This window comes from Macrosteles quadrilineatus, unplaced genomic scaffold (genome assembly GCF_028750875.1).
Source record: "Macrosteles quadrilineatus isolate MER2022 unplaced genomic scaffold, UCM_ALF_1.0 Scaffold_7__1_contigs__length_78375512, whole genome shotgun sequence".
In the NCBI taxonomy this organism is placed as follows: domain Eukaryota; kingdom Metazoa; phylum Arthropoda; class Insecta; order Hemiptera; family Cicadellidae; genus Macrosteles; species Macrosteles quadrilineatus.
Genome location: NW_026542600.1, coordinates 62,631,992 through 62,698,437, shown reverse-complemented (window position 1 = coordinate 62,698,437; position 66,446 = coordinate 62,631,992). Strand labels below are relative to the sequence as shown.

General features: G+C 33.8%; 1 protein-coding gene across 2 annotated transcripts; it reads left to right on the top strand.

Moving 5' to 3' along the window:
* The first annotated feature begins 9,119 nt into the window (after positions 1-9,119).
* Positions 9,120-50,670, top strand: LOC128998550 (serine/threonine-protein kinase BRSK2). Of its 2 annotated transcripts, XM_054424736.1 has the most exons (16): positions 9,120-9,323; positions 23,834-23,928; positions 24,275-24,360; positions 28,312-28,452; positions 31,144-31,294; positions 32,938-33,153; positions 33,562-33,761; positions 35,038-35,259; positions 36,220-36,330; positions 38,099-38,259; positions 40,077-40,205; positions 40,938-41,104; positions 41,364-41,544; positions 45,746-45,918; positions 47,286-47,534; positions 48,398-50,670. In XM_054424736.1, exons 1-15 carry the CDS (start codon positions 9,233-9,235, stop codon positions 47,499-47,501), a joined length of 2,340 nt encoding a protein of 779 aa, XP_054280711.1. In that variant the 5' UTR covers positions 9,120-9,232; the 3' UTR covers positions 47,502-47,534; positions 48,398-50,670. The 2 variants fall into 2 exon arrangements, with proteins under 2 accessions (XP_054280711.1, XP_054280712.1); XM_054424737.1 differs by lacking the exons at positions 41,364-41,544; positions 48,398-50,670 and having other exon boundaries at positions 47,286-47,422.
* The last annotated feature ends 15,776 nt before the right edge of the window (positions 50,671-66,446 follow it).

Here is a 66,446-nt window from a genome sequence, read left to right as displayed (position 1 = left end):
AGTAAGCTGAAGTATACAGTCTTGTCACAAAAGACAGATATTTTGGCAAACTAACCCTTGAGCTACAAGACTGCGTTTGAATACCTACTGAAGACTTTAAGAAAGGTAAACTAAAACATCTGATATGCTCTCCAATTTTTTGTGTTAAATATAAGGTGAGCCCAAGCCAGTTTGTTTCTAACCTGATGAAATTTAAAAAAGAAATGCAGGCAAATATTACAGTTGTTTCCTATTACCAGAAGTCCTTCCGACAACTGCGAAACGTCATGACCCACAAATACTTAACAAATTACATACAAAAACTTACAAGTGAAATTCAACAGGCTCCTACACAGACTCTGATGTACAAACACACAAATTCAGATGCTTTACTTGAAACCAGCAAAAACAACATATCACCAATTTGTATTCCTTCATCAGTGATGCCTTGAACAAACTCAGAGGTCAATGTGAACCTGGCTCAACAAACACTGTACATTCAATGGCTTAACACGATATGCGCCACCGCGGTCATCGCCACAGACCGAGGTATACATTTGAATCTTACACATAGACCGGATGTCACTTAGTTAACAGTACACACAGACCACGGTGAAAACCTGTAAAACAGTGATCATTTACATTATACGCTGTAATCATGTTTGTAAATAATTTATTTTTGTATTTTTTATAACCTTTTGTAATGTTGCATATTAGCGACGCCTGGTCTACAGTGAAGACAATAGTGAAAATTATCATAGTTTTCTTGAAATCGCCCAAACATATATGCAACAGTTTAATTTTGTTTGTGTTTTGAGGTGAAAGTAGGTAAAAAACAGATTATTTAAGAACAGTTTATAACTGAACAAATATAAAAGCTACATAGGATAATGCGGCATACATACTGCATATATACACACAGTGATGCAGGAAAGTAAAGACCAGTTTTTCCAACTATCATATCCACAGACCAAGCGACGCAGTTGTGCGTCAGACATCTCTGTAGACCACTGCAGGGAATTCAGTGCCTTCAAAAATGTCGTACTATTGCAGTAGCGAACGTGTTAATCATACACACCATATTTAACAGTTTAATTAATAATAACCAAGTACCCTCTTAATCATTAACTATGATAAAAGTAACTCATTTCAGTAATTGATGTATTTCCCAAATAGGCCTAATAAGTTTAATAATTGTTGTCTGTTTTAAATTAATTAAAATTAGAAATACATACTATAATTTTAAACTTGTTTATAACATGTTTTAGACATATACAGGGAAATAATGTAAAATTGGTAATATGTTGCTATCATGTATGTATAATCAATCCTCCTTGGCAAACTGAATTCCAATTCTTTAAGGATTAATATAATCTTGTGATCGTGATCTGATGTTAAAATACGTTTAGCTAATGTTGATCTTTGGGTAATGTCTGTTATTTAATTGCTATTGTTTTTTTTAATGGCATTTTAAAACTAATACAGTAGAGTCTCGATTATACCATCTTTGGGGCCGTCCACATATTACGTAAGGACGGGGAGAGGGGTTCACGAAGCATTACGAGGAGGGGGAGGGGGGTTTCAAGATAGTTTTGGTAACGCACTTTAAATCATTTTTTTCCAAAGTACCAAAATGAAAAAAATGTTAAAAGTTATGAAAAACTTGTTACGTAATATCATTGACTATATATACCTACAGGTATATAGTCAATGGTAATATGCGGACGGTCCCTTTGGTATTGACCCTCCCTGAGGATGAACAAGTAGGCCCTATCATGATATTGTGCGGTATATCTGTGTGGTATGACTTTATACGGTATTGGTTTATTGAGACAAATCTTTTTTTATTACCTTTTCTAATGGTTTTAACATGTTATAATCATTTAATACTTTTTACCTACGACAGTTTTTTAAAGTAGCCATTTCAGTATAGTTCTTAGAATTGATAAGTATCTCATAACAGCATTGTTTACTTTCATAACAGCATAGTTTTACTCATAACAACACGGGTAACGGACCAATGAGGTTCAAGGAGTGACAGAGAAGAAGTAAAATTGTAATGATTCGAACTTCAACTAATCAGCTGTTCAGGCTAATTTAATTGTTGAGTTTTGCAATTAGTAGTGTTTAGTACGATGTTTCGTTGCATCACTGTCAGTGGCAATGAGAGGTTATAAACGAAAACATAACCGCTCTTAGAAGTTATTAGTGATTTTTAGTAATTAAAACACTGTCGTAGGTAAAGTAATGTACGCAAATCGCGTAAATAGTGTTAACGATACGAGTAGAAAATTTAAGGTACAAGCCATGGCGAGTGCCTTAAAAACTTCTACTGTGTCGTCAATACTATCTCCAACCTTGCCAAGGCTAGTTGTCGGGGTAGGACAATTAGGATTCTAGCGTATATGATACTGTATTCATAATTTTGTATCCATGTTTTTAATAGGTTAATATATTTTCCAATTAAAAATACTTGCATTCTAAATCATCAAGTAGAATATACCCATCATATCAAACTAATACAGGAAAAGTTAGACATTAGTTGGTTAAAGTTTAGTTTTTCTCATGCCGAGTAAGTTACATAGAGCTATTTTCAAGTTCACATTGTGTTTATGTTAAGAGAGGGGAATGGCAGGAGGGGTATAGGCACTTGGACATCTTGGGAAGGGTGAGTGGTCAAAAGGAAGGGCTTACTGTAATGTTGTTCTTCACATTCATTATGTATCCAAGCACTGCGTCACCATTCAACTTGAGTTTAAAGGGCTGTATTGTTCACAAATTAGAAAAAGAGAGTTCAACATACTAACAATGGATTCCCAATAGCTGTAGTTGTATTTATAAATACTGAATATCTATTTAAGGCTGTTTGGTTTAAATTATAAGTAAATAGAACCGCACAAACTTCAACAGTAAATGTATTCAAGTTTTATTCTGAATTTAAATCAATTGTTACCAATTTTACCACAATTAAATCTTAAAAAAACAATTATTTCGAGGTTAAAAGTAGTGTAGAGTACCTAATAACATTTAGGTTTGATTAAAAAAAAAACAACCATTTGGGGGTTAAAATATAAAGGTGAGCTTAAACGAAATTTTAGTATGGGGTAAATAAGCCCAAATAAAATCTATGACGAAACATAAACGCATTTCCTAAACTCTTAACCATATAGATTTCTTTTATGTAACATATTCTATCCATATAATGACATATGTGAAAAACCACTATACAACGAAAAAACCTGAAACAAACCTAAATTGATGAAAAAATTGAGTCAACTAGACTGCCAGTGCAGTACAATTTTACATGTCTACCGGTAGCCGTGGATTGTAGACCGTAGTGAACAGAAAAATATACAAGGCGTTATAATATTGTTAACCCATGGTTGAAATGAATCAAGCCATCATAATGCACTTGCCTACATATTACTGTGAGCGTATTGCAATACTGTACTAACTACAACAGTTTAATCTTTATAAATAAACTAAATATTATTTCCACTATAATGTCTATGTTTTGTTTATCGTATTTCGGGAGTGTGTTACATTAATTAGCGAAGGTGAACTTGAAATTAATGCAGAAGTTAATTAGTTGTTAGATGGCCTAGCTTAAGTAGGCTTGTGTGACGTAAATGTCTATCAGAATTCATTGATGCGACAAATTCGTTGTTTATTAGTAATTTAAGATTTTCTGTGTGTTTGATAAGTGTTGTAATATGAACATTTACAAGAACAATAAACACAGAATTTATTGCTCAATAAAAGTTATTGAGTCCTAACAAAATGCAATTTAACGTATTATCTAAAAATTACATTTGACTGCAAAACTGCCAATGACGATTGACTGAAGACGTTATTAGTGTGTTTTGTAATAGATATTAACACGTGCATATTTCTGCTGTGAAAGCAGGACCCGCTAAAAGAAATCGCCCCAAGTTTTCGGTCTTTGCACGTTTTGGCTCGTATTGGACTTGTGTGTTTGGAAGTTTGGTGCAATTCTACATTGGAAGGTTTTAAAAGTACAGTGGACTCTTTTAATTCGAAATTGGTGAAGCAAACAAATTAATTTAAACTATCAAGAACTTTGAATTATCAATAGGTTCGATATTCGAGAAAGAAACCACTTTGAATTACAAAGAGTAGTTTTCGTAATACGAAGGCCTAAGAGCTTTCTGTATTATATTGGTTAGAAAGTTACAGTGAAACATTATTTTAGATTAAAAGTCGTTATAGACCTATTGTTTGCTTCTTGCTCTTGAGTGCCGTGTCTTTAATGACACTATTTTAGACAAAGTGCGCATCAAACAGTGATAATTTTGTTTAAAAGGAATTCGATACGTTATCGTTACTTTTGACTTTACTCTATCACTTTCTACTGCCATCTTCACTTTTTTATGCAAACCAAAGGGACAATTGTATTTATGTTCAATTGATATGTTAATACAAGAAATACAACTTTGGCCATGGTTCCACACAATATGCGCAGCTTCAAGAATCAAGAATCAAGAATCAAGAATTTATTGACCATTCAACAATTACATGCTATCAGTCTCGTCACAAAAAATAATTACAAAATGTTGCAAAAACGCACACATCAATGGTGCTTCAAAACAACGACTCTAAACACGAGAGTGAACTAAAGAACTATTCTTGTAAGTAAACCCTGACAATCAGGCAATTAATTTTTGGTCCAACTAACACCAAATTTACTGCGCCTTAATGCCCAACAGAATGTATAGTTTCCTGTTATGATAGGGATGAATCTATAAATTCATCTCCGTTCCTTCAAATTATAAAGCATTCTTCTGACGAAATTTCGAATTACTTCCAAATCAGCCTGCTCTCTGCTTGAACTTCGAAATACCAAGTATATCAAAAATACAAATGCGGTAAAACTTTGAAATATCAAGCTACGGACTGAGCTATTATTTTGAATTGAATGTTTGAATTAGGTACCAAGAGTAGACCGCACATAGAGATCCTATGTTTTTTAGCTCTAGCATTCTTTTGGATCTTAAGGTGTCTTATTTACACGTATTTGGTTTGATTTAGCCAAAACGAAAACAGCTCTAGTATGAAGAAAATACGTTACGCCTTTTTACTTTATCCCCCTATACATAGTATATTGTGAACTATTGTTTTTGTCGAGATTTTTGAGTTTCAGGTTTTGGTAGAAATAACCGTTTTGGGACCCACTGAACCCGAAAAAGTGGTTTTTGAAGTGGTCTGTATGCAAGTGTGTGTGGGTGTGTACAGAGCCACAGTGGTTCAATTTTGATTAGTTTTCGTAATTGGGTACTAATCTATAGTATATCTCGATTTCTATCAAAATTTAGTATGTCTTAGGCCCTTTAACGCCAAACAAAATGGTGCAACCACAATGTTGTAAAATTTACAGTTCAAATTTTATAGCAATTTTTGAGATTTTACCTATGGAATATGATAGTTACTCCCGCCGTTTATCCATTATAAGGATTGTCGACAAGCTAAGGGGAGAAAGTATGTGTCAGTTTGTTGATAGCGTTTATTCGATAGATTTACAGTGTTGTAGGATCTTGTATCTGACTCTATATTAAGTCTAATAATTATTTCAAACCAATTAGAGTACGTTAGAATTCAACATTAGTATCGTTCCAATTCTCGATTTGTCTATACCGTTGTAACGTATGACTATGCACGTTTAGACTTACATGCCCCGGTTATCAGTTAATTTAATTCTCGTCTTTACGTTGGATCTCAAATGTGTGTGTAAGAAGATTCTTGACACGCACCATAGATTAAACACTCCCTCATAGATCAAATGTCTTATACAGATACAGATCAGTGGAGATCATTTTGAGGCATGTTTATGTACGGTACATGCAGAGTGGGTTTTGGTTTCGAATCTTTATTTATCGTAACCTTAACCTATTTTAAAACTAGTTTGACGATATTTATTCGATCTATTTACAAATTATTGTTCGTCCTCTGGTGTTATAATAAAAGAGTGAAGCCCGTGCATTTGAATTTACCTTCAAATAAGAAACAAAGATATAATGACTAATGTTTACAAATTTTCTTAAGACTTACCAGACATTTAACCGCATCGAAATATGCATGAGATTGTACAATCGGATGATCAATTTACTTGCCGTATCCAAAGTTAACGGTTTGACTTACTTCTAACAAACTTGGCAGATAACATATGGAGCCCGTGATCATCTCAACAATGGGGATTTGCGAAGATTTACAAATAATTATATTTGATAACTCGACCCTTAGCTGGAAATGACTGACAATAATGAAACAAGACACACTTATACAACATTACATGAATACAAGTGTTAATAATGTGTCACAAACGTATTGTACTTTTTATAAAACTCTTTTTTGTTAATTAATACAACTTCCCACCTTGTGTCCACGCCATCATTCCTACAGGTTTTGGGTTAGAGCACGCGATCAAAGTATAAGTGTAAAGTAGGTATTTAGTTACTATGAACAAACATGGCTTTCTATTTACTCTCCGGCGTGGACAATGGACAATTATTAATCTTTTGCACTTGATTGCCTGCAGCATTTTAGTCTAAGCTAATAAGCTATTAAGTGAGAATAACTGACTCTGTTTTGGAGAAGTATCACCTAATCGAATCTTTAACACTAAACCATACGACAATCTGCCTAGCGCTGAAATAGTATTTACAAGTAAACCCGGATGGGTTCGTTCTCGCTTCCTGAGCCATGAATTTAAACTACTATATCGTGCACCTACTTACATATGACACTTACTTACATAGAACACCAAATACATATCCTTTTGTGGTGAGTTTTTAAGCCCATAGTTTTTCCACTACATTTAGCTGACGAAATGGTTTATGAATGTTATCACAAAACACGAAAATGTACGAGCGTGATTTGATAGGCCTGTGTTCGTTTCGTGTTTTGTGTTAAGTGTTAAATGTTTGTAACTCATTCTAAGGACTCCTTCAGAAGTTAACCCTTTTGTAAGCCTGACGATGGTGGAGTTAAAGAACCGCCGAAACATATGTAGCAAGTTTTAAAATACGACAGTACAGTACATGTTAAGGATTGTCTGATGAGGTATGTTTTTTACCATTACTAGCCAGATTTCAAGATGATTTTACTCAAGCAGATTAACATAACTGTCCACAATACTTTATCTTACAGTAATTGTACATTCATATTTGTATGGCAAGTTTCCTTGTACCGTTTTGGTAATTTTAAATGCATTAAAGTATTTCAGATGGATAAAATACTGCAAAGATCCGAAAACTAAGGGTAGATCATGCATACATGCATGTCTATTTCTTGATCATAAACTCTATGCGCCCAAACAGGTTGAGAGCTCAGAGCTGTATGCAGAGGCAGAATATAACATAGTACGCAAAAATAAGTGAACTTTCTTTCCCTGTAGACCCATCTCCAGCCCATGATGTACAATCTTGGCCCTGGTTTGTACCTAAGCTGCAGTGTTTAGTAAAGGGGGATTAAACGAGGAATCAATATAAATGAGACTCCAAGATACAGGATCGCCATTGTAGTTTAGGTGTGAATTTTAGAATACGCTCTAGAGTCTAAAACTGGCAAGCCAAAAATTCAAACATTTAATCAATCAGAAAGAAGACATTGTAATTTTAGATTAATTAGAACGATTCTGAGATACTTCCAGGTTCTAAGATGTAGATGGTCGAAAGATCGTCGGTCGTTTGACAATTATACTAACAAGAGGTTAAATACCTTGTCGCCCATGTAATCCTTGGTCACCATTCAGACGATAGAGGGTTTCATGGGCAACAAGGTATAACGGGAATGTCGACTGAATACACGTTGAACGTCAGTGGAGCGATCACCGACACCTGAGAAAAACCATCTTTGGACTTCTCAAAACTACTATCTATGCCTCCCTCCCAAATGTATTTCTATCAGTCTGTTCGAAAGCACGAATGTTATTATTGGATCAGGAACGGGTGCTGAAGTAGATCATAAACTTATCGAGAAGTTTACGAAGTTAACTCCTTCATACAGGTATGAAGGAATCTGGAATAGTAAGAATTCTAGCGTAGATTAATCTGTCTAACAAACAGCTTATAACAAACTCTCAGGAGGCAATGGAGCACGTGTTAGTTTTTATTTGGATGCAGTTCCTTTCCAGGTGAAAAATTGCAATGATAAAAAAGATCGGGCGTTTCATTGGTTTCCAGAATGTTGTTAATAACAGAATAACTAATTTTCTCTTTTTTGGTCTAGCATGTTTATGGAATTATGGGAAAATTTTTTTTTAAAGCCGACTGATTCAGTTGATAAAGCATTACTAAATTTTCCAATTCTAGTTCAAAAGGAGGAAAAGGCTTGGAGATCAACAAAGGCTGATTATTTTTTGCCCATCAAACGGGCTGTGTTCGGAATTGGATATCAGTGTTTATCCATAGGGGGTTAAGTCGACTTTTGATTTCGAAAACCTGGAGAATTTTACCAATTTTAAATATTTTGTTGCAATTATACTTAATTGTATCTTAATTTTTTGTTACGTCTGATGGTCATAAAATAGTGTTAAATGAAGGAAATTTTCTCTTGTCTTTCAGTTTTGTAGATTTCTTGCTCATGGATTTGTTACGCCAAAATCAGAATAGTGAAACTCAGTATTCCTCCTACATTTTCCTTAAGGAGAGTCAATTAATTTCTTTGTATTGCTTTACAATGATGTTCATACATTTTTGTAAATTTCAATCAACGCTTCTACAACTTAATTAAAACAACTATTCAATCCCTCGAAGCAGTAAATCTAGTATTCATCAAGCCAATACTATTTACACGAGTCGTGGGTTTAAGTGTAAATTTATTCTTATTATGAACCTGTTTCGATAGAATTTCAACAAGACAATCAACAACTCACTCGGTCTTCAAGTTTGTTGTGATTTTAATCTATGTACTTTTTTGGTCTACGTAGAAGATAACAAGGAAAGAAACCCAAGTCGAATAAACTTAAAATCCAAGTGCCGCTGTAGACAGGTGACAACAGGTAAGCAGTGTCGGTGGAGTGTGTGTGTGTGTGTGCGCGTGTGGTAGTGGCGGGCGGGGTGGACGATGCAGCGTCGCCGCGACGGACACATCCCCGGCGCAGGCGTGAGATCATGGCGGTCGGCGGAGCGTCGGTATTGACGTATCGGCATAGTCTAGGTGGAAGTGCGATGTGTGAAACGTGAATAAAGTGGTGCATGGTGTTCCATGGGCTGTGTATGGGATCGTGATCGACACCATGCAGAAGGACACTCCACCAGGTCCCAGCACCGACCAACAGTTTGTCGGCCCTTACCGTCTGGACAAAACTCTGGGCAAAGGACAAACGGGTAACTACCCTAATGATATCTCCATCCCTGTGTGCTGCTACACTATACACCTGACCACAATACATATTACCTTACACTCACACACAGCTACAGACTACACGGTCAGTTCTCCTCGAACCCCGAATATTTCAATCTGTCAAATCTCAATTTGTTTGAACAGATTCTGTGTATTTAAAATGTTATTTTCCTTAAAGATTCTACCATGAAACTTGATGTTTACACTTTTATTTTATTGAATTTGTCGTGATATTTGGTACACTAACCTGTAGTAGTAACCAACGTAAATACAAATCCACAGATATTCCGCAGTCATATAATTCTGTTATGGTTGTTTATGACTAAGAGCCAGCCGAGGGGTTTTTTGGTCGGTGTCAGGGGACTTGGATAATTACAAATAATTAATGTGGCTCTAGTGTGAGTGGGTGTACCGAGTTGCCGATTCGATCGGTTTTGGTTTAGGCACGTGTACCAAGGCTCATTCACAGCCCTCGGTCGTACATATTGGCCCTCTAACCTACGCCATCTAATCAACATGTCGCTCAGCCATTTTCGATGCAGCTGTTGTTTAACTTCCGATGCGGTTATGTAAATTTCTTTTAAACTCGCCACTCATAAATGTATTTTTTCCCAATCTTGCGATCCAAAACACATGCTATTTTGACGGAGTTTTATGTATCTTTGGTGAATGATATTTGGGACACGCTAATGCGGTGTTTATTGTTGCCACTCCCTGTGGAGTGTGGAGTCCTTAGCGACTTGATCACTACATTAAAATAATCATCTTCCGGATAAACTCCACACGAGATTACCCAGGGTCACTTTGAGTGAGGTTTGATCTCAAAACTGTTATTTTGCTTAAACAAATGAGTTCACGTGAACATATAACATGTGCTTTGAGTTAATATAAATCGTAGTAAGCTGAAATTTACTAGTAGCCTACACACATTGAATTCCCAGACATCAATCAATTTGAATGATTTAAAATGGCACAAATTGCACATGTTTGTTTGTCAGCATAAATTTGAACTAATAATGGATCTAATTAGCTTAGTACATGGTCCCTTCTCTAAGTGAGAATGTGTGACAGTATGACGGTCGTGTAAATATTATTTCCCGTTTTATCATAAACACGGATATGTATTCATTCATAAGCATTGTATCACTGAGGAATACATGAACAGTTAATTCGAATTACTCTTGCTCATCAAACCTTTATCATTACGAGAATCACCAAAGAAGTCCTGAATAAAAAGCACTATTTTAGCCTCCGATAGCCTATCAGCTAACACGTTGTAACTAATGCAAATAGCAAATAGTTGATTAATATTATATGACCATTAGACTTTTACCACATAAGATTTATGGTTAGTTTTTACAATTAAAAAATTAAGCCTTACTATAAAAACCATATCAGGATCCCCTTGGTGTAAATAAAATTGAGACAGGCAATTGGTACATTACAACTGAGTGTTGTGCTTTATACAAAATACCTATTCGCCTACACAATTTCTTTATACAATTCTAAATAACTGAAATATAAAAATCGCAGGGTAAAACATGGAAATAAACCTTTTGAAATTACGTGACTGACTTGCTTCAACCCCGCTGATATTTTTCTAATTGTTTTTCCTCAATTTCTTCAGAAAGGGTGATATTTGATGCAATTAGAGCCAGCTAGGAGTATAACGCTACTTGTGTTGTCTGTTTTGTGTGACGATATAGCTAGAGGGAGCACATGCGCACCACTGCCACTGCCGACATGATCACATCGACTTTGGTTTGTTACAAGGAATTGCTCCTCGTCGCCCAATTACGTTGGAAATATCCGTGTAATAGTAATTGTTGACGAAATAGACTTATCGGTATCGACTCGAGTCTATTAAGGACTGTAAAAGGCGATATTAATAGATATAGAAATATTTGTTTGCTTTAGATAGAAATGAAAATTAATTTATTGTTAGATTAATTAATAAATAATATTTGTTACTCTTAATTTTGTTGAGCATAATAATTTCAACATTTTGTATTTGTTACAATTATTTAAGAATACATTTTTAGTTGACTTTGAAAAAAGGAAATAATATTGTTACAGAAGTTTGTTAGGTGTGGGTGTAGATTTAATGAATAAAACTGTGGAATTGTAAGATTAAATTCTAAGGTTATTATCACGGTTTTTTAGTGTCAGTTTAAATAATAATAACCAACTAGAGTTTGGTTTTGCTTTAAAGTACCCTAATCAACCTAAAATCTTAACAAATCTCACTGAATACAACACTGGCCAAAAATTAACCCATACGTTTTTGAGCATGGACTGTTTAAAATATTGTTACACGTTCAATATACAGTAGGTTAAACTTGTATTTTGGGTTGTGTCGTTGAGAATCAAAAGTTAGGCGATTAGGAAATACCGAGAGCCAAATAAATAAGCAAAATGTAAACCCTGCGATTTAAAGAATTCCTTTGGGTGAAATCTGTCATAACATTGTGTTTTAAATATACACGAAAGCGATTCGATTACGGCCTATATAAACATTACTACATTGTTGATGATAGCTCATTGGCACTAACACATTATGTAAATATGATACTTTTGGAAGTTTTATAAACAAACTCACATCTCTCGTCGTAAAATTATTTTAACTGTATTTTACCGTGGTGTTAACCTTTAGAGAATTCAGAAACGGTGATACAGATTTATTAAAAAATATATATATATTTTAAAATAAGTTTTCTGTGCAAAGGAGTATTGAAATTATGAATAATTATATCACGCTCCTATTGAATTTAATTTAATAGTTTGGTGAAATTAAATACAAATACAAAGTTTGGTAAAATGTTAACAGATACATAATTACCATGTGAATTAATATTACCTTATAAAATTTATCTTGTTACTTGATAGTCCGAATACTGAGACGTTTTCGACACCAAAATTAGCACTAAACTATTATTTTCATGACAACTTGGAGATCGTAAGTCTACATGTTGTAGCTACAGCAAAGTTCTGAATTTCGTTTCACCTCGGAAAGGGGAAATTCAAATACATTATTCTCTACTGTAGCCCGCGGGACTTCGTTTTTGCAGTGAGGATTCTTTCCTATTATTCTTTTTCTGTCTTTACTTTCCCAGAAATACAGTTGCGACAGCAAATCTACTATATAGGGAATAAGCTGTTACCGTAGGTAAGACCTAGATCTGGAACCGATTGCCTTTTTAATTTTGATGTCTCCAGAGGTCAAAAACACTATATGATCAAATTCACACACGCACGCAACTTGAGTAACAATCATCAGATTTGTATTAAATTTGGTACAAACGTGTATTCAAACGAGTTCGCGGACCGGCATGATCGGCCCATGGAACATGGGTAAGGGGGGGGGGTTTAAATTGGGATTCCCATTTTTGCCTCTTAAAATAAAAATTTTATCCTTTCCAAGTCATTTTGTAGAACTTGTAAAAACAAATAGTGTAGTATTTAAGCGTTGTACGCTTAATGGTTATGGAGAAAAGTCCAAATAACCACAATAATTTAGTAAATTTAAAATTCCCATTTTATTCTTACGAATAATAGGTAAATTGTTGTAGTTTGCCTTGTATGTTTGAATACAATAATGGTGGAATATGATTTTAGTGTAGTTAGGAAATAAATTAGGATTAGGTTCACTTGTTCATTATAGATTTTCCTTAACAAAAACCTGAGAGGCAAATGACGACACTCATGGTGCAACCGGTGTTAGAAATGCCATAATGCAGCATTCAAATACAGTCATAAATAGAGGATATAGTTTTAAATAAAGGTTGGACACCTTTTGTCCTACACGTCAATGTCATCAAAATGAAGTCTATTAATGGAACTTTTGTCACGTGTGTCACTGGCTCTAAAGAGATTGACTTCAGCCTAAACGTCAATGTGGACTGCATTCAGCAATTGATGGAATATTTAGTCCACAAATAAAGATGACCGCTCACTGTCTTTGGTCTGGAACCACCAACCCCGGTTAAATACTGGAGGGGTGGACTTGAAATTTATGTACTCTTTGCTACACGATTTTTCCATTTTAGAACACCATTCTAGATATTTTGGGTCCAGTTAGTTACACCAGTCCCCTAAAAGTTGCAAGCTTATAGTAAGAATCAACGCACTGATATAAACCTAGATAATATGTGTTTGTTTGCATTGCAATAGTTATGCTACATGGCGTATAAAGGCGTAACCCCTTATAGATGCTATACTTTTAATGTAATAGTAACAAAATATTTGATCTCATTGAAGGTTTGAATATAACAATAGGTTTTAAGATAGCCCCTAAACGATTTGTCATAAATTAAATTAAGCTGAATAAAATCGCTTGTTCTTGTTCGATATATGCTGTAGTGTGATTTAATGTTTACCTTTTTTTTCTTGTTGTTCAACCAACTTTTAAAACAAATAAAACAGTATATTTAGAAACTATTGAATGTCATTCGTTATTTTCCCCAAAGGGTAATGCCTACTGTGAAATTTACAAAATAAGAGAACATATTCAGTTGCCACCTGTCACCCGTATCCGGGCATTAACCCGCGTCTTAAGGCTTATGATTTCATCGTACGATGAAATGTAAACTAGCACTATCAAAAGCCAAGTCGAATATAGTTTTAATTGCTAATTGCAAAGCCTGAAAAGTCAAGGCCTATTAAAATCTGTATATTACATTTTTCTCATTTGATGAGCAAATAATTCACTGATGAATTTCCTTGATATGAATTAATCAGTAACTTAGTCATCAAGACTGCACTAATCAAGAGAAACTTAAGGTTTGAATTAACGTCTATGCATTGTTCATGGCAGTAAATATTGCTCACTCCAATAACTTGTGATGAAGATAAATTGATTATTTAATGATTAATGATTTGTCCAATGAGTCGATTTATGCTAAGTTCGAGGATTACTACAAATTTCTGTAAATGACACATGCCTAACAGAAACTGTGACAATACATGATGCTCTGTTAACATCTAGAAACTCGCCGAAAATTAGTATAAGGATATAGAATTTCAAAACGAAATGGCAGTATAAAACAATTGCTTACTCTAAATAAAAATTAATTTTTGATCAGCAATTATAAATACAGTTGCTCAGTTGTGGATATTAAAATAATAATAAAGACACTGTGTGAGCACATGTATTTGAGAAATATATTTTTTAAATTTATGTTTCAATCTATTTTCTACTCCAACAATTTTAGCAGTGGTTGACATATACTTATATAACACGTGACTCGGATGTCAATCAACACCTGTTTGATTAAATACTGTATTAATTTCGTCTTGATTATCATTTTACGTATATTTTATGTATATTTTACGTGAATTTTTTACTACCCTTCTATGAGAATTTAACTAATACGTCTTCCAACACTTTTTTATACATCTGCTCTTATCTTGTCCACCGGTCATCAGGCTCAATATTGTGTTTCTAGCATTCTGTTTTATTCGGAGTGATGATTGTTGATGCGGTAATTGTATTGACATCGCAGACGTGATGAACATGACCAAAGTCAGGTAAGGGTTTCAGGGGATTTTAAGGAGTGAGGGAGAGTTTGTGTTTGTGGGGAGCGACCCTCGCTCTACAAGAGGGGATATTATACGTCTCAAAGACCATGGAGCCTCGCCGAACTGTTACTTATAATTACACAACAGTAACAGTTACTGTCTAGTCAGTTACACTGTATAGGCTTAGGCGTATCTTCTTATCGTGAACTACCAATACGACGTATGTTGTTTATACAGGTTATGTGCTTGGTAATCTAAACTTATACCATACTTTTTTGGTTTGAGTCCTATAGGCTATATTTTGTCCTGTCAGTATTCAATATTGTCATTAAATAATATCAACTTTTTATTTCCTAACAGAATGAAACACTACTTACAAGTGCTCAATATGAATTACAGCACAAACAATTAAAATACACCTACCGCAGCAAGCCTGCAGACTAAGTGGATTTCCATTAGTATGATTGGATTTTTACTAAAATATTTACGTAATCTTGTCAGATTTATTCCGTATTTAAATAACATTAGATTATATGAGTACCTAGGTTTGTTGCTACAGAGAAGGGAAAGTGTATTTTTGTAAAATTGTATAAGTATGAGTTAATCAATTTTCCAAATGTGATCAAAATACATCGATAAGCTAGCGAACTACAACCTTTTACTTTTTCCCATTAGTGGGAACTACATTAGAATTGTAGATGCACAGTTGTATTTTCTCCGTAACCTTTGTACCTAAAACAATGTTTCAATGTACAAAATTATATGTTTTTAAGTTCTAGTTGATTTAGTTGGGCAGTTTTATGTTTCAAAGGGGAACATTTGAAAAACACAATTTTTTACGTAACACCCTGTGGCGGTCTTACTGTTTCGCGAAATTATTCAAGTGTGTCTGCACGTTCCTGCCAAATGTCATCAAAATCGGACGCACACACATACTTTGACTCGTTTGACTTGTTGGGCAAATTTACCATTCAAACCAATGTATACCTTAACTTACTTTTAAAACTTCAGCAACATTCATTCCTAGATATGAACATGAGGTTTTTAAAATAATGAGTATTTATTTATGTTTTTAATTTTATAATTTTTCAAAACAATTACAATAGCTTAGAGTAAAAACAGTACTGTGAAATTTTCACTGTACAGTAATATATTCAGGGTATCTTTTTGCCATTTTTGTAACTAATGCATTATGAGTCTTTAATTAAAATATGATTAAAGTTAAATTAATTGGAACATCCCTTGTAAATTAAACAGTTAAATCGTCGGTCTGGGTAGAGGAAATGTGTACTTAGACCTCTGCCCGACCACAGAATTGTAATATTGGGTCAATATAAATCCAAAGCCCTTTATTACTTAACCCATGTAAACGTATCAGAGTTGCTGTTTAATGGTTAAACAAATGTACTTTCCTCCGTCACGATTTCTTACTAATGTTATAATGAGTGATAATTGGAGTATGTTCGAGGTGATAACGTATTCTGGTCTAACTGACAACGTCGGAAACTACAGGACTTACTTAGAGAGATTTCATCTGGTCTTTTGAATGTGCCAAGTAAATTACCAGTTTAAAGTTAGGCATGTACAATAAACTTTACCTAAGAAAAGAAAAAGTATTTATACATCACACTAATATAATTATTTACACCAACACTTTCTTCTAGTTCGGTCTTGATCTGTTATATAGATGTCAATAGCTGACTCAACAAATCGTTTAGTACTCGATTCTAATTAACACACAATAGTGTAACATTTTGTCTTCATCGCAGGGGCATATTTATGTAAACACAGAAAATGAACCCCTTGCAGAACATTTTACGAATCACTATCTTACTGAGATCAACCTTAGAATGTGCATTAGATAGTAATAAAATAACACAAACGGCAGAAAAATATCGAAACGGATAGGCAATAAGCGTATGTGCGTTTTGGAATTGTTGTTGGTAGCAAAATTGAGTTAAAATAGCAAAGGCAAAGAATAAAATATCTGAGTGTACTCTAGCAAATTTTATCGCAAAAACAGTATGAACAAAGGTGGCTTTTTCAAACTCCATTTGTCTGTATTAGACCTCCTTTTGAGGTCTTATTGTGAAAACCACCATAGTTTATATACATCCGCCTACATATGAGTGTTCAAAGAGTCTGAAAGTATTATATTCCAAACGCAATTTCTCGTTGAACGATTTATTTTGATATTACCTCATCACAATGGTCAATATCCTTTCCCAAGCCATTCAATTGTCTTCGCAACAACTATCATTATACGATTCTATTCTTTCGCCTATATGACACATTGATTTTTTTATTACATAATTACTATCCGCATATAATCGAAGTAGGTAAAATCTACCCATTAGTTTTAAAATAACTGTACAGTAAACTTTAACAAGTATCTGTAGCCTTTATTAACTATAGATGACCGACAATTCTCTTTATAAGTGATTTCTCAAAGGAATACAATAGCGTCAACAACGTGGTGATTCGGATTATGAGGAAGATTGAAAATTCATATTGCGCATATTCATATTTTCATAATGAGGCAACCGGCAACCGGCAACATCATTGTGGGCATTTGACATTGAGCAAGTTAATAATCCGTAATTTAAATAATAATGAGCTACTTTAACGCTTCATTTGTTGGTTATTTTCCAACAATATTTTACAAAGAGCTCATAATCATTATTAATAGGCTCGTCTATTTCTGTTTATTCAATTAATACTTGTAACCATCTAAAGACTAAAACACGCGTTTTCAATCAATAGCGTCTTTAAACACTACGCTTAATTGGAAGCTGTGCATAGTAGAGTTCTGACTCTTTACAACGTTGGTGCCTAAGCACGGCAAAATACGCAATTAAGTGATACTCCAGCTCGGGAAAGAATGAATCGGTTCGAAATAAGAATTCGACGAAGTGAGTATAGTTCACAACATTCAGTTTACAAACCAGCATCTTTGTCTGAACTAATATGACAAACAATCACAATTATAATAGACATAATCTTCATTAGTGTTTCTTAAAAAGCAAGATTAAATTTACTATAAAAGGTATAAAATTACCTGAGTACTGCCAGAGTAAGGATCATACCACCACGTTACCGGATCCGTAAGGACTAACAGGATCACTCTGGCAGTACTCAGGTAATTTTATACCTTTTATAATTTGTTCTGTGATCCAGGAGACAAAACAACTCAAAATATGAAGTTAAATTTACTGTTATAAATAGGATGTGTAAGGTACAATATTGTAAAGTGTCAATCTATATTTTGAAATAACTTCAAACAGAAAAAAAACGACTCGTTAAACATGTTGTGCCTCTCACGTTATTTTTGGCCGTTTTACATTGATGATTCGTCAGGTACAATGACATGATAACACAGAAACACCCTACATTTAATTCCATTTAACAATTAATTCCAACGTTTCGCGAGACGTGAAAAACATCGCGGATCTTCAGGGCGGCAAAAATTCATGATTTCTCCTGAACTCTAAATACGACTATGTAAGTTAGTACAAACAAGCTTTCACCCTGATGAAGCACGTTTTGGGTTCTCGCGAAACGTCAGAATTCATATGCAGGACGATTCTGTGTTAATGTTTCATCGCACCTCTGTCGTGAGTTATTGATAAAAAAAGAAACTGTTAGTCCAAACGTTTACCAATGAAGTGTCCACCTAAAAACGTCCAAAATATTTCGTAGACGTTGGGTTTGATATTCAGTTTTGCACTATTTCTGTCCATGCGCGATATGCACTGACGAACAGTACGTGTCATGTTATGTATGATCGTGATCAGTGATCACTGCCTCCTCGCTTAGTAATAATTGTATGATTGATTTTCCAACCATTGGTTTCTCTGTGGCCTTTGTGGTATTTTCATCATTAACTTAAAACGAATCTAGACATTTTTACTCTGTCGTCTAGTAGCTTAAACAGTATCACTGGTTGAACGCTCAATAGCCCTAGCTATACTCCTAGGGCCAGAATTAATTTTCCGTAGATTTATTTGATATCTGAAGCCTTTTCGGGAGACATAATTTCTGCGATCCTCGTATTTCCAAAATAACAAACTCTACGGCTACCGTGCTGGGTGGAAAGCTTTCCAATTAGCTCCAGGGATATCAACCACGTTACATTGTTCTGGATTGATTCTTTATTGAAATGCCTAAGGAAATGGCATCAAGTCAAAAGGCTAGTAACATTTTTGAAATGCTAAAAAAGTATTATCTACATAACATAAAATGTACAAAACACCCAACATAATATGTGAAAAATATATTTTACATTTAATATTAGGCCTACTTCACTTACTAGATTCACTTACTAAGATTTTTCTTATGCCTTGGCTTTATTCGCCAACAAATTTTTATGCCAAGCCATCTTAACTATTAAAATTAACTAGTATTATTTTTATAATTTTCATGTTCCCTCCTGATATATCTTAGGAACAGTTTGTTTTTGAGTAAAAAAAATTGTAACCAACGTATCTTTGAAACATTGCAGGCCACACAAAAAACTTATAGCTTTAACTTAGGCTTTGACATTACAAATTATATTCACTGAATTCAAAAATGGTACATAGGTATCAAAACAAACTCAAGATTCATTAAGGAATTTATTTATATAGCGAGAAATGAGTGGAGTAGCAAAATGTAAAGAGTAATTGCTAAATGTAACAAAATGGACATGGATTGCTAAGTATAGTAATTATTTTGTAATATGTGTTCTATACTTAGCAGTAAAAATACAAACAAATGCTCGTGTTATCTATAATATTTTATGAACACAGTATAAACTGACGATGCTTTTATTCTTACTGCATTACATTACTTTTGATGGTTGTCAGAATATTAATTTGAAATTAGTCATCATCAAATTATTTTATGTATCATGTGTCATATGATAGATTACATCAGTAATCAAGTAAACCAACCCTCCTGATCAACCAATGAGTTAATTAGCTATATTTCGATTCTGATCATTAGCTATGGCTGCGTTAATCAACAATAAAAAAAATGAAAAAATAGTTCTTGAACACATACTTCGCTCATTTACTATTTCTGTATTATTAAATCAATGAAATGTGCTGATATATGTAGAAATTACTTAGTTTGAAATTGCAGTTTAAAGAAATACAACCTTTTCCTGAATTTAGCTTAAAATAGACTTATAACCCGTTCATGAGGATAAGGTAAATTCAACAATCGTTTTCGTTCATTGTGTAGGAAATCAAGAGTAGTAAAACCACTTTAGTTAGTTAATTTGTTTGATCACTAAGTATTGTACCTAATAATTAAATTATAATTGTGAGCTAAAATAAATTTGTGGTATTTTTACTAGTATTAAACCGAAATAGTGAAAGTTGTTGGATTGAAATGAAAAAAAAAAAACCAAAACAATAATATCCTTATTTCACTCTTTTGCTTGCCATTTACATCATGTACGGTAACGTATATTTATGTAAAGAACAAACTACTTAAGGATATCTTGTTTCCACTAGGAAAGTAAATTCAGAAAAGGGATCAGTTTTGCGGAAACAGTAAGCCAATTCAGTGATACAGGTACTCTGGTCAGAGAGCTCCTAAAATAGACAGCTCATTACACAATTTGTCTGGGTATGGATTCAGTTGTTTGATTGTTGGATCCCAATTTCAATAGGATCACTCCTTTCCTAATAAAGCTTTTTCATCAACTCTCAAACTAACCCTATTAAATATTACTCTATAAGAACATTAATTTTTTTAATTAGTTTATTACAAGTAATAAAATTTTCTTTTTGATTTAAAACTAAATTGTGTGTGACATTTTTGTTCAAGCCAATATATTTCAAGGATGTTAAAATATTTCTAATATTACACTTTAAAATGAATATAATTTTATGAAAACATATTTTCAAAATTGAAATCTCTTAATAATGGAAAGAGTTTCTTTAATAGTAAAGAAAATAACGCTAATTTTCCATGGCTTGTGATTTTTAGAATTCTTAGTGAACTAATTAATTAATTATAATAACTAATTAATTAATAATCTCACTTTGTTAAAATAGCTTATCTGTTTGCAAATGTTTATAATTTGCTAAGCTGTTAAAAATAAGTCGTAACTAATTTGTTATTAAAAAAAAACTTTCGTGTATTAATTTTTGTTGTCAATTAATTTATAACCATCTCAGAAGAGTCCTACAATGATTAGATATTCTTGGAAATTAATAACTTTTAGCAAAATATTTTTCACAATACACTTAGATTTCCGATTTAGATTTTGGAGATTTTTTAAACGCAGTTGACAATATTTTTTTTCATTTCTAAGAAACATTTTCAGTTTCTTGGTGTAGTAGTAACATAGTCTCGTAATTTACTTATGAAATACAATATATGAGATATATTTTGAAAAATACCTCTTCATAGAAACTAGAACATCGATTTTATTTAGAACCTTTCATAAAAATTAGAGATTTTTAAATATTCACATTGGCCACAGTCTCATCAGGGACAGTTTCTATAATACATTTAGATAAAGTAGACCCATTAGACCCATGATTGATTTAACATTTTAGTTTCTATGTCCCCAGAGGCCCAACACACCATTCGTTCAAATTTTTATACAGGGTGCTCAATAAAGGTGGGGACATATTTTATCTATTGATTCCTTGGGTCAAAATAAAGAGAAAATAAAAAATAACAATTTTTCCAAAATCACTTCATTAACCAGATATCCTCCATTTTTATCTTTTAAATATACATTTTTATCTTTGATTTTTTTCAACCGATCTTTATGAAAATTGGTATGTATGTTATGGTAAAAGTGACCCATTTTAGGAAAAAAATCCATCTTGATTCGACATAAAATTACAAAATGGCGGTCATTTTAATTTTCAAAATTTAAATTACTACAAAATGGCATATATTATGAAAAAATGAAAATTCTACTTTTATTTAGCATTTTTTATTCCCTATCAAACGATATCAAGTTCAAAAAGATCAAATAAGAAATAGCTGAAATATTACGATTTTTAGTTGTAAAATGGGATAGAATAAGGCTAAACTAGTCAGGTTTGCCCCATTATACACCGGCAACTAAACATCTTAATATTTCAGCTATTTCTTATTTGATCTTTTTGAACTTGGTATTGCTTGATTGGGAATTAAAAATACCAAATAAAAGAACCCATTTCATTTTGTCATAATATCAGCCAGTAATTTAAGTTTACAAAATTAAAATGGCCACCATTTTAAAATTTTATGTCCAATCAAGATGGATTTTTTTATAACATGGGTATCTTCTACCTTAGTATACATAACAAGTTTCAAAAGATTGTTTTAAAACATTCAAACAAAAAATTTTTATGTAAAAAATACAAAATGGCAGATATCTGGATAACGGAGCAATTTTAGAAATAAATGTTATTCTTGATTTTCTCTTTATTTTGACTCAAGGAATCACTAGGTAAAATATCTCCCCAATTTAGTATGCATGTGTATTAAATAAACTTGAATGAGTTTGCGAATCATCAAGATCGGGTGATGAGAACAGGGTGTTATGGGGTTTTGAATTTTTTTTGCAAAAATAGTGTTTTTTAAATTTCCACTGTCTATGAAAATACCCAACATTTATTGAAGCAATCTTGTAGGTAGAGCTAAAAAAAACAACAATTAATTTGTACATTGAAACATTGTTGTACAATAAATACCCCCGCCGCAGCAAACCTGCTGACTAAGCGAATTTCCATTTGTCTTAATTGATTTTCAATTAAATATATTTTAATAACATTAGGTTTAACGAGTACCTAGGTTTGCTGCTACAAGGAAACTAATAAAGTGTGTTTTTTTGTAAAATATTGATAGCTTAGTACAAAATAAATAAATTTGATCATAATACAAAATATATCCATAAACAAGCAAACTACAACATTTTACAATATTCTCTATAAGAATAACATGGGAATTTTAAATTTACAATTTTTTTAATTTTCTCCGTTACTATTAACCGAACAAAAATACTTTTATATACTAAATTAATTGTTTTTTTAAGCTCTTTAAAAAGGTCTAAAGAGAAATTGGGAAGTTTTGTGTTTTGAGGGTCAAAAGTGAGAAAAACCAATTTTTACCCCATAAAACCCCCCGTAAAGCCCCGTTCCCATGGTCCGATCATGCTGGTTCGCGAACTCATTCAAGTTTATCCCGCTTTACACCTTTAAACCAAATTTCATCAAAATCGGACAAAAATTACTCAAGTTATCGCGTTCACGGACTTATATATATATAAGTCTATATATATATATATATATATACATATATAAAAATTTGAACGAATGGTGTTTTTGGCCTTTGGGGACATCAAAATGAAAAAGTAAATCGGTCCCGGGTCTAGGTCTTACCGTGCCACCTACGGTAATAGCTACTTCCCTATAGGGAAATTCGCTAAAATGACCGAGAAAAATCTTAATATTCTAAACTTAAAATTCCCATGTTATAATTATGGAGAAAAAGTAAACGGTTGTGGTTTGATTGTTTATGGATATACAATATTGTATAAATAGGATATACAATTGATACACACATATATATTGTATTTTATTCAAATTTATTTATTTTGTACTATAATATTAAAATTTGAAAAACCACTTTTCCTATTTAAGGTCATATTTTAGTTAAAATCCAATCAGACAAATGGAAATTCACATGGTCTGTAGGTTTGCTGTGGGGGAGTATTTTTGTTACCACACAAGTGCTGAAACAGTTATTTAATTTGTGCATTGACAGTATTAAATTTGCAATACCCATAAGGGTGCAACATTGTTGTGCATGAAGAAATTTAACATTTATAAACCATGGACGATTATTTTATTTCTGTCTTAAGACTTACTTTTGGTTTCACAAAAAGAAATGACAAAAACACTTGTTACTGTAAGGGAATGAAAGTTTGTGAAACTATATATATTCTCTTTGGTATATTGGCTATTCACAATAATTTTTGTTTCAGGACTAGTTAAATTGGGCATCCACTGTGTCACAGGAAAAAAAGTTGCAATCAAAATTATTAATCGTGAGAAACTAAGTGAATCGGTGCTTATGAAGGTAAGCTAGCAGTCATATGGTTCAACTTTATACCTTAAATTTGTTTCATGATCAGTAATGTGCAAACTAAAAATTGATATGTGACATAATAGAGGATTTCAAATGTGTTTCCAATACAGACATCATTTAAGTGAAGGTTAATTCACTTGGAACAGATGAGATTTATTGTCTACTGAAAATCCTATAAATCAGCACTGCTGTGTGGTAATAGTCCAACCATTTGTAGCAGAACACATTTAGTATTTTACCATATTGAACCTTAGATAAGTAAATATAGTCATTATTTGCTAAGAAATGTCCTTCATCTTCCTTCCATCCATACGTAATTTGACTTTTTCTGTTTAAGGTTGAGCGAGAAATTGCTATCATGAAACTTATAGATCATCCACATGTCCTAGGGTTGTCAGATGTGTATGAAAATAAAAAATATTTGTAAGTATAATAGCTTAAGTATTTTTTAAATTACTGTGGCAATTATTTATCTCACATGGTTATTCCATATGTGACCTGCGCTGGGTCCCTGATTTTATATAGTCTGTCATGATTGAAATTTTTTTGTGACTTTAGCAAAAGTGATAGGACGTCTCAAGTCTCAAGATACTACTCGTATCTGTGAAATTGACTGTAGTCGGTTGATTTTTCATCTTCAATGACAAATTATTTTGCTTTCCTTTTAAATTTTCAATACATTGTAGAAGATAACTAATATAATACTTGAACATTTTTATGTTTATGATCCTATTAAAAAGGAACTAAATGTTATTTGTTGTTAGCATGTGTATACTCTTAGGGTATTTTCAGGTAGGAGGTTACAATTTTGAGTTGGTAGCACCATTTTTGTATGCCATAGAAACGGCTGATTTTTGTAATTCGGCATTGTTGTTAAGCAACATATTTTGTTGTTATGGAACCAGCGTTATTAAAAGACAAAGGGGTTTAAAACCATTTCCAAGAGGGAAACTTTGTCTTAATTCAGTGTTAGATGTCCAAAGACCAATACATCCTCGGAGTGGTGTATCAGTGACAAAATATTCAACAGCAAGCTTTGCTTCACAAAAAGTTTCCTGGTCACTTAATATATTGTTTTAGTGATCAAAATTGGCCAGCAAGATCATGCGGCAACATACCACTGGATGAGTCAAACCAGCCTAACTCAACTTATGACTTTTTTTTGTCCTAGGACGCTAAGCACGAGCCCGGGATTGTTGTTCACATTACTTCAGGCTAGAACTAGGGATTGTGGCATTATTACTTAGATAAAATCCATTGGTGATTTGGCGGGATTGGAACCCGAAACCTCACGGACCGAAGTCTCACGCTCTAACCACTAAAACAGCTCACTCCCCTCAATAATTTAAGAAATTATGTAATAGATTTACAGAGTTATCCCTGAATTTCAACAAGAGAATAATTAAAAGAGAAAGTAGTTTAAAACACTAAAAGGGCTGAAATCTGTGTGGCTGCGTTATTTGATGGATATTATTTATTAAATTTATTTTGATAGACATAAACCAAAATATCTTATTCCCTATATAAGAAATTCGCTAAAAGTAAACTTCAATGTAGGTAGAATTCAATATTTAGATGGCAACCTAACAGAATCACCCTTTACACACCCTTGTTAAGATGACAAGTTTTATCAAAGTACAAAATCCAAGAATCTGTTCTTCTGGTATTTTGTAGAGTTATTCCTAACACAATAGATTAAAACAATCACTATACAGGGTGGCTGAAAAGTAACTTGCACCCCCCTTAACTTTTCAACCATTTGAGATATTAGAAATCTGTTTGCGGCAAACTTCTTAAATATGAGGGGCTACAATAATTATGATTAATTTTGAAAATTTTGCCCTTAGGGGTAGTGGGGGGTAGGGGGTAGCTCAAAAATTTCAAACAGCAAGTATAGTCGAGTTTGGTATCATTTTACAGGTCTTGACGAAACATAAAGATTATAATAAAGAAAATAGAAATCGGAGCATTAACAACAACATGACAGTTCAAAATTACTTTTAATGACCATTGTGTTAATCATTTTTAGCTGCCATTTTGTTATTATTGGTCCGATTTCTATTTTTCTTTATGTTAATGTTTATGTTTTGTCAAGCCCTGTAAAATGATACCAAACTCGACTATACCTATCATTTGAAAATTTTGAGCTACCCCCTACCCCCAACAAAAGCAAAATTTTCAAAACTGACCATAATTATTGAAGCCCTTCACATGCAAAGTTGCCGCAAACCGATTTCAAATATCTCAAATAGTAAAAAGTTAAAGGGGGTGCAAATTAATTTTCAGCCACCCTCAAGGTTATTTGGATTTGAAACGTTTTAGGGTGCCATTTTGTTATTAATGGGCCGATTTTGGTTTTCTTTATGTCAATTTTTATGAAATGAAATGAAATATTATTTATTTATACAGGCAAAAGTTATGTTTCCTCAAGACCTGTAAAATGATACCAAACTCGACTATACTTGTCATTTGAAAATTTTGAGCTACCCCCTACCCCCACTAAGGGCAAAATTTTCTCAATTGACCATAATTATTGTAGCTCCTCATATTTAAGAAGGTTGCCGCAAACAGATTTCAAATATCTCAAATGGTTGAAAAGTTAAGGGGGGGTGCAAGTTACTTTTCAGCCACCCTGTATTATTTTAGACTTAGTTTATTCCACAACACTTCTTTTTAAATATTCTAAAAATTTTATCTCTCATCCCAAAACAAATTCTTAACCATAACCAACATTTTTCACTTTAAATCATAACTTATATGTTCTGTAATCAGACATTTTAAGTGTACTTGGTCAGTGTAAATCATTGAAAAAGATTAATCATGATCTCAGATTGGCTAGTTAGGAATGTGATCTATCTTGTATCGTGCATCGAAACAGAGAGAACATCTTGCATACATGCAATACCTCCTCAGGCATACACACCTTTCAGTTTTAAAACTTTAGCACTGTTTGAAAAATAAATGGAACCAAAATAAACACTCCTGTAATAGGTTTGTAAATCTCTAAATATTTCCTAAAATAACTATCAATTCAATTCAATTAATATAACTTTATTCATATCAGTACAGGATTGAATAAAACTAACTAAAATACTCATCATTATCATGCATGACGTAACATACCATCAATTAATAGCTTTTCAGCTCAAATAAAGTAAAACATACAGTGCAATATTAATATGATACATGACAAATTAAAATTAAAATAATAAATAAAATTGTTTTAAAACCACAAGGTGGCTGTGACCGTCTCGCTAAAAAGTTACTCTTTTTCGTGTCATATAATTCATTCTCCAAGGAGAAATCGTCTTGTCTCACTTTTTTATTCGTTTGAGACTTTTCCTTTCTTCTTTGGTTTACTACCAGATTCAGTAGGCCTACCTACTGCTTACAATAAACTTTCATTATCCAGAAATGTATTGTTCTATTCATATCTATATCATTGTTTACAAGCAATTAAATTTAATCCAAACAATGCAATATAGATACAGTAGACTCCCTCTTATCCGGACTCCTCGGGACCAAGGCCAGTCCGGATAATGGGTTTTCCGGTTAAACCGACGTCCCCAAAAACTCGTAATAACGGTCTGTTTACTGTGATATTCGACTTAAATTTATGAGAGCATTGTATTTAGACACGTGATCACTGGTCTCAAATCTTTCCCACGAGAACAGTCGTTTCAGTACTACCCACTTCCTGCCGATCTAGTCCGGTTAAACCAATGTGCTGATAAAAATAGTCCGGTTAAAGAGATGTCATTTCCGCCGAGTGTAGTCCGGTTAAACCGATGTCCGGATAAGAGGGAGTCTACTGTAGGGCTATTATCTAAAAAAAAAACAAAAAAAAAACAGTCGCGAACTAAGAAAGTATCACATGTTCGTGTGCAGCTTCAAACAAGTGGACCTCACGGGTGAACAGACAGGTGTAGGGTACAGAGAAAGCAGTTAGACGATAAAACAAGCTGCGCTCGCATCACCCAGAGCTAGGTCGCAGCCACCCAATGTGGCTATGTACATACTGCAATGGCCCGCTACGAGTTGAGTCAGTGAAAAAGCATGGTGGCAGCCACCGACCAGCGATGCAGTTCATCGGCGACTGGGTCGCTGCCACCGAGGTGGGTTCCTGCGACCCGATATTGTGAAGGGCTCCATAAGACACAATGCAATTTTACAGTTCTGGTGGCTGTGACACGGTGGCTGCAACCCAGTTTGATGGCCTTCCCCAGTGATTACAGTAAAATTGTGAACCTTTCCCGGGATCATGGGCCATGGGGTCATCATCATTGTTACTCCCATTCGTGGGAAATCATTAATCTTAGAACAAGTGAAATTTTAGTTCTAAAAACATATTTTATTTAATTTGTTTTATCCCAGGTATTTGGTGCTAGAACACGTGTCTGGAGGGGAGCTCTTTGATTATTTAGTTAAAAAAGGAAGGTTAACGCCTAAAGAAGCAAGGAGGTTTTTCAGACAAATTATATCCGCCCTAGATTTTTGTCATAGTCATTCAATTTGGTGAGTATCTCAAACTGTATTTTTTATAGAATATATTTTTGTGCTCATTTGAGGTCAGCCACTACTTTATAGTGTACAAATAAAGTAATCTTGTGAAGAGTAAACTTTCTTTATTTCTGATGAATACCACACCATCTATCAGTACCATGCTTTAATGTAAAAACATAGCTTTCAGATTACCATTAGATACTTTTGATATTTTTCTAGTTACTGTATAATATATGTGTCACCTATTTATAAAGAAAAGATTATTTATAAAATGTTGATTATATGAGAGTCAATGTATTTAATAAATATTTATAATACATGTTTCAAGTTGAAACCTTGAAGAACACCATATACCATTTTGTTCATACAAAAAGTTTTTATTATTTTTGAAAATGACTGCACCTATTTTTGTCAGATGGTTCCCAATTTCTTTAAACTCATCTTTGACCCCAATTTCCTTTAATTGTAAGCATTAAGTTTGTTGTATACACAATCAATTGCCCTGGATGGGTCACAAGATAATCCAGTATTATTTTGTAACTCATCAAGAGCATCTGAGATCTGGTTGAAAAATTTAGTCAGAGAGTTTGAAATTAACCAATTTGTTCTAAAACCATTTATGATTGTAAAACAATTTCTTTCTTATCAAAATGTTTACAACAATAATATTTTGAATAACAATTGTCTAAAAGACAAACAACAATACGGTACTCTAATAGTCTAAAATAAACTGTTAAATTTTAACTGGCTTTACTTCAGATTACTTCCGATTACTTAAGTTTTCATGTGTTCCAACTTTAAGTCTACACATCGCTACTGAGGTCCTTGCTGACATGGTGTTTTATATATTATTATACTAGTTTTATATTTTAGTCAAGAGAACATCGCTGTCTAGCTCTGTTTTGTTCCAGTTAACTATATATTTTATAGAGGTAGATATCATTTTTCTCAAACAAATATAGCAGTTGAACATTTTATTTGGCAAATTAAAAAATCCAAACATACTTCTTGATGTTGCGAGTCATAACTGTAAGCAAAGTGTGTCAATTGCAATGAACCCCCCCCCCCCTTTCCCCACATGTGCCACCCTTGTCTCGTCTTAACCACTCATAGCCTCCCACTTATTATTTCCATTACTGTATTGAGACATATGGAATAATTAATAATTCATCTCTAAACAAATTAAAGTACTCCTAGGTGCTGCTTCAAGAAAATTAGATTTGTTAAACCTTTCAAAGGTGGATATTTTTATTTTGTTTTATCGATGAAAAATAAATCCTATTACCCCCATACACTTATATATTTCTCATAATAATATGATATTTTAGGGGGGTTAAAATTATAGTTTTATCATGAATGAAGCAATGCTATTTTTTACACTGTCCAATAATAAAGTGTAAACATTGTACCATTATCTAAGTTATTCTTATTAGACATAAATACCCCCTTATTAGATGTTATGAGTGTGTTAATTAAATTAAATGAATATTTTACTTTTACTTATTATACGTGATTTACACGTTATATTGATTACGTGATTACACGTTTATATTATATGTGATTATACTATACCACTAAAATCTAGCATGAGAATAAAATATTAAGTTGCTGTTTCAAAATAAAGTAGCCTTATCAAAAACAAAACAAAACCTTCACTGTAATAAAAATTTACAAGTACAATGATAGATAACTTCAAAATTGAAAATATAGGAGAAAAAACTGATTAAAAGGAGCAAAATTACTTTAGTATAACAACTTCCACAATTTCAAAGATTTCAAAAACTGTACTATGGACTAAATTTATCTTAGAACATTTATCATAATATAATTAATTAATACTGCAAAATGAGTTGTATGATTACAGCGTAAAAATTATTAAAAGGAGAAAAAATACTTTTAATGAAATTTTAATATTTTCAATGGGCCTAGTTAGATAGTTTATAAAATTCCAATCAAGAATACAATAGAATATTATTACAAATAGGTACATACTTCGTAGGAAAAATATTTAACTTGACTACAAATAACTGGAACTTTAGATGATAACTGCAATTAACATTAGAGGAAGAAAAATAATGAAATAAACTATTTCTCTTGTAATGTAAAAACAATTTTTTTTTGTTATTTGGCTATTAAAATATGAAATTATAAATTTCAAATGGATAAGTGTAACCATACCTGCAATGTTGGAACATAACTACGCTATACTACATTACTTAGCTATTAATGTGTATTTTGTATTATAAGCAATATTTGATTCAAGTAATTAGTTTATGCAGAAGCTCTTAAATAAACTTTTGGATAATTTCTATGCAAGAACATTAAGTTATTACAATTTTAAAGCTACAAAAGGTTGACGATTTAAATTTCACCGTTTTAAGTTTTAGTAAAAAATTTAAAGAATAACATAATTAACTAAATTTAAATGATTGTGAATATACGTGTGTTGGCATGAGAGAACAGCCTACGCACAGGCACCTGCCCATGTAGGCCTATCCCATAAGTAAGGCAAATTTTATTTTATTTTAGAAATATTGTACTGTTAGTTGTATAGCTACTCTCTGTTTTAGTTTATATTCTTGGGATAAATAAACGTTTTTCATTTCATTTCATTTCATTTCCATTTCATTTCATTTCACTTTAAATTAACTTATGATTAGAATATTATTCATTAAGTCCACTAATTTCTTGTATCTTTTGCAGTCATAGAGACTTGAAGCCTGAAAATTTGTTATTAGATGAGAAAAATAATATTAAAATAGCTGATTTTGGAATGGCGTCCCTTCAGCCTGGGGGAAGCATGCTTGAAACTAGTTGTGGGTCGCCTCACTATGCATGTCCAGAAGTGATAAGGGTAAGTGTTTGTATAATATTGTAGATCAAATATTGTACGATTCCAAAAAGCAGTTGGTGGCCTTTTTTGAACTTTTATTTGCCAGTCAACAAAGAGCAAGGGCTTATGTGTGGAACGTACTCAGCAAAGCAAGAGTTGAGCCGATAGAGTTGATCTTTGAGTGAGCTGATAAAATTTAGTGGTGGGCACCTATACGTAGCTAATTTTTTAATTTTACACTAAAAAGCCAACATACCAGGTTAAAGCTTTGTGATTGCTGCTAAGCTTGAAATACTCGTAAAAATACATTAGGAATATAATCTGTAACTTTTCTGTAAAACATAGTACACTAGCCACATTATCATCGATCCATGGTCACACAGTAATTTTATTTCTGATTTATGTTTTTCAATATAAAATTTAGCTTTGAAACATTTCATAAATATGAATGAATAAATAAATATTATAATATATTATATATTATTATTATATATTATCGATATATTAATATTATTATAATATTATATATTTAATAATAATTTTATATATTATTATAATATAATATTAAATATTAATATATTATATATTATTATTATATATTATCGATATATTAATATTATTATAATATTATATATTTAATAATAATTTTATATATTATTATAATATAATATTAAATATTAATATTAATTATTCAAATTAATTTATTTAAAATATCAACTACTTGGGAATTAAAACATTGATTTATTGCAGGTAGAAGATTATTGTTTTGGAATAATGACATATCTTAATGATGATATATATAATATCGATTTTAGAAATAAAAGACCCAATTTCTGACCTTAGTTTACACAGTGATTATATTTTATCATTTTTATTGCATTTTTTGTATTGATTGACGTTTGCTATACAATGTATAGTTGTCAAAGAGCAATAAAGACATTATTATTATTATTGTTATCTTATTAGAATACTAGATATTTCGCTTTCGATATAACTTATTGTGCTTTTGCCATAGTTAGATCAAATGAGAAATCATGCAAGAGACTAAATGCAGATTTTATTGCAAAATTATGATTTTAACTTTCAATTTAATGTTGAAAGACTTTTGATGTAATTTTTTGATCAATCAAATTGCCAATTTCAGGACAAAGCAATATCTTAATTGCTTAATATTAATTTTAATTTAGTTACACAATAAAAATGTAAATATATCTTACCATTTCCTTCATTCATTGAAAGTGGTTTAGCTTTTGACTCTATATGTCAAAACCAATTGGTAGCTTTTAAGATTTGTATGTTCTTTCCATACCAGCTTTTGGGCAGAGAGTTGGGTGGAATTCTTGTAAACGTTGGGTAAATATTGACCTCCAGCACGGCACCAACTAAACACCAACCAACGACCTCCGGTGACACACGGACATGTGTGTGGCAAGCAGTGTGTAAACTCTGATTTGATAACATGGGTTGGTTTCATGTGTGACATGCCTTATGTGTAACCAGCCTAAGTGTTCTGTTGGGAGGCGTCACAATAAACAGAAAGGCCAGTAGTCCAGTAACTTGTGGTCTGTATAACCCAATCTTTCTTCAAACAATATCCATCGCTAGTATTTACCTGATATTATAACACCTGTACTCTATATTTTTACGTATCTTTTTTGTCTTAGGGGGAGAAATATGATGGCAGGAGAGCGGATGTTTGGTCCTGTGGGGTGATATTATATGCTCTTCTTGTTGGGGCACTGCCCTTTGATGATGACAACTTACGCCAGTTGCTAGAGAAAGTGAAACGAGGAGTCTTTCACATACCACACTTTGTACCCCCAGATTGTCAAAATCTGTTGCGTGGAATGATCGAAGTGAACCCTGAGAAAAGGCTTACAGTATGTATTCAAAGTATTTATTTTCTTAATTCTTTGTGATGCAATCACTAATATTTTCTTGAGTCATTATTTGCTACTAAGACGGTGAAAAAGATTAGAGTCTGATCATTAGAATACTGGTTTCTATCTCTATATGCTTAAAACCCAAAACAATTAAGTGTTAACCCATAACCACTTTGTTGTAAGTGTTAGGGTACAAAAAATATCAAATCTTTGTATAGATGCTAATAAAAAAGGATTTTATAAGATTAGACTTCATATGATGCCCACACTAGGGGAGCATATTTTAAGGCATAATAAATGAAGTTTGAATGATGATTGACTGAAATGACAGCTTTGTTACTGACCTTCCAATAATCAAATGCTGCTAGGTCCATATGTAAATTGTTGCTATCTCGTTGATCACAGCTGGCAGAGATCAACCGACACCCGTGGGTGACTGCGGGTGGCAAGGGTGAGCTTGAGCTGGAGTTGCCAATGATGGAAGTGGTTCAAACTCACATCATCCCCTCCGTTGATGAAATGGACACAGATGTTCTACAGGCCATCACTAGCCTAGGCTGCTTTAAACATAGAGACAGGCTAATTCAAGACTTACTAGCTCCTAAGTAAGTCTTAATTTGATATTTAAATTATTGTATGGTTTGAGAAGGGTATATTTCTGTTTGTAATTGATTCTTTTTGTTACATACCTCACTTAGTGAATTTAATCAACCATCTTTTGGCTACCTTATCAAAATCCCCCAGCTGTTTTTGACAATTTTATTTTATTAGAGTTAAATGGTTATATAAGAGGGATGATGAGAATGTGAGGGTGCTCACTATGAAGAATGCCCAATGAATGAAAAGCCAAAGTAGGGTTGGAAGAAGTGAACACCGAAAAAGGCAGTGTTGTATTGATTTAAAAATAGCCAAACCAATACTAACAATGAGGAATGACCTCAAGATGGCCCCATCCACTGCTGGTCCAGGCCAAAGCATCTGTTACTATATGGACAACCCTAGTATTTTGTAGATCTTATTTTTCATACACAGTTTAGTGTGTTTATGTCTGTGAAGGGTGGCTTCAACATTATACACAATTGTTAAACCCAATTCAACTGATATACCCAATTATTTAGTAGCTTCTTTAATTTGTTGATATTATTTATAATTACTCTGTCCCAGTTTCATACCGATTTGAGTACATAACAATGCTGAAAATTTAAGAGGTGAAAGGTCTTTGATCAGTCTGTGTGGCTGAATGCATCATATGGATACCTCTTTTAACAGTCAAATTATAAATACTGTAAGTTATAAATACTTGAAAATAGAATTTAGCCTTTTTTGAAAACGTTATCAGGTATTGGGGTTATGGGGTTGGAATGCAAATAAAAAAAATAAAACAATTTTAGAGCTTGGGAGGAGTAAGTCCATTATTGGCCACTTTTCATTTCAATGGGGATTCTGACTATTGTAAACTTGTATATTTTTGAATTATTAATCTTTATCAAGAATAAATTAAATAAGTTTTCTGTCAGAGGAAAAAAAAATACATGATCATACGAAAAGATTTAGTTGCAAAACTTTTTAACAAGTTACCATTAACTTTTCAAATGTTGCATTAGGAAGCATTTCATCAGTTGGATGGGTTTTACATTTTTTTAATCAAGTCATCTGGCCTAGCTTATAGTTTTAGATTTTAGAGGCATTTCATGTATTTTCTTGTTGTGCTCAATTTAATTTTGCAAATTAATCCATGTAAATCATTAAGGATGTGACGATGTCTATTCCAAATTCTGTTTTCACAAGGAAAGTAAAGACAGCAGTGTGATTTTTGAGCTGGATTTATTTCAATAATCCTCAATGTAAGACTCAGTTGATCATATAATGTTCTTTTTTCAGCCATAATACAGAAAAGGTGATTTATTTCTTATTGCTGGAGAGGAAAAGAAGAAGGCCAGCTGTGGAGGATGAAACAGAACAAGTCGCAGCCCGTGTCCGGGCCGAGAGCAGTGATCCTCCACGTAAAAGAGTAGACACTTGCCTTATCAATGGAACTAATGTAATGCAGTTTGCACAAATCAGTGAAGGCTCCCCAGTTACTCCTAGAAGACAAAATCTCCAGTAAGTTTTTCTCAAACAAATTGTAACATACCAAACGCTACAGATAGAGAATAATATGGAAATTATAAAACAAATCAATCATTTTTCGAATTAATATGTTCAACTGGTTTGGCCTGCCAATATAACACTGTTATCACAACTTTAGTGAGAAACTAAAGTGCAGATGTTTTCATGTGCAGATAGAATGGCAGGTGATCACCAGGGACAGCACAACTGGATCTATCAACTTTGGCATCCTAACATAAAACTCCTCCATAAAACTCTGTTGAGCATTTTGATTTAGCAATCTTTGTCGCATAAACAAGATTATGAAATTGTCCTAAATATACCAATTTTATTTCACATAATGCTACTAGTTTTTCCAAAGCTTATATAAACCCTCACATCAAAGAATGAAAGAATACACATGCCAGAACAGAATAAATGAGCCAAGTGCACTACATTTCATAGGTCTTTCAAGTCGTTTTCATGATTGAAAGATAAACATTACTATGATGCACACGCAAAAAAACCATAAATACTTGTTGATATCTCATAGCACCTCACAAATCTTCAAGGCTGTTAAGAGGCTCATCACACCTGGCTTAGGCTGGTAGGATGACATTTAGTATGTAGGATTTATTGAAAAATAAAAACTAAGTACTGAGTATGACCCAAAACTTATCATTACACAACTTATTTAGTTAGTTAGTGGCTCAGATGGTTGCTTGCAAAACCTTGGCAACAACATCATGGTCTCAATTCCCAGTGCTGTTAGTAATAATTTACTGGTGAGAGGATCTCAGTTATTTAGTGTAGAAATACTTATACCCTAATATAGTATCGAGAACGATGACTTCAACCCTTGCTTTTGTTGCAAAGTAATGAAAATCATCATCAAGGTAAGATAAAATTTTAATACAATGCAAGCTACTTAAATCTTTAATGATACAAATTGTGATAAAACAAGTGTTGTTTTAGGGCAAGACATCACAACAGAAGAGGCAGTAACCATCTCTGTACAAACGCTCAGACAACACCAACCAACTTTAGCAACAACTCATTAAGTCTCGCCTCTCCCCTTCCACAGAGGTAAGAAATATGAAATGAAATGAAATGAAGAATCCTGTATTTATTCAGGCAAAGTTAGGGCCACATGGCCCTTTCTTACACTTAATCTGACTAATACAAAATGAATAAACTACAATTGAAGAACTTAATCTAATATACATTTGTATACTTAACTATAAATAGACATATTTTATATTTACAAAACAGATAAGAAAAGAAAGAAAAAGAACAAAGCAAGTCAAGAAAGCACATACCCACACTCACACACACATACCAGCAATCCCGCAAAAACACAGCAGTCCTAGGACACGCCAGTTGAGACCATCTGCTCAAAGTAGAGACATTTCAGTGCCGCTACAAACTGGGAGCGCTTTTCAAGGGATTTAATGTGCAGGGGTAGACTGTTCCACAGACGGCAAGCAGGGACAACAAAAGCCTGTCATAAACTGTGGTCATATGATGAGGTATTCACAATGTGATCTAGGAGGAACGTGAAACTCGTGAACTACTTTGAGATACGAATTTGAAATCTAATTAAAAATAATTTGGGGACCCTGTTTTCAAAACTAAAAAAAAACCAAGGAAAGAATTTTGATTGATCTTTGATAATTCAATTTCAAGATGTTTGCCTAAAGGTAATATAGCATGATATGCTCTTTAGTCGTAGACCATATAGGTACAAATTCCAAACAGTAGTTCTGAGACCGCTGGAGCATACCTGCCTGAGTCACAGTCATGTCATTGATCAATGAGTTGATAAATATGTTGTCGTTAAAGGTCAAAACATTTGATAGATTATGTAATTGTTTGTTAATTGTTAGCTATGTCTTAAGGCTAGCATAACCCTTGAAGAGGTGTGCTATGGTGTGGTGACTGATGGGTAGACTGTGGGACTTAAGCATTAAAATAAAAAAATTCATATTTTTTAATTTTGCATAGATTGGTGTATAATATTCCATTCTATTTTAAATGTTCAATAAATACCTCTAAGGAGTTGTAGAAAATTTGTTGTAGTAATTGGCAGAGATGGATAAATTTAATGTTTGCAGACATTAACCAATATAATTTCAACATGTAATGGAAACATGTAACATGGAACATGTAATGTTTTGCACTGTAATGGAGGGTAGACTAAGACAGCTAGGTTGATGATTTTTGGTTAGACCTTGCAAGGTTGGCGTACTAAAGGTGTATTATGTAAACACTGAGGGCTTTTCACTCAGTAGAAGTTTCAGTAGATAAAATACCACCCGTGGTAGGGAAAGGGGTCAGTCGATCAGGGAATAGTATACAGAGGACCGGAGAAACACTTGATGAGTATTGGGGACTCTGTCTCAGGGCTAGGCTCTTTGAAAGAGTTTTGTAATGGGAAGTCTTTGTTAAAAGGATAATCTATGGTGAGAGAGTTTTACCTATATTTAGTTTTATAATATTCAATTAAAGGAAAGTGTGTTTGATTTTGAAATATATAAATGACATATGGTTGAGTGGAAATGCTATTTGTTTAAGGATTTGTGTTTTATAATTGGCAGCTTTGTAAATTTTAGTTGGGTTTAAGGTGGAGCTTTAATAAAGTGCTAATTTGCTGGGACAATTATTGTGTACCTATTGTTCAGCCAACCAACTCTTGAGAACAACATAGGTTTAAGGTTCTTTGAGTGCCACACTTGTGTTTCTCCATACAAGTTGTGCTAAGTAATAGTTGAGAGGAGAGTCTTCCATATCAGAATAGTTTTGTTGATTGGTTTGATAAATAATGGGAAGAGATACATGTTTTGTTTGTTTCCAGAGCAGCGTCTGCTCACACGAACCACCAACAACCACCATCATCACCTGTGCCTCGTCATCAGACAACCATCTCCTCCCTGACACCTCCTCCTCTGTCCCCTGCCCACTACCAGAGGACCACACCAGACTCCAACGATCAGTCGGCTCCATCTCCTATCACCGGTGAGTAAACTGTTACCTTGGTACAACATAGCATTCTTGATAGCTCAGCAACATTAGTTTTACAAAGAATAATTAGCTTTTTGGTAAGTTAAGCATCTTGTAAGTAAGCAGTTACAGTAGGAGAAATAAAAACTGAATAAATGTAGAATTTCCTTAAAAATCAAGAATCAGTTGTGTTTCACACTGCCATTCTATAAACATTTGATACTCAAAAGTGTAGTGTCAAAAATACATTAATTCAAAGACAGACTATGGGATATGGGATAATGGGAGAAGAGACTATGGGATACTGAATTAGTCATTCCATCATGGACCAGCTGTAGCAAAGTTATTACTAAAAAACCCTAGTTGAATGAGTTTAAGAGCAGAAAAGATGAGTCTTTTTACCTTTCATTTCTTAATTTTATGATCAGTCTTCTAACAAGGTATGTTAGGACTGCTAAATTATTTTTTTTATTTATGAAGTTGGAGATGTTGGGTCATGAAGTAAACCACCTTGACATACTTGGATCTAAATAATTTTCTCCTTCTCAATGGTGGGTTTTGATTATTTTGATGATAAACAACTCAGTTCATAATGGAAATGATAATTTGACAATTGATACCTATGTCCAAAATATCAATCTGCCACATTAAAGGCTTGTTAAATTATTTAATGGATTATTTTGTGCTATGGCTAAAAACAGAGGTAGCCCAAAACTTTCTACTATATATCTTTTATAAAGTTGATCCATAAAAGAAAATAACAAACTAAAAAATGAGATAAAATAAATATAGAAGTATTGTGGCTACATTTCCCCTGAGATTGGGAAAACTATTTTCAATGTTATTTATTTATTTTCCCCATGATTTTCTCCCATGATCATGACAAAACCGTAATCATTTTCCACAATCATGGCCACATCGTAATAATTTCCAGTGATCACGGCAACACTAACCGTCTTCCACAATTGGGTTCTTCTTACTAAACAACAACCTCAAAAGAGAACCAATGGAAGGCCATTAATGAATGGGCGCCCAGCCATTGGCTAGTAATAATTTTTCAAAATTTCTTGGATCCGAACAAAATTTACAGACCTTTTCTCAGTCATAAAAATCTATGTATAATACCGGATTTTCTCGCTGGACACCCTGATTCGTATTTCAGAACATACAAGTATATATATATGTTTTTAATTCAAATACATTACCTTTTCTCCAACGGGTGGGTCAGATTAGCCAGTATGGTTATTTCCGTATGGAGTGTGTCAGATGTTTTGTTTATTCGGGGTGTTCATAATTATTAATTATCTAATCTCATTTTGAAACTCATAGTTTTCGATTCAGGAAGATTGAATTAAGATATTTTATTCATCCAAAGGAATAAGTTTTATATGAACACAAGTACAGGGTGGCCCAAAAAAGGTACTCATCTAAACTGCTGCTTTAACTTAACTTATGTTTTAAAATCGAAATCACTCCACAAAAATGTTAAGGAATGGTTGAAAACATTCAAAGACGAATGGAATATGTAATAAACAATGGTAGAAAATATAGAGCACTTAGTTTTCAGATAGAGTAAGTTTGTAGAGCTAATAAATAATAATTAATTGCTATGAAATGATGAGTACCTTTTTTTGGGCCACCCTGTATAGTTAGATTTATATAAACAAATTAAACCAAATACTGAAATCAGACATGTTATACACAACTATCATGGAGGTTAATTATAATAGGGTTGGTAAGATAGGATTGTGAAACTCATATTGTTCAGTTATGTGATCTAGAGGCTGATTAAAGAAAACAGTAAAAAAAATAACATACATGTCACATTTCAGCTGGTAGTCATCTTGTGGCTTGCACACCACCTGGGTCCCCTCATACTCCTAACCACTGGCGCTCCCGTCTCACTACCATCAAGAACAGCTTCCTGGGCTCCCCAAGGTTTCACCGGAGAAAACTGCAAGGTACAAAATGTTAACTGTTCCTGTACAGAATAAACGCGATGTTTGATAACTAACATTTATGTTAGGCATACTACTGCTGAAAGATACTTCTAACACCAAAGCGCTCAGAAAAAATATGCCATACTGTATAGCAAAGATATGAAAATATAATCGAATCTCAAGTAATTCGCACCAGGCTGAGAGGATAAGTGGTTAGCAAGCACTATGTGGATAGTATTTCAAAGGATGGTGAGCCAATGCTGCTCACCATTTGTGATGCCATTTCATCTTTAAGAAATAATATTCTAAATAAAGCTCTCTCTCTCTCTCAAGAGTGAACCTAGATTAAATATAATAGAACAAAGAGACAGTTCCGCAGTTCACAATTATATCCACAGATGGTTTATAACAGGCAGATTTTAATACGAAGGGTACACTTTGTAAAAATATTGGAAGTTCCCCATCAGAGCACAGTTATACATTATAATTTTAAAGTAACAGCTATGAACTATTTTAATCCCTATGATTCCATGTCATTTATCTTTTATTGGTTGCTAGAATCACATAATGAGTTTTGTAGCATTACATATTGTCTTATGTTACAACCCAAAGTATATCTTATCCTACAAAAGTTTAGACTTCCTATAAATGGCATCCTTTTTGTATTTCGTAATTGTAAAATAATGTAATAACCCACATACAGATTGAGATACGCATTTATTTTGCATTTCTAATGGTGTGTTTATGTTTTAGCATCATCAGAGGAGGTTGGCCTTACTCCTGAGTCATCGCCAGAACTTACAAAAAAGTCCTGGTTTGGCAGTTTAATGACTTCCGAGAAAGATGAGACATTTACAGTCCTTGTAAAAGGAAAGCCTCTTGCATCCGTCAAGGCTGATCTGATCCACGCGTTTCTGTCCGTAAGTGTTGAAGTCTAACTGTGCCGCATGTCAGTGTCTCACATAACCCTCTCACACTCCCCGCTCTCGCTCTCCTACATGGCTATGACAGTTACCTTAGAGTAAAAAGTTGGCTCTCAGTGTACTCATGCTGTGAACAACAAAATGTTGCTTGATTGCTCGCTTGCTTTGCTTGATTCAACTTATACGTTCTTGAAATTGTACAGTATCTCCATGCAATTGGCTCTGAAAGCTTGATCGGTTATCTGAATGGTTCCAGATAGCTGAGTTAAGTCACAGCGTGTCTAGTCCCATGTCTTTCCGTGTGGAGTACAGGCGAGGCACCACGGGCGCTGCAATGTTTCAGCGACAAGTCCGCTTTCAAGTCGACATCTCAACAGTTTCTAAACCGAGTTGCCCTAAAGAGTACCTGTATGCAGTCACTTTTACTCTTATCTCAGGTAATGTCATGGCTGATATTCACTCTTACATGATACAATACACTATGGGAAAGTATCTCTTCAAACAACTTTTATGAATCATAACATTGTCTACTTGACCAATCAGTAGTAAAATCATTAGATTGTAAGATAGATTGCTTATGTAGGATTAGTTTAGTTAAAATATTAGAACTTTGTCTTGTAACAAATCTACTAATACCGTAGATATTTTCAAATACTGTTTGTGATTCTAAATTTTGGTGAGAAAATGATCAACAACAATTTTATTAAGATAGAAACATTATTGAATTTTCAGTCATTAAAAAGTGTACCGGTGTTTAATCTTGAAGCTGTGAAAAACAAATATTATTGTGTCTGCATATGTATGTTTATACAGTATAATAACCACTATTATTATTGTGTTATATGTTAAGGTAGGAAAACACTGACAGCGTGGCACAGATTTTAAAAGGCTACCAATATTTTAGTAGTTCATTAGCTTCACTACGCCATATTTTCTGTGTGCATTACCTACATCAAAGAAGAAGAAGTCCATGTAAAACCATCTCTCAGGCTTTCAAGTTCATCTTTTCAAGTTTTAACATTTTAAGACCTATATATTTTAGAAGCATCATTTTGGGTTTTCAACAATTTGTCCATTTTCAGGAGAGTCACTCAAACCATAGGTATAACACTAAACATAAGAACATAATTAAGCCCACTAGCCATATTATCACTATTAGAAGCATCACCTCAATATATTGGACCAAAATTGTATAACTTAGTTCCTGATAATTTTAAAAACATCACCAATCCAAACAAATTTAAAAAAGAATGTAAAGACTGGTTGCTAACCAAAACATTTTATTCTTTAAATGAATTTTTAAGTGGAAATTGGTAGGATTTTAAGTATTAAAATTATTTTGTTTTAATTTGAATATTATTATTTAGCTTTAAGTATTATAATGTAATTGAAAAATGTCCTGTCATTTTGTGATGTAGGCATTCTGTAAATAAAAAATAAATAAAATATCATACTGTACCAGATTTTCAACATATCAGATACTGATATGACAACTATATATGAGACTTGGTGTAGATTAAGCTACTCTTACTCAAAGCAATTGAGCGGCCACAAATTATTTTCCTGCAACAATGAGCTTTCTAACAATATACAATATACATTGTTGCTTTTTTACCTCACAGTATTATACAGGCTGTTTGGGAATTGAACCTACTACTTACACATGCTATTGAAACATCCCTGTAACAGGTGTTGTGAGGCTGTGAAACGTCAGAGTCACCATGTGCCAAGGCTACTAAATCAATACATTATTTAATTTTATTGCCAGTTCAGGATGAACTATTTTGAATTGTTGTGGTATGAAAACTAATTTTACCGTAATAGCCTACATGTCTGAATATTTTAAAATAATTTTAAGGTTTTCCCCAGATGAGGGTTCAAAGCACAGCTGGGGTGTAATGAATGTATATCATTATGTGGCTAGAGACTAAATATAACCACAAATTATGTATACAATGATAAAATGATAGGTTACAATTAAATTGCATGAAGTATGTTGTATAATTTGGTTTGTTGCTGAAAAAAATCTATTCCTTTAGATATTCCAGGTAGATGAATTTTCCATTTGGTTACTGAATAAATCGAATAGCGATGGTCAGGGCCGGATTTAGCATTTTTGCGCCCCTAGGCCCAAATAATTTTCCGCCCCCTAGTCTGGTCACAGTTACTTTCCTGTAAACCTTTATTAAAAACTATATCATGCCCATAGGCATAGATAAAACATACTAGTTGGTTAGTCTATGCCATCGGCCTAAGTTAATTGTTTGAATACCACTCCTCGTCGGAATCATAATCATTGCAAGTTTTTTTAAGCGTCTTAAACACTTTTAGCAATTTTATGCTTTTAATAAATGCTCACGTTTGTGGCCGTGGAACTGAAACAAAACAACTCAACCCACCAAGAATTCCTGCAAAAAAAACGTGGCCATTGATTCCAATTCCAGGCCCAAAACATGAACTCCATGCAGTACGTGATACCATAGATTAAACATACTCCTTTAGTAGATATGTCATCATTTTGGATTAGCTGAAAACAATTCTTGTTACTTAATGAGCATGTTTTATCTATGTTTAAACCTAGTTCATGGAAAATAAAACGATCTAATCATCAACAATAGGTCGTCTCCTGTTTATATTACAAGAAATTAAAACACACATCATAGAATTAACCCTAAATTATCATAGAATAATAGAAACAAAATTACGTCAAAAATAACGTCCAGTTTCGCCAATATTAACTAGACATAAAAAAAAATTTGAAATAATAATGTCATAAGAAGTCGACTTGAGTTATATTTAATCTATGGTCGTACTGCATCTAGGTTACATATATTTCCAAAGCAAAATTCCTGCCAACCGTACCGATCCTTAGGTCTGAGGAGAAAATGACAGCATTATTGGTGCTTTGGAGAGTATTGAATTATTCTAAAATCTAATGCAGAGATTAATATTTTTTCGTTAATTTTAAACGTAAATTCATTGTTGTTTTAATATTCAACACAACGTATTATATATTTTAACTTAATCCTGCAGATTGTTGTAAACTAAACAAAAAAATAGTTAATAGCTTTTGTTTTGTGAGGTGAGGGTAGTAACAATGTCTAGCACGCATGCGCCCCTAATCACTCTGATCAGTAGTGCCGAGCCCGACCCGAGCCAGCATAGTGGCAATACGATGCGTACAGCTCGGGCGCTCGTCAACGTCAACATCCCTACAGCCTACTCCCGTATAACCAATGTTCGTTACCAATTTTGTAACAAAATTGATGCGTGATTCTGAAAAATAGTTTTAATTTCTTCTTATGAATTTCAGAATTACAATGCTTTATTAGGCAGAGTTTTTTTTTATCAACTATGACTATTTTTATTTTTAGATAGAATATAAAAAAAAATCCTCTCGGCCGTGCGCCCTCTGGGACTTTGCGCCCATAGGCCCGGGCCTACCGGGCCTATTGGGAAATCCGGCCCTGGCGATGGTAATTGAAATTAATTGTCTTTAATACATGTCTGGCTTGATAACAGAGGAATAAAGTGTGCTATTCCAGACACAGTTTACTACAGTACTATTGAGCTATTGATTACTGTAGGTAATTATGCTTTCTATGAAGAAATCAACACGAGATTGTAAAGGCTAGGGTTGGACTGTTTCTTATTATGACCTTTTACTGCCCTGAAATTTAAATACACAAAATACATTAGAATTTAAAAAAAGTGTAAAACATTTTTTTAACGTGATATGATCATAATATAGCTCTTAATATATTACTAGTGTAATAAACATCACAAAATTGTTCAGAATTTAAATTAAATTATGCAGAAATGAAACTAATTGTGTTCGTCAACTGTTATATCTATAAAAACTTACTGTAAAAGTAAAACTTTTAGCGTTTAGGTATCTGAACAGAAGAGGTACAAACATGGATTATTAATGAACAAATCCTTGAATTAATAAAACTAACCCATTTTTGTTGATGTTTGTAAATATGTGCATCTGCTATTATATGTTCTTAGTTATCAGGTTAGAATTGCTGTCTATGGTTTATCTGTTAAACTACAATTTAAATCCAACTTTATTGTGTCTTAAAACTTTTATACTAAGGTCAAAAATAAATTATTTTGTACCGAAAATAGAAATTAAATAAAAAATTTTAATGTTCAATGCTTAAACTATAAGTATTATATTCCACTTGGTTTGAATTTATTTTTATAACAAAATAACTGATTTTGACTGGAATAATGGTTATTTCTCTCTAAACTGGTCTGTTGAGGGTAGTACTAATACTTTTTTTTATAGATAATTGTTTGATGTGAAGTGGATGGGGTCAGAATTTGGTTAATTACCAAAATCAAATAAATCGAATAGTAAAAAAGTCAAATAAAAAAGTGCATACAAGGAAAAAAATTCCACACAAAGACTGTCCATCTGCGTTTGTAGCACATCTTAAGGTCAGAATGTCCGCTATTGCTAACCTGAAGAAGTCCTTCATTTTCCGCAGCATGATACAACTTTGGTTCTGAAAGTGGTGCACATAACATACACTTTTAGTTGTTGATTCTGACAATTCAGAGGCAAATATATCATGAGATGAATGTTTTGTGAGCGTGAAGCTATGTACTAATTTGTAACCAATGTAACAGGCAATATCAGGAGATTCAGAAGAGTGTGTGAACATATCCAATCGCAAGTGTGCTCCCGACACCCACCATCTTCCCCGCGAGCCTCTCGCAAGTTCACCACCGAGCTGTCAGAATCTTCCAGCTGCGGAAGTGACACTTCGGACCGGCTCTCTCCCTACCTCGGCACAAGACAAGTATGCCTTTCGCAACTTGAAACAGCGTATTGACTTAGATATGGTAGTTGACTGTCTTTGAGCTCCAGTCACCAATACTTAACTTTGGATAAAACGATAAAAGCGATTGCTATTGGTATTGGTTTGATTTTAATAGATTAAAACGAAGAAAATTGAATGAAATCTGCTTAGAACATCTCTAATAATGACATTTACAGAACTGGAACATAAGGTGATTAGCAACAATGGTCGGAAAACAGATTGTGTGATTTAATTTTGTAAACATCCAAAAATGTATTGGTAACTAACTCTGTAACCAATATAGTTTACATTCTGACAGTCCTCAGTTTCTACTAATCTTTTAAATAGGAACTACAGTAATCAGAAATCTTAGTAAATTCAACTACATCAAGTGTGTAGTTTTGTATTAATGATAAGTTGATTTTATCCACTTTGGTTTTAACTCTCCTTAAATGTTTTATCAGATGCACAAGCAAGCTAATTAGCCTAACCTATGCCTTTAACTATAAAAACACTTCAAAATTGGTTCTATTCAATCTAACAGTACCGGTATGCTAACTGCACCCAACAAACACCCAATGTTTGATTTTTCTATGACAACAACAACTTGTTTTAAGTTGATCGTTTAACTCTTTTAGATTTAATATTTTTACCAAAATAAAATGAGTAAGACAATACAGGACTCAAACAAAAGCCCGTAATCAGTCGCCAATCTTATACTGCTATATTAAAAAATAATAAGAGTACTTTCAAGCAAGCCTTCCAACACTAGCCTTATCCACATTTTTCTTTTCATTTATTTCGTGACAGTAAAGTTCTTGTAAGTTTAAATTTAGAATTCCTGAAAAACAAACAACACATCTAGGTACCCTTATGAACTGACTACAAATATTCCACTTTCTCCTACGGTATTCTCCTATTCCCCTATGTTCTTCCCATGTTTTATATCAAATAATTTTACTCATGGCACTCTAAACATTTTTCTAAAGGTGCAGCCATCAGTGTATACAATCTACTCTTTTACATAAAACCTCTCTAAATTCATAAATATTTTTATCAAACTGCATATATTTACAAAACCCAAAACAATCCCTTGATACAGAACAGCAACATAAACCACAAATGTATCAGCCTTATAGCAGAGATACTTACTTTTTTAGATTCAATTAATCTGACTCCAATCTACTTTTCCCCTCTCATTAGTCAATAATTTCATATCAAATTTAATCTAAGTCATACAGTAATAAATGTGATCAATTCCATTACAATAATAAATTACTGAGAGTACAAATACATTTACAGTATCTATATTTTGCTGTGATAATTCTATGCGTATAACATTTATAACAAAGTTGTTAAATTGCCAGGCTGAATCAGATATAGAGTCAGACACATCAGTATTTGATGTCAAAGCATCCCGAGACAACAACACTGCTGGGGGTAGGCGGCGGAGTAGCAGTGTTGTGAACAACAACAACAACAACAACAGCAGTGGGGGTGTCACATCGCCAGAAGCTACCCCTCCCCTTCCGATCCGGTCCACCAGTGAAAGAACTAATGTTACTACCAACCAGTTGTCTTGAGATACGATTATCCATTATTGTTTATCAATACAGGTGAGTTATCCCATTTTGTAAGCACTAATTATTTTTAGTTAAAAAGTTGTAAGGTACTTGGTTTATCATGAAAACCTCTGAAAAATTTAGACCAGATAAGCAAGGTGTTAGCTTCAGTAAAATTTAAGCTACTGGTTATTTGATCTGTAAACAAAATACAATAGAGTCTATTTATCCATCTTTGAGTCTCAAAATTTCCCTATCATCTGAACCTCTCGAAGGACTATCAAGTACTATGATATTGCGGACTGTATGATTGTACACCCTAATAGGTACATCAAGACGACCTATTCTGCAATCTCTATGTACTCAGAAGATACCTAGCTGCCAGGCATAACACACTGCACTTAACTACTTTCTGATTATTTTAACAACACATTTCATACTAAACAGTTCGTCAACCTCTAGTACCTGCATACCGCATACCTCTCTGCTATACCTTACGTCTTTAGACCTGTTTTGAGTGGTTGAATATCACTTGTTTATCATGTATATTTTACAGTTCATGTAAAATATATATGTTTACTTTATTGGTTATTTGTTATATTATTTATGATGATCCATTCAAAACGGAGAAAAATAGTGGTTTCAATGTAAGACAAACTTAAAATGGTTTCATAACAGAGAAACTTTATCAGTTTCATGACTTCTAACATGTTAAAAATGTTTTTTGTTATTTTTTACCCAACCTTTCTGGTTCCCAGCCTTGCCACAGCTGGTTTAAGTAAGATATTCAAGACTATACTGCACTCATTACCGTTGGAACTAAAAGTCATGTCAAGCACACTTGAACAACCTGCAGGAGCTTTGCTCACCATTGATAGTGACTACAGGATGTTGATGATGATGTTTGTCTGTTACAGAAGTGTAAAGCACCCACCAGATGTTGGTCCAGGCGCCAAGTTCGCTGTCCAGTCTCCCCTCTCCCCCTCCGCTTCTAGACGCTGTGATCTCATTTTACAGGATGTCTATTGTCAAAAATTAGCCAGCTTTCACCGCTGTTAATTTCTGATGGATATTTAGCATTGCTTTTGAGATATACTCGATAAGAAACTATATTAACTTCAAAATATCCGTTACAGTTAATTGTATATTCACCAAAGATTTATAGAATATCTACTACCATTAGTAAATATCAAATCATGTATTGTATTAGATAGTAACAAATCGTTTTTAGAATACAATCTGCTAAGCAAGTAGGTTACAATCTAATTTTAAGAGGTTGGTTTGGTCTGTATGTGATGAGTATAATAGTCCTCATGGGAAAAATATTTCTTGTTTGAACAAAAAATAATTAAATAATTTAATTTTATTTGAACATAGTGATTGTCCCACACCTACATGCATACTATTGGTTTGAATTTACTGAGGGTTTTCCCATTTTTGGATATAAATAATTTGTTGGGTAATATTAAATTTAAAGACAAATCATTTATGGACGGTTCTGGTTTTTGACATTGTATCCACTTGCACAAAAAAGAAACTTCAAACAAAGTTTAGCATTTTATAATATTCAAACCTTTAATATCAACAAACTTGTTCTTAGACTGACATTAAATTTTTCAAAATAAATTTTGCCTTTGTTCTTGGTGTAACTGTTTCACTGTCAAGAGGACTTATGTAGAGTTATTATGTGTTTGGTGAGAAGAAACCCATTTATAAGCAATACTTCGCAACAATGTAGTTGGGTGTTTCGCGTTAATTATTACAAGAGTTTCAACTACACCAATGAAATATATCCTCTGTAGTATAATAGAGAGAGTGTGGACCAATCACTGGTTCGAAAGGCCTAAATTAAAGAGTTAAAGCTTTTAGTTCAGTATATTTGGAATGGTATAGCACTCATTATTAATTCAGGCAATACTCTTAAAATACTTATTTGTTGTATTTGAAACCTTAAAACAATATGAGGTATGACCTTTATATTGCTCAAACACAGACCTAATCTTTTATACAAACTACACTATGGTAAAGGAGCAATCAATCATCAATTGGTGTTATCCTATTGTACGAATTAGCTAAAATGTTGACTAAAGTTCAATACTTGACAGTATCTAAGCTGCAAATGATATTGATTTAGAGTCACCTGTCTCTAGCTAGACTGATGTAAACTCTAGCCAATATGCTTTACCTGATCAGTCGATAAACAAATAGTAAAAAACTTATCTACGGTTTGGGCACAGACATCCTTAACATTCCAAATTTGTAGATATATTTATGATATTTTAAATAAACTAAGTTTTACAAGTTTTAATGTGGGTAGTTTTAAAGTACAGTAATGGAATATAGCCAACTATTTTGTTATTGAGTCGCTAACAGAATCTGAGCTGTAAATGTGCTTTGTTTTGTCTAAGAGTGTGACAATTTGTGAGGATAATGGTCCCATCAGGGAAAGTGATTTTCGCTAAAGCTATACATAGTCCATTTGTAGGCGCCTTTAGAATATTTTATATACCCTAATCCACAATGTGTTTGAGTTTAATATTCTTTGTGTTACAAATGCACCAATGAAATGTTGATAATTATTTTTCAAACAAAACTGACAATAAATCAGTGCGCAGTGTAAGTACTATTGCATGATTCCTTCTTCGATATTATCTTATTTGGTAAATTTTTTCTCCGCTATTCGAGCCTAATAACTCTTGTTTGGAACATAGGCTATCACTAAGTGGATTTGATAGGTTAGCCAGTAGTGATTTTATATGATAATTATTTTTGGAAATGCCGTCTTATTTTACACCGAAATAGGAAAATGTAAAATAATCGTGTCAATCGTTGCTTTGTTAGTTTTTGTTATTTTCTATAAACATTTTTAAATGTTAGCTGATGGTTATGAAAGTCGTTTGTGAATGAATTGTAACCAAAGAGCTTGCTACTGATGTTATATATTTTGTTACTGCATTTTGCCTGTTACCTTATTGTAAATATTATCGCTTGCACTCATCTGTTATGTGCTTAGTTGTTAGTTTGTACATTATTCCCAATCCTTGTTATTTTGTCTATACAATGTTGTAATCATAACAAGACCATTGTTATGGTGTAACTTATAGTAAAATTATTATTTTCATTCCTTATGTTATATATAAAAATTAATAAAAATCAAAACAAAATGCTAAACAATGGAGTAAAAATTTAAAAATAAAACATTCTCAGTAAAAGAGTCTAAGTCATAAACCCTTCTGTATCCTCAACATTTGTCATTTCTTATTCCTAGGTTATTAAATTAAAAAATAATCTCCAGTTATTTTATAAAATAAATAGCCTCAAGACCTGTTCAGTGACAAACGAATGCCAATTTGTGGGTGGGAAGGGAACCAAGGGGCCTGGGGGATGGAAAACCTCCCAGTAGAAGGGGTTCTGGGGGTCCTCCTCGGATTATGTTTTGAAAAATATCTTTAAAAACAAAAACTGGTAGTTTTATACCACAAGTTTTGTGTTAAATCCAGGGTGGTCAAAAACTGCCCAGACAACAAATGTGGTCTGATGTTGATGAAATTTTGTATGGAAGTACTAATCCTTGGTAGACCTATCTCCAGGTGTTTTTTTATTTAGATTTTTAAGTGTGATTTTTCCATAAAAACCCATAGATAATGGTGAATTGGATTTTCACAAAAAAAGTTAAAAACAATTTTGATTAAAATATAGAATGTTATATTACTTTTGATTAAAAAAAATAGTACACACCCCAATACCGGTACTGTAAAAATTGTGAATCTAAAGTAATTGCAACTTGTGTTTTTTTTACTCCATATAAAATATCATAGTTACTTCTACTGCTTCCTCATTAAGGGTTGATGACAAGCCAGTTGGCTGATATAGTTCATTTTGCATTACTATCAAACACAAATTTCTGTTTACTGGGTGGAACGTGGTCGGTATGTAGCTATGTAGCTATTTGCTATTTGCTATTTTAATTAATCTAATATATTATTTCACTAATAATTATCCCAGGGGGAGTTCTGGGAAAACCGGGAACTATGGAACAATATTAAAATATCACCAGGAAAACCAGATTTTTTTTCTTTTAATATGGATTTAAGATAAATTCAGAAGAGCTTAACACCCAGTGAGGCAATGCAATTTGGTAGCGTAAACGTTTGTGTTAGCGCATGAAAAACCAGACTGAAATGAATGAAATCTTCCGTGGTGGGGGATGATGACTTAATTGTAAACGTCTCCGTGGACCTGGTTAAATCGAGGACATCTTCCGTGGTTACGGTAAACTCAAGAAAACCTTCCACAGCTACAGCAAAATCAAAAAAATCGTCAGCGGCCAAGGTAAAATCGAGAACATCTTCAACGGTCCTGGTAAAATCGAGAACATCATCTCCATGGTAATGATAAAATCAAAATTTTAGTCATTTAAATCCACACAGTCATTTAAATCATGAGTCATATTCTTTCAAATAAATCCACACCAAAAGGCAAAATTCAAAACTCTCAACCAAAATTTTATTGTATGTTTGATTCGTATGTAAGATGTTTTTTTTCATAACCTATTCTAAGCCTTTTGGTACTCATTTCATTTGATCCTTCAACTGAACAAATATGATCATGGCTGTATGCAGCCTATTTCATAAGTAAAATAATAAATGACCTGTTGAAACTGAATAATCAATTTTTATAACTTCATACTCTTAAAAAATATGTATGTACGCTAAATTAAATAAATTAAACATAAGTGAAGATAACAAGTTTACGCTAAAGTGGTAGAAAGAAACCGTGCTCAGTATATTTGAGTATCGAATATAATTTACAACCGAAACATGTTTAATATAAAATCCATACTAATCTCTGCAGTTTCATGTAGATGATTACTACTGTGTTAATTATCAAGCTACTATGTACAATGATATAGCGTCTTTTGTGAGCGCAAACATGGAAACTCTGTAGAGGTGTAAGGATTGTTCGTTATTGATTGATGTATGGGTTTCAATATTTTTGGAATTCGCTGAGGGATTTACATGTTATGTAGACGAGTCAGTCGTCAAGAGGAGAGGACAAGAGCAAAGTAAAGTTCACCTATGAATGCGACGGTGGTGAGGGGGGGGACAGGGGGAGATTAGTTCCTTTTTTTTGTTAGGGAGGTGTAAAATGCATTACACACACCCTCGGTCTTTGAGGTTAGTGTGGGACTCGCCAGCTTCTGGTATACCCACTAAAAGTACCTTCACCCTCCACTCAGTATGTGGGAGGGCGATCACAGCAAGATGACTCGCCTCTGCTGCCAGAATAAATCTCAGGGTATCTGAAACAAAACTTAGCCGTTTGTTGAATCGGTGACATTAGTAGGTCTGGTGAATTTATTACTGACTTGCTGAGCGCTTAACTATTAACAGTTTTCAAAAACTATCTTAACCTGGCATGCAATGGGCCAAAGCTGGGCTCGACGTTCCCGGTGTGTGTCGGAGCGTGGTGACTCTATTACGACGGATCATCGGGGTCCTCGGGGCGATCATCGGCCACAGCATTGCTTGGATGGTAGTTGCCTCGCTGACTTTCTTCCTCACGTGTTCCCCAAATTGTAGCTTAGAGTCTAGTGTAATACCTAAATACTTCACTGTGTTATGCCAGGGTATCTGCTCTCCATCTAGCTCGATTGCTGGTATAGCTGCCCTTAGCATCCTTCTCTGTTTTCTGAAACAAATGGCATCGCTTTTATCGGCATTAACCTTTACCCTTCATTTTTGTAGCCACGGTGATAGGACGTCCATCTGCCTCTGCATGATCCATGCAGCTCTGACATTGCAGAAGAGCGTCATCTGCATAGAGTGACAGGGTCACACGTGGTACTGTCGGGATATCGTTGGTGTAGATGAGGTAAAGGACTGGGCCTAGTATGCTGCCTTGGGGGACTCCGGCCTCGATTGATCGAACTGTAGATAGCTTACCATTGACGAACGTTTGGAACGATCTTTCCTGGAGGTACGATTTCAACAGGTGAATAGCAACATCATGATTGGGTGACTGACTGAGCTTATAGAGGAGGTCTTTGTGCCACACTTTGTCGAATGCCCTGCTGACGTTGAGGAGGACTCCGACAAAGCACAAGTTCATGTTGTGGTTGTCTACCAGTATGTTGAGGACCCTTATGAGCTGCTGAGTTGTTGAGGGTTCCTGTCAAAACCCAAAATGTTCCGGTCTGATGTAGCCATAAAGGAAAGGAGCTATTCTAGTGAAATGAAATGAAATGAAATATTACTTTATTATCACAAAACATTTCACAGATCCAGCGTTAGCTGGTGAAACAGGTGATATTGTCAGAGATCTTAAACACTAAGTTACATAACAAAACTAAAATCCACATAGCTTAAACTAAAATATATTTACTTATCATTTAAATAATCAGAAATATTATAATAATTTTTCTGTAAAAGGTATCGTTTGAACTCATTTTTAAATTTTGAAATACTGTTAATTTCTTTAAAATTAGTGGGTAGACTGTTGTAAAGCCTTAATCCCATATAATAAGGAGATCTTTCATATAAACAAAGGCGATGTCTTGGATATTGAAAATTTTTTGAGCGTGTATGATATGGATGACTGATTTGTTTATCATTGTACATTTGATAATTAATTTTAAAATTCACCATCATTTTAAATATATAAAGTGAAGGCAAAGTTAATATCTCATATTTAGCAAATAAAGCTCTGCATGAGGTTCTTTTAGGCATAAATGATAAAATCCTTATAAATTTCTTCTGAATTTTGAAAACTGCTTTAGAATAAGAAGTTGCTCCCCATAATTCAATCCCGTATTGCAAGACAGAAAAGAACATTGCATAGTACACTGTGAGTTTAGTTTTTAAATCTATTACATTTCTCAAAACATACATTTGAAAGCAAGCCGTATTTAATTTACCAACTACCATTTTTATGTGTGTTTTCCATGTTAAATTCTTATCGATATCTAAACCCAAAAATTTTGCATTTTCAGTAAAGGATATAATATTATTATCATAAGATAATTCAACAGTGGAGTTTTGCCTATTCTGAATTGTTTGAAATAACATCACCTGTGTTTTAGAATTATTAAGTTTTAGCCCGTTGGCTGTAAACCAATTAGATAAATTAAGAATAGAAAGACTGATTTCTTGTTTAAGATTTTGCAAATTATTTGATTTAACTATTGCTGTAGTGTCATCAGCATATAAGATAAGGTTAGACGATACATTTCGAGGTAAGTCATTAATAAATATTAAAAATAGCAAGGGGCCTAGTATTGACCCTTGCGGAACCCCACATTTAGTGTTAAGCCACTGTGAAATACATTTTTTACCATTTTTTACGATTATTGTTCTTTGATGTCTGTTAGTCAAATATGAATGCATCCAAGACAGAGCCATATCAGAAAATTCATAATATTTAAGTTTACTCATTAATATATTGTAATTTACACAATCAAATGCCTTGGATAGATCACAGAACACCGCAGCTGTGCTCTGAGACCCATCCAAGCCATCAGAAACCTGATTTATGAAGTCTGAGACAGCAGATATAGTGTTTTTCCCAGATCTAAAACCATATTGTTTATTGGTAAATAAATCATTATTTTCGAAATATGAATAGATTTGGTTGTAAGCAATTTTTTCAAAGATTTTAGACAAAGATGGGAGTATTGAAATAGGACGATAGTTATCAGGGTCCATTACTGAGCCTTTTTTGAAAAGTGGTTTCAGCTCAGCATTTTTTAATTGATAGGGAAAAATTCCTTCATCAAAACATTGATTGATTACTAGACACAGAGGCTCTGCAATATGGTTTATGACATTTTTAATTAATTCAATAGGAATTTCATCCCATCCAGAAGATTTTTTATTTTTTAAATTTCTAACGGTTTTTTTAATTTCTAAAATCGATACATGTCTGAACTGAAATTTCATTCTTATATTATTAGGCCTACTAGTATTATTAATCAAATTAGTTGCAGTGTGTAAGCAAGGCATACAATTTATATTTTTGTAAATGTTACAAAATTTATCATTGAGAAAATTTACCACATTTTGTCCATCTTTTAATTGCTTGTCTCCGACACACAAATCAGGGAAATCCAAATGATTGGAATTCAGGACTCCAAGTTCAGACTTCACAACATTCCACACCGCTTTGCTCTTATTATCTGAAGATGATATAACTTTACAATTAAACATTTTCCTAGCCTTATCGCAAACAGCTTTAAATATTTTTCTATAGTTTTTGTAATATTTTTTAAAATTAACATCTTGAACCGTGAGGAAAAAGGACGAGTGAGGAAAAGGCATTCGAAGATCTTGGAAATTACTGGGAGGAGGGAACTTGGCCTATGGTTTTGGGGAAGCAGGTGGTCCTTCCAAGGTTTTGTTATGGCGATGATCTTGTCGGAACCTAAGAGCGGAATTGAAATGAAGCTGGAGATGCATGCAGATGACCGGTGAGGCTGACTGGATGGCCTTTGTCCCGATCCGGTCTAATCCTGAAGCTTTTTGTGGCCGCATACGACTGCTTCCTGGACTTCCTATAAGGTGAAAGGGTAAAATCATCTTCAGGTTCGTCGTCAAAGAAGTTCTCCATGAAAGTCTCAACTCAGGCTTCTGTCCTCTCGTCAAATATTTTTGTGGTTTGCGAACAGATAGCGTGGATCTGGGTGTCTAATGCCGAGATTATATTAGGGAGTGCAGACTTTCATCTCTTTCACATATAGAGAATCAGATCTTCCTACGTGTTGTAACCCGTAGAACAAGGGTTCATGTCTACCCCTGGACCTCAATCATTAGTCTGGCTGTTGTACTCTGCTGAATTGGGAGGAAGGCCCATCTTCGAGGTGTCATCTCCAAATCAGGGTCCTTCGAGGTTCTGCACAGTGCTTCTAAACCTCTTCAGACTAATGTTTCCATGGAGCTTCTAACACCTCTTCAGCTCAGGAAATCACGCCGAGGAATGGGCAAAGTGATATTTACCTTCCAGTGCAATTATTATGATTTGGGGAAGTTATATTTTAGTTTAATTTTGAAGGCATGATGAGTTTTGTTTAAATAAAAGATTAGAGTAGTAGTAGTTAGGGGAGATGAGTGACAGGGATGTATTATTTTATTTTAAGTAAGTTGATTTGATTTAGTTATTCTTCTCTAAATCGTATTTCGGTTTCATAGTAATCATGCGTTAGAACTGTCAGTATTTGAGGATGATATTATCTATGATATTGTTATTGTTAAACATTTGTGAATTATTGTAATACATATCTTTCCTGAAGTAAACTGTTCAATCTACTTTCAATCTATGCTCTAATGTATACTGTCTCACTATTCAATGGCTTATAAGCTGAAGAGTAGTATCCCTCATAATGATTTAGTTGAATTGCTAGTAACATATGAGGGACATTATAGAGGCAATGGAGAGAGAGACAGTTTGGGCGTTAAGAGGTTGGGGAGGGAGAGCTGAGCGGCTGGACCGAAACCCCAGCACATAGCACACGATCCAGTTACCAGTTGTAGTAATAGAGATCGATGGATGCGACCAACACATTTTCTACCCTGCCGATAGTGACCCAAGTATTTGGACTGGGAGGTCGGTAATGTCACTTCAGACCCTGGAGTCATTGATTTACGCAAAAATAATAATTAAGTAACTAGAAAATGAAAAAGTTGCAGGGGCGAACAAAAAAAAAAAAAATGCCGAGTTGGTGCCTCAACGTATTTATGATATCTAGTTTACATGATGTGGAACACTTCAAAAAGACAATACCAGGCCAACAGACTTCTTGGATTACTTTGTGGAGCAGTAGTTAAAAGCGGTACCATGAAACGATGTATTTGGAATGTTTACCTCATCGTGTTTGCGATAGGGTGCAATATGCCACAGAGGGTAAGAACTCAAAGATAAGTGTCTTAGTCGGAATAAAAACTCCCAACATTTGTTAATGGGAGATAAACTGAAAAAAATCATTATTATTAGTTTCAAAATCGAACGAACTATGAGAAAAAGGAACAAACAGGAGAAGGTCTTTTGACCAGAAAGAAGAGTTAAAAAAAGGGGATGACTTGAAGTCTTAAAAATGGAGCACAATTTGGATAACTAGTTGGAGCACAATTAGTTATTGCGCTAAATTGGAATAAACAAACAAGGCTACAGCCAAAAATTATATATATACAGGGTGTCCATAAAAAACGTTTCAGGACTTTGGGAAATGAATCCTCATACTAAGAGGAAGAAAAAAGTTTATGTGAAGGTATGTGCGAAAATGCATGTTTACCCAGTTATCCACCATTTTGTTTTTTATCTGTGAAGTTCTGTGAAGTTTTTCATTCGATGATTATGAAATTTTGTAACCATGTTAACATACACAAGACCTATAATAGAAAAAAATAATAAAGTTGTTCAGATTGTAAATTTCAAAATGGCGGCCGTTTGAATTTTCCTAACTTAAATAACTCAAAAACGGCTAATTCTATGAAAAAATGTCAGGAATACTCCTTTTAAAATTTTAAATTCCCTATCAAACGATACCAAGATTGAAAAGATCGGACAAAAGATAACTGAAATATAACGTTTTTTGTGTAAAAATAAGGCAAAGTTAGTCCGGGAACCCTTAATTTCGCCTTATTTTTACACAAAAAACGTTATATTTCAGTTATCTTTTTTCCGATCTTTTCGATCTTGGTATCGTTTGATAGGGAATTTAAAATGCTAAAAAAAGTATTCCTGGCATTTTTCCATAGAATCAGCCGTTTTTGAGTTATTTAAGTTAGAAAAATTCAAACGGCCGCCATTTTGAAATTTACAATCTGAACCACTTTATTATTTTTTCTCTTATAGGTCTTGTGTATGTTAACATGGTTACCAAATTTCATAATCATCGAATGAAAAACTTCACAGATAAAAAACGAAATGTTGGATAACTGGGTAAGTATGCATTTTCGGACATACCTTCACATAAACTTTTTTCTTCCTTTTAGTATGAGGATTCATTTCCCAAACTCCTGAAACGTTTTTTATGGACACCCTGTATATGTTTTAAGTAATGGTGAATGTGGAGTTTTTTTTTTATGAAAATATAAATAAATACTTTAGATTGTCTAATATCCTACCCCGAGCCTTCTTGTAGCCCGCAGCTGGAACCTCTTTGTACTGGAGATGCTAATGCTAATGTAGATCCCTTAGCAAATTTGGAAATCTGGCAGACGGTACGTATGTACACGAGCGTAGGGTTTGCTTATAAACTAGGGGAATATTAACAGGACATAACTGTATCCTTAATCCTCCTTTAGTTTAGGGGGAACGAACTGGTGTAGTGGTTAGAGCGCGAGACTTCGGTCCCTGAGGCCCCAGTTTAAAATTCTGCCAAATCAACAATAGATTTTATCTAAGTGATAATGCCGCAACCCTTAGGTCTAGCCTGAAATTATGTGAAAAACAATCTCGGGCTCGTACATAGCGTCCTAGGACAAAAAAACCTCATTTCAAATAATAAGATGCATATTGTACTGGATGCTCCTAGCAGGGTTGCTACAGACAGCCACGATTTTTTCTGGGTCCATCCTACATGGTTGCACCCGGAACTAATTTCTCGACTGTTTTTAGTTATAAAATTTTCTACGAATATCAGTTCCCATGACTTCAAGTTCCTACATTAACTATTAGGGATTTCAAAGTTTGCAAAAGTGCCTCCCTGAACTGCTACTGACTTTAAAATAAATCATGTCTTAAGCCAATAAACTTAGGTCACAAGTCAAAAACAATTTTATTTGATCCTACTACCATAAAGCCATTCGTACATTACCACCAAACAAATTATTAAAAACTATTAAAATTAAATGAATTAAACGTTAACTACGTCAAGATATAACCTAAAATGCTAAAGATGGATCAGAAATGGTACTGTTCGCGTACATGTTTTATACTAGCAAACTATGCATCTAATCTAACGACTATGTTGTTTAGTAACAGTAACAGTGTTCAGCAATGATATTTGCGCTGCCTACCGGGTGTTTCTCAAACGAAGTTCAATGAAAATCCAATAGATATCTCTGGCAGTGGCGTTGCGTCGATTCTTGCAATTTTTTGAAACAATAATGTTTTACTCTCCTGTGATTTTGAAAAAAATAATACGTTATGACATTTATCTTTCTTTGACTATTATTTTTAAATAATTCATTTATTAAAAATACACCGCTGCAATTGATGAACGTCCCAGAAACTTTATAGTTGATTATAACAATCTGTAACTTTGGTTTGGAATCATATAAAATATGCCATTAATTGATATTGTAGTGTAATTTTGACTTTCTCCTCCAATAAAAAGTAGCCTTATGGAGAAAGCATTATTTTGTCAAAAGTTTTGAGTATGAGTTTTGGGTGGAAATATCCGTTTCCAGTTCCCCATAACCTAAAAAAGTGGCTTTCGTAGTGATGTTTGTGTGAGGGGTGTACACTGTACAAAGCTACAGACTACACCTTGTAGTCAGATTTGATGAAATTTAGTATGTATGGTACCTTATAATCTATGGTATCTCCAGAGGTTTTTAATTTTTTATATTTGATTTTTTTATGGGATTTCCCCACAAAACGTGTAAATAAAGTTTAACCAGATTCTCACAAAAAAATTTAAACGATTTTTGATTAAAATGTATTTTATGGCCCTTTTAATTCCAACGAACTAAATAGTTCAACCCCCAATGCTGTAAAAATTACGGGTTTAAAGTAATTGCAACTTTTGTGATTTTACCCATCAAATATAATAGTTACTCAAATCGACTAATTATAAGGGTTGTCGACAGGCCAGTTTGCTGTTATCGTTTATTTTGCTATCAAACACGAATTTCTGTTAACTTGGAAATAATCTGTGCGTGGAAATAATCGGCATGCAACATTTTGTTATTTGTTGTTATAATTGGTCTTGATTATTTCACTAATAATGTATCCTCCTCAAACAAAATATAAAAAAATACTGAAGTTTTTATTGATCATTGAGTTATAAAATTCAAGATCTAACTTGTGAATATAAATTTTCAAGCACCTGTAAAAATTTAATAATAGACCCATACCTTTGATATAATGACCATTGATTTGTTTGGTGGTTTTGAGATGAGAAAGAACAAACAAAAAATTATTCAGAGACTGAACATACAAATTAAAAACACTTCAATTCTCCATTTATATTTATATATAATTTAATACGCTATGATGGATTTTCACGACGCATTACGGCTTGTCTCTCAACAATTCTTTTTCGATGTCTGAGCCATAAAACTGACTGCCAAGCTAAAATTTTAAATTGAAAAAGAAATTGCGTTCAAGTATAGAGAGAAACTACGCGTACAACGACTACTCGCCCTTGGCTCCACCCCCAGGCCCCCTTTTTTGTTGGGGGATTGTTGGAAACATCCTTGTAGAATATGTTACTTATAAATTCTTTTACTGAGTAAAAGAATACAATAATAAGATGGTAGTAAAATACTAAGCACTGTAGTCTAATGCAACTGAAGTGTTTTCGATACAGAAAAATTAGGGGGGGTTGATTTGGTGGGGGGAAATATTATACACTTTTCAAAATATATCCTTGATTTTAAAACGAAGACTAGTAAATCTGAAAAATTTACTTTCCAAGATGAAAGACAGTGGTTCAAGAGTTGTTGGGGGGAGGTCCAATTATTTGTTGAGGGGTGGTACATATTTAAAAATGCTAAATTCCTCTAATATATGGGATTTTAGTACCTCAGTCTAGCCATCTTGCCAGATGTCAATTGTCTAGCACTTCTGTGAATAAGTGACAGATGACCTTTGACCATGTAGTGCCCAGAAACGACTATTCCGGTTGACAACAAAATGCTTAGTTAAAGTTTCTACCAAACCAATCCCGCATACTGAAAAGGATATAGACATGTTCTTTAATACGTATTATAGACAAAATTTATGCTTTAGTCAGGCTCCTTAACAACAGCTAAAATTTATTTTCGCAAACAACATGTCATGGTATGGCAACACTTTTATTTGTTGACAAATTTGAAGTTGACTTTTATTAGTTGAGTTGAGAATTATTTTATTTACGAGAGGCAAATAATTAAAATAGCTACAAAAGCTCAACACATTGTTCAATAGAAGGTAAATCCGATAACAAGGCAAGTGTAAGATAGGTTTTGTGTTGAACGATGTCTAAGTAGTTTAGTATAAGCTGAATACACGTTGTACAAGAGGAAGCAAGAACACTAAATACGATGTTTCTGAGTTGAAGCAAGATGATCGGATGTCTTCCCGGGAGCGGAAGAAATCTTTTACCGCGAAATAAACATTTTCTAAAACTTCTCTTTCCATTCTACGTTCCACTTGCTGCGTGTAACTTAATTGTTTTCATTCTTCCACAAATATTTTCCCCGCGGTATGAACTATTTGAAACTAAAAGTCATAAATTATGAATAAACTTCGATTACGCCTTTACTTATTCTATTTGATAGCTTTTAGAAAATGCAACACCTATGCGTTATAAAATAATTTGTTGGTTATAGTTGTATTAATTTTGTGCATATCTAAGCCTGTGGCGTTTTTTAAGTTTTATTTATTTTTTGTAAGAGAACAGTTCAAATCCTGGTCTTGGTACTGATAGCATCATTAACTGATAGCCCAGTGACAACACCCGAGGTCCTGGGTTCAAATCCCGCCAATTTACATCGGTTTTTATCCATGAGAAAATGCCGCAACCCTCTAGGATTAGCCCGAAGTACCTAATGTTTAAGACAGTTTCGGGCAAGAAACTAGCGTCCTAGAATGTGAAGGGACATAAAACAAAAAACTGTTTAAACCCACTGGCCAGAGACTGCTTACTGTTCATATTACTGTTTAGTGTTTAGAGTTCAAATGATTTAAGACGACGCACGCTTGATACTGTACTGCTAGCTTTGCATATCTTATTATTCGAGTTGATGTAGTTGTTTTCAACTGATAAACTATTTGAAAATCCTTTAAAGTTATTGCCAATCGATACTACCCTTTTTAAAGCTACAAAGGTTTAATTTTATTTTGATTAGAAAACCGTTCATGCCGATAGTATTAGCTGATTAGTTATATTTGTAGTTAAAACGTATAATCGTCGTGAAATTAAAAGTATTTTATGTCCTATAAAGGTTGGATATATTAACCACATAGTATATGCGGTACCTACACATTATAACAAAAATAAACAATATTACTGGCGACCGTAATAATTATTGACGAACAGAACATAAAGTACTCGAATATAAATATAATACCAGTAAACCAATATGAAGAAAAACCTTTTCTATTGCCATATAAATAGTTGCATAGATACTTGCAGATACAATTACGATTGTTTATTTTAAATACCGTATAGTTTGTTTTACATTGTCATAAATATGCATAGTTTGGTTGACACAGCTAAAAATCCAAGTGCAGCATTGACCCAGTGCCCTAGATGGGGCTTTGGGGCGGCTCTGTAAGTGAACTTTCCCCTACCAGCAATTCTACGACAGTTTACTTCTCCGAGGGTAAAACTATGTAAATATCACTGTTGTAAGTCTACTTTTATTTTAAATTCAGGGTTTTTTTTAAGATAACTTGTAAAATTGTGGTTTAGTTGATATAACTTCAACATGTATTTATGTTTCACCACACTGTCAAACTAACTTAAATAAAGTAGTACATGGTGAATTGAGCTTCATCATGAAGGATAAACTAGATTTGTAGCAATAAATAACCTAATCAATTTTAAAATTTTAAACCCGTACCGATCTTCCGTTTTTCTGTAGAATGGTCCTGTTTCGGAATTACTGCTTGGTAATTTTATGGATGCGTTCCGTTCACCGATGGTTGTCAATGTACAACAGCTTGTACCTTTTGAAGTAAAAATATTATTGGGAGGTAACTGATGCTTTGTTCCAACTTGATTTTTGAAACTATTTAGTTATAAAGCAAAATAGAGATTTATTTATCCTAATCTTTAATAAGAAGTTTACAAAAAAATATTTGAGGGACGATTTATATAGTGATCGCCTGTTATGAACATGAATAATGAAATAAATATGAAATGCATATATGAAATGAATAATGAAATAATAACATGAATTCATGTTATGGACATGAATTCATAATGACGTCTCGTCATTATCATTCATTATCATCATTATCATCATTATTATCGTCATTATCATCATTATCCATCTCGTCATAATGACGAGATGGATACTATAGGGAAGTTTTCATCATGCAATAAGATTCAATGCTTCGGATGAGGTTTTAAGGTGCCAATGAGGAGGGCATTGGCCATTTAAAAACTGTTATGGTTATCTTAAATAAATTGAATTAGTTCAGTAATTGACTAATTTTAATCTATTTTTTGTAATATTAAGATTGTATAAACGCTATATTTAATAGCATTGTTGTTATTTATTTACTACTATAATTCCAACTAATCACACGATTTAATATTTTCTTATTTTTGTATGAATTAAAAACACAACTTAAAGGTAATTTTAGCGCATTCGGATGAAAAATATTAGTAACTTATAGTCTAAGACATCATTGCGACATGATTTTATTAATCGTGATGAAAAATGTCTGCAATATGTCCTAGATAACGTAAAATCACCGAAAATCAACTTCAAAAGGGATAAAATATTGTCATACTTTATGTTGAATATAATTGATAGATTTTAATTCAGTTACTGTGTCGTCTCGTTCGTAATCAAGAAACTCGTTAGTATAGATATGCTTGATCAGCTTTGAGGGTATAATTCATTATATTATGGCCAATGTTGGGGGTCCTCGGTCCAGCCTGAGAAGACTCTTGATGTCTGCCCTCAATGAAGGAAGAGTACAGGTTGAGGCTTGCACGAGCACAGCGTCAGGTGGCACTCGTTCCTGCGTATCGCACGGTGACCATTAAGCCGTTTTTGTGAATGCTGGAGTCATCCCTGTCAAAATCCTGAAAGCGGGGAAGAAGGCAATTTACCATAGACGAGGCTACATCGGCAAGGACGCTGCAAGAACGGAAGTGTTCTCCCGCAATTTTTAATTATAGCAAGAGAGCTGGGAATAGGGGACTCGAGGACATTGGACTGCCAGACTCATCAGACAGGTCCAACCGTGGGTGGAACGGCGGCACGGAGAGGCCGACTACTACCTCACGCAGTTCTTGTCAGGTCACGGCTATTTTCAGTCGTACCTGTTCTTGATGGCTAAGTTTATTTCACCTGACTGTAGTCACTGCTCGGGCGTTCCCGAAGACGCGGAACACAAGTAGTTCTTCTGTCCACGATGGGATATGCTCCACCACTAGGCCACTCAACATGGCCTTCGGGTGCGTCGGATGAATCAATTTATGAGATTTTGATGGTGGATGAAGCCACCTAGGAATGCTGGTCGCATTTTGCTCGGAATAATATCCAAGTAAAAAAGAGCGAACTAGATAGGATCGGAGTCTAGGACGTGAAATAAATGAATGGCTAGTCATGGAGTAAGCCCATTGGGCGTAGGCGGACTCTGCCTAGTTCTGATGAAGTGTGACAAGTAGTGTTCCCAGGCTAGTGTCCGAAGAGTAGAGGAGGTTTTTAGTGGGTAGTCTTTGTGTATTAAACCCGTTGGAGACCAACACTAAGGCCCGCAACCTGTATGCATAAAAGTATTTCCCTCCTTTCCCAAAAAAATATAGCTTATATAGCTTAGTTTTAGCAAATACTAGTTTGATAACTTACCATTCCTCAATAACACTTTTCAAGAAAAAATTATATAAATATGGCAATTGTGGGGATTTGTATCGGGTTTTAAACGTTGTTTCAAATACAGTATAAGCAATCCATATCTATACTACATAAACCACATGGCATCAGTTATCAATCCTCATGTAGATTAAAACATCGGTGGATACGTGACATGATTTAGTTCTTTAAAAAATGACAAATGGATTTGCGGTAATATTGTTACTGTCATTTCAAAGGTAGATCTAGCTCTCTAATCAACGTTAGCGATGCTTCGTCTGAGAAGTGGACTCAAAACCTATCTATAATACACGTAAAGAAACATCGTTCGCCACATGACTCAAGGTTCGGTTAGTTCCAGTCTACAGTCACCTGACTGATTGCGATTTGTTTCAACTGGTTTGCAGTCTTACCTATCTATCCAGATCGATGCGAAGACAGTTGAACAAACCTATCTCTTCGCGGAGCAGCTGCATGTGTAGTCCCTTTACATGATAATATTGCATACATCGAAACTACGTGTTTGTGAAAAATCTCTTATCAGCTTCAAACAATGTTGATTTCCATTGATTGCATTTGATATTTCCCGTATATTTTATGTTGAAATGTAAAAAGCACAACCTAGTCTTCAAAGTAATGGTCCGACGAGATGAAATATAAATGATTTTGGGTAAGTAACCCGCGCGACAGGGACGTAAGCATTTTGCAGTGCGAGTGGAACGTGCAAAAGTGTATATTTGTGTGACACGTGGACCGTGTGCGAAATAAGCAGATTACCTAGCAGAGACAGAGTCATCGGTCGGGTGGAGAATGACAAAGAGCTACGATATCAGGGAGCACCTCCAGTCTCTCGCCTCTGCCACTGCCTCTCTCCCGGCCTCTCTTGATATTTTGCATATTTTGATGGGAAATCAATCTGTAATGGGGGACAAGGTAGGTACCCCTCTTCTCCCCGTTCCGCCCCTTGCCGGTCTTTGTGGACGACTACTAATGGATCAATATTCCGGGCGAGGCTTGGAGGTGGATTGTCATTTGAATGAATGTTACAGAGAGAGAACGAGTCAGTGAGAAATAGACAAAGAGGGAGCTTTAGGAGGGAGAAAGACACCGGCAGGGAGCGGGGCCAACCTATCCCTCCCACTATGCCCTGTACACACTCTGTTCAGCTGTGAAAATTATTGCTTTCTCTAACCTAACCCTCCTCCCCTCACAGCTAGATCCCTCTCTCTTC

Bases quoted from the DNA above. Each gene is read 5' to 3' on its own strand.
- LOC128998550 (XM_054424736.1), top strand. From the start codon at position 9,233: ATGCAGAAGGACACTCCACCAGGTCCCAGCACCGACCAACAGTTTGTC. The intron at 33,154-33,561 runs GTATGTATTCAA...CGTTGATCACAG, and splicing joins ACCCTGAGAAAAGGCTTACA to CTGGCAGAGATCAACCGACA. The intron at 45,919-47,285 runs GTATGCCTTTCG...TTAAATTGCCAG, and splicing joins CCTACCTCGGCACAAGACAA to GCTGAATCAGATATAGAGTC.